A 72089-nucleotide genomic window follows, 5' to 3' on the forward strand; every position below is an offset into this window, starting at 1 on the left:
GAAAGAAGAAGTAGAGGTGAGCAGTGAGCACTGAGAATTGAGCAAAGAAGAGCGAGAAGTAAGAAATGAGCAGTGTGGGCTGAGGGGTGAGCACTGAAGACAGAGGAATGAGAGCTTTGAATGAGCAGTCAAAAGTAAGAAGTGAGAAGTGAAGAGCAAAGATTCAGAAGTAAGCAACGCGGAAGTGTAAATGAAAAATGATCAACGAGATGTGTGGAGTAGTGAGGAGTGAGAAGTGAGCAGTAAGGGGTTAGGAGGCTTGACCAGTGAAAAGTCAGAAAAAGTAAGAAAAACAGAGAAGTGGGTACTGAGATAAGAGGAATGAAAAGTCAGTACACTGAAACCTCGATTTAGGTAAGATCCATTTAGATGAAATCTATTAGGTCCCTCCATTTAGATAACGTTACCTAAATGGAATTTGATTGCGTTCAGAGCAGTTGGAGTACTCAAGATTACAGATAAAGTTGGTTTGCGGGAAAAAAGCAGAATTAAGAGTTAAGGGACGTTTACAGAGTATTTAAAGGTTAAAAGTTTAAGAGTATCCGAGAGCTCCCTGAAGTTTAGGTCATTTGATCTACAAGCGTAATCAGTGATCTATTGGAGCATTATGATTATGAATAAAATTTATTATTACACAGCCTCATGTTGCTCTGTGTTGTCAAGTGGTGAGTTCGTTGTCAGTTTGAGGATCTGTATAGGTCATCGGATCTACCAATGATTCTTTAAGTTTTCCCAAGAACTCCCTTGAGTATAGGTCATCGATTCTACGAGGGCTACTAGTTGTATCTAAGAGCATTAAGAATGAGTTTTATACTCACACATCCCCAAGCATCTATGTTTTATCAAGTGGTGGGTTCTGTGATTGTATAGCATGTATAGCAAGGTTCACACTCACACGACCTCATGTAACTATGATCTATCAAGATTTGAGTTTGAAGAATGTTTAGGGGTCTCCAAGAATTTCCTTGAGCATAAAGAATAAGGTTCATACTCACACAGCCCCAGGTATCTATGGTCTATCAAGTGCTGGGTTCTGATTGTATAGGGGTATCCGAGAAGGCACCCTAGACCTCCTGAAACGCCCTGAAACGCATTAATACGTCCTGAAACGCTTTGAAACGCCTCTAAAACCCCTTTAAAACTAGCGTTAAAGTCACCTGAGAGCCTCTGAAACCCCTAAAACCCCTGTGAAACCTCCTGAAACGCCCTGGAACGCTTTGAAACGCCTCTGAAACCCCTATGGTACCTACGATAAATCCACCTGCGAGTCTCTAAAACACCCTAAAACCCATTTGAAACCTCCTGGGACGCCCTGAAACGCATTAAAACTCCCTGAAACGCCTTGATACGTCTCTTAAACACCTATAAAATTCCCGTTAAATTCACCTAAGAGCCTCTGAAGTCCCCTAAAACCCCTGTAAAGCCTCCTGAAATACCCTGAAACGCCCTGAAATGCATTGAAACGGCTTGAAACACCTCTCAAACCCTCATTAATCCTCCGTGAAATTTACCTGCGAACCTCTTAAGACCACTCAAACTCATCGGAATCCACCTGAAATGCCCTGAAACACATTGAAACGCCTTGAAATTCTTTGAAACGCCTCTGAAACTCCCATGAAACCTCCGTGAAATTCACCTGAGAGCCTCTGAAGCCCATTAAACCCCTGTGAAACTTAATGAAACGCCTCTGAAACCCCTGTAAAACTTACGAAAAATTCACCTGCGAGCCTCTGAAGCCCCCTGAAACCCTCCTGAATCCTGCAGGGCCGCCCTGAAACGCATTAAAATTCCCTGAAAGGACTTGAAACGCTTCGAAACGCTTCTTAAATTCCTATAAAACCTCCATGAAATGTACCTGAGATGCTTTGAAGCACCCTAAGTCCCATGTGAAACCTCTTGAAAAGTATTGAAAAGCTTTGAAACGTCTCTGAAACCCCTATGAAACTTCCGTGAGATTTATCTGAGAGCCTATGAAGCTCCCTTAAGCCCTCCTTAAACCTCCTGAAACGTCCTGAAACGCAATAAAACGCCCCGAAACGTCTTCAAACGCTTTGAAAAGCCTCTAAAACCCCTATTAAACCTCCGTCAAATTCACCTGCGACCCTCTGAAGGCACCTTAAACCTCTTGAAACCTGCTGAAAGGCCATGAAACTTTCCGAAACGCATTGAAACTTCTTGAAACACTTTGGAACGCCTCTGACACCCACGAAACCTTCGTGAAACTTACCTGAGAGTTTCTAAAACCCCGCAAAACTTCTCTGAAACCTCCTGAAACGCCTTGAAACACCTCTGAAACACAAATTAAATCCATGTGAAATGCACCTGAAAGCCTCTGAAGCCCCCTAAAATACATCTGAAACCTCCTGAAACGGCTTGAATCGCCTTGGGACGCCTCTGAAACTCCCGTGAAATTCACCTAAGAGTATATGAAGCCCCTTAAATGCCCTCTGGAACCTCCTGAAACGCCCTGAAACGTCTCTGATCCCCCCTCTTAAACTCCCTTAAAATCCCTTTGCATCTGCAAGCCACTTGCTCTTTTCAATCTTCTTTGCAACCTTGAAATCTATTTAGGTAATGAACTTCATCCATTTAGGTTAAAATTCTATTTGGGCAGTCCCGACTCGTTACCTAAATGGAGGTTCGGGTGTAGTGTGAAGAAAGTGACGAGTGAGATGTGAAAACTGAGAACCGAAGCGTGAGGAATGAGCTGTGAAAATAAGGGGCTGATGAAATAAGGAGAAAGAAAATAGGAATAAGGCCGTTCTACAAATAGCAAAACGGTGAGTCGATAAGGAGAGCGTCCAATATAGTTCTGGTCCTCACAAGTTCCTACCGCATGCTTCCACGGGTCAAGCGATGACAAAGACCGCCAGCTAAGAGTTGTGTGCTTAGCTGGTAGTGCAGCCTGGGCACTGTTGTCCTTCTGACTTCAGCTAGATTGAGGAGGTACGATCCGAGTGTCTGTTCACCAAGGAGGTGCGGCTCAAACAGCGTCTGTTCTGGCATCCAGCGGCTGAGTAAGAAACGCTGCACCACGCCCAGCTAGATCCAAGGTGGTAGCCCCATCAGCGTGGTCGTCTCAGTGTTGGTTGGGACGTTAAACAGAACTGGCACGATGGCCCTCCGGCGAGACAGGAGTGTTGGCGTAGGCCCAATAAGCCACCCGTAAAAACCCCCATTGCGAATAACATAGGAGAAAATACGACTCGATACAATCGGCAAAGACCCACGCGACGAAATAAGGACTACGATTGGAAACTTGGAACATGGAATTGCAAGTCACTAGGTTTCGCAGGATGTGACAGGATAATCTACGACGAACTACATCCCCGCAACTTCGACATCGTGGCGTTGCAGGAACTTTGTTGGACTGGACAGAAAGTGTGGAAAAGCGGGCATCGAGCGGCTACCTTCTACCAAAGCTGTGGTACCACCAATGAACTGGGAACAGGATTTATAGTGTTGGGCAAGATGCGACAACGTGTGATCGGGTGGCAGCCGATCAATGCAAGGATGTGCATGTTGAGAGTTAAGGGCCGTTTCTTCAACTACAGCATCATCAACGTCCACTGCCCACACGAAGGGAGACCTGATGACGAGAAAGAAGCGTTCTACGCGCAGTTAGAGCAAACATACGATGGTTGCTCGCCGCGTGACGTGAAAATCGTTGTCGGCGACATGAACGCGCAGGTAGGAAGGGAGGAAATGTACAGACCGGTAATCGGGCGAAACAGCCTGCACGCCGTATCGAATGATAACGGCCAGCGATGCGTAAACTTTGCAGCCTCCCGTGGTATGGTAGTCCGAAGCACCTTCTTCCCCCGCAAAGATATCCACAAAGCCACCTGGAGATCACCCGACCATCAAACAGAAAATCAAATCGACCACGTTCTAATCGACGGTAAGTTCTTCTCGGATAAAATCAATGTCCGCACATACTGCAGTGTGAATATAGATTCGGATCACAACTTAGTCGCTGTATGCTTGCGCTTAAACCTTTCGTTACTTATTGCGACATTTGCACCCATTTAGACTCGGCCGAAATTCATTATCATCACAGTCGAATTTCGCACACGACTTCGCAGCGGCTGGCATACACAAGTTCGGTTGAGTTCATGACAGGGCGTCGGATGCACAACAGGTAAACAAAATAGGTTTGATTATGGAAAAATTTCGCTGAGAAATGATGATTCACTGTATTCTCAATTTATCACAGTAGTCTAAACATTAATGAGAAACCCAATATTACCACGCGTCGAAGTCGAACGCCGCGAGCGCCTGCGTAACGTAGAAGTGGCTCAAGACTACGCGCAGCAGTTATCAGTGGCCCTACCAACGGAAGAGCAGCTTGGCGCAGCTACACTTGAAGATGGCTGGAGGGACATCCGATCCGCCATAGCTAGTACCTCGGCTACAGCACTAGGCTTCGCGACTCCGAATCACAGAAACGACTGGTACGACGGCGAATGTGAACATTTGAAAAACGAGAAGAATGCAGCATGGGCGAGAATGCTGCCTGCAACACCGTACGAGAGCGAATGAGTCACGTTATAGACAGGCGCTAAACAGGTAGAACTCAGTCTTCCGGATGAAGAAGCGCCAGCAGGAAGAACAACATCGCGAAGCGATGGAAGAGCTGTACCGCGCTAAGTACACACAAAAGTTCTACGGGAAGCTGAACCGCTCGCGCAGAGGCTTCGTGCCACAAGCGGACATCTGCCGAGATAATCACAGGAATATTCTCACGAGCGAGCGTGAGGTGGCCGAGAGGTGGCAGCAGCATTATGATGAGCACCTCAATGGCGGCGTTGCAAGCACCGAAGGTGGCGTGGTAACAGATCTAGGAGTACGTGCGCAGGACGAAAGATTTCCAGCCCCTAACCTCAAGAGAATGAAGAGGAGGTTGGCCGGTTGAAAAAACAACAAAGCCGCTGGAGCAGATCAACTACCAACCGAGTTACTAAAACATGGTGGAGAAGCACTGGTGAGGGCACTACACAGGGTCATTACCAAGATTTGGGAGAAGGAAGTATTACCGGAGGAGTGGATGGAAAGTATCGTGTGTCCCATATACAAAAAGGATAACAAGTTGGATTGCGGGAACTACCGCGCGATCACACTACTGAGCGCTGCCTACAAGATACTCTCTCAAAGTTTATGCCGTCGTCTATCACCGATTGCAAGAGAGTTCGTGGGGCAATATCATGCTGGATTCATGGGTGAACGCGCTACATCGGACCAGATATCCATCCGCCAGGTGTTGCAGAAATGCCGCGAATACAACGTGTCCACACATCACTTGCTCATCGATTTCAAATCGGCGTATGATACAATCGATCGAGAACAACTATGGCAGAGTGCGGAACTGGAGACAAACAGCCACGGACCGAGTGGAATGGAGGCGGCTACTATGTACAGCAGAGGCCACCCCGGCCTGAAGCTGATCGGTAAGTAAGGTAAGTAACCAGTGAAGAGTGTTGTGCAGTAAAAAGTGGGCAGTGTCGAGTGATGAATGAGAAGATTGGATTTAGTAGTGAGCAGTGATTAATGAGAGGTGGACAGTGACTAGCGAGGAGTATAAGATGAGAAGCAGTTAGGAGTAGCGAGCAATGAGAATTCAGGAAAGAAGAAGTAGGAGTGAGCACTGAGTATTGAGCAGGGAAGAGTGAGAAGTTAGAAGTGAGCAGTGTGGGCTGTGGAGTGAACACTGAAAACAGAAGAATGAGTGTATGAAATGAGCAGTCAAAAGTAAGGAGTGAGAAGTAAAGAGCAAAGAGTCAGAAGTTAGCAGCGAGAAATGTTAAATGTCAAATGATCAACGAGAAGCGTGGAGAAGTGAGGAGTGAGAAATGAGCAGTAAGGAGTTTGGAGGCTTGACCAGTGAAAAGTCAGTAGTGTGAAGAAAGTGACGAGTAAGATGTGTGCAGTGAAAACTGAAAACCGAAGAGTAAGGAATGAGCTTTGAAAATAAGGCTATGATGTAATAAGGAGAAAGAAAATAGGAATAAGGCCGTTCTACAAATAGCATGCAACGCAAGGTATGAGGCAGGGGAGCACCAAATAAACGAAATGTTTTCTACGATGACACCGAAAAAACATGAAATACGTATGATATGTAAGTATGAACTCAGGTATCGATTTCCACAATGTACTAATATAGTCTGAGTCTCCAGTTAGCAGTGGAAAATACGTTAGGTCGCAATTCCGGTGACAGCGAGTTCGATCCCCAGTCCGATGGGGGATTTTATTTTTCGAACACCTGGACATAACTAGTATATCATTGTGCTTGCCACACAGTGTACAAATTCATGCAATGGCAGGCAAACAGGCTCCTAAAATAAACTATGGAAATGCTCAAAGAGCACGTTGAAAAGAGGCTGGTCGAGTTCTTTCGAGAACTTAGAGCCGGAAAAAACTAAGAACTGATCAGGCCAGTCCCAGGAATACCCATATTGAACATGTTTTTGTCGAAATATTATGAATTCGAAAATGCTCCGGGAATACTTAGAATCTCTGTATAAATCCTGGACATTTTCTAAGAATCCTGATAGCATCTGTGAAATTGAACATGAGTTTTTCGCGGTTTACTGTTTCAAAACATGATACAACTATGATTTGAAAAATGGGAAACGTCGGCATGTCATGAGGATGCCAATATTTTCTTCGTATAGTAAAGGTTAAAATGTAATGAAGTTCCATAAATTAGTATGATCATCTCTTTGCTCACTCGCAAAATTTGTTATTTGCACGAAAAAAAAGTAACGTTTTTATTGTAAAAACGCATATTTTTCGCAAATCACATGTGTTGGGTTTTCACCGTTGGCATTTGAATAATTATGACTGCAGTAACACAGATTAAAAAGGTAGAACCTTCCAAATGTGTATTAATTCAGCGTCAAGTATTAAACTCGGTATTAAACACATATTTCCGATTTCTGCTACGACAATGTACCTAATTTGTTTCAAAATTCATAATTTTGAAAACATTATGAGCTTTGGTGTGCCTTGTGCCTTATAGTTTAATATATGATATAGCTAAAAGCGAGCAATTCCTTTAAAGACCTATGCTGGAGCCTATGTTATTCAAAATTCCCTTTAATCGAAGAATCATATTTGCCAGTAGCCTTAGTGCTGCTTTGCTTTTTCAGATTTTCCTATAGCGGTGGCTGGCGATAGATCATTAAATATCTAGGGGGATTAGGGGCATAATGGACACCCGTGTTTTTGCCAAAACCGTTGACTTTTATGTTAAACTTTTAATGCATAAGTGAAAAGGAACAAGTCATTGTTTTTTTTTTTTCAAAAGTACCATTCATATGCCTCCAAAATAACCAAAATATCATTTAAATTGAAATATGGTTTTCATATGGTGAAATTCCTATTATTTCGAAGCAGCAGTAAATAAGGTATTGCGAGTGATTGGGTGTGTCCACCATAAAAACAAGTGGATATCTACATGTATTGTATATCCCTTTCGGACGGAGCGCAAAAAAGTGAAATTTCCATACAAATTGCTCAACTTTACCTCCCCAGAACTCTTAGATTTTCCAAAACAGCAACAATTATTTTTCCTTATTTGAAAGAACTACTCTTTATCTTTCGATTTCTAGCTTTGACTACCTAGATAAATCGGAAATGCCCACTTTCTGTTTACCTTGTTGTGGTAAATTTCACAGGCAATGTAAACAAAAGTTTGTTTACACACGAATAAGTATAAGTAATGGCTGAATTATTGAAACAGTTTACATCCCATAAATCAAACTCTAAACAGATGAAAAAATATGTGCAAAACTGTTACCGCTCAACAGCACAATTGTGCTGGTTCGTCACGAAAGGGATATGCAGATTTAGAAATGAATGAAGTATTATATTTATGATCAGAATTTACACAAACAGCCATTTTAATGTTGTCGATCCGGGGGGAAATGAACACTGGCAATTACGAATGGATGTACGCGCATTGCATACTGTTAGGCGTTTAAGAGAGCTTGGAATAAATCAATTCGTTAGTGTAATTACTTTTGATGTTATGTAAACTCGTCTAAGATGGATTATTATATATAACGAGTGGCCGCTAAATAACGGGAATGCTTTTAGCAGCTGATTAAAAACAATAGAAGCGTCCATAGAGTAAACATTTTTTAGACAAAACCATCGTCTATCTATCCACAAAGTCAGCGTATTTTTTATTTTGTGTCAACTTAGGGTCTGGGACCATTTGGGCATGAGCACCTATTTTGGGCACTTTCTGCTATAACTAAGTCAATTTGAAACCGATTAGCTTGAATTTTTCAAAATGGCTAGATACTGTGCGTATCTGATCGTGTCTCATAAATCAAGTCCATCGGTTAAAAATTGACTGAGTTATAGCAGCAAGTGCCCAAAATAGGTGCTCCTGCCCAAATGGTCCCAGACCCTATTCTGTTCTGCAGAAAACGACATTGAAACAGGAAGCACTACCAAAACGCCTTGGACGGCTCTACTGATTGCTCAAAACAACCGTAAAAAAAGTTAATAGTAAACCATTATAAAACTAGAACCCGCCCGGTTTTGAATGAATTCCACATTTCGGCATCCCAAGAAACAGATCCTGAAGGAAATAGAGGAAAACTAGCAAAACCAATAAGCATGATATCATTTCACATAATAAAATCTTCTTTTGTGACATGGGCTGGATAAATCAATAGAATGCCTTGTTAAATAACAAATATTTATATTTACACATTAAAAAATAGCACAAAAAAGTTCAACAATGAACCGCAGTGCACAAATTACATCGACACGTTTTGGTGATACAGAAAAATAACATTTTTTGGAAATTTCTATAAATGTCATTTACGGGAAAAGGCTACAACCAAAGCAAAAAAAACAAGTCAGTATCCCCATTTTTTCTTATTACTGTTTGAGTGTGTAGATGCTAAAGGTAGCTGAGAAACCATTTATTTTGACCAACGATTTCACAAATGCGTGAAAGTAAACTCTGAAAAGTCGTACAAAGCAGTTGCTCCAACATCACTGCAAAAAAATACTGTACAAATTACTAGGTTCAACTTTCTTAAATTTTATATTTTACATGGACGTACATTGTTAAACCTTTATGATAGTTAAATTCAGATTGCCATTTTTAAAGACCATATATTTTTAAGAGCACATTCAAAGCATTCCCGTTACATATTTAGTGGCCACCCGTTATGGTATTGATCCCCGTAGGCAAATTACTTAACTGTATTCAATGATAGAGCATAAAAGAGTGTCCATTATGTCCCTAATCCCCGTACCTACGCCTTGCTTACGATTACGAGACACTTTTACAGCTGTTGGAAAATTTGCGTTTTATTTACATACCTACCTAAGGGGCTGTCCATAAACTACGTAGACTCTAAAGGGGGGACGGGGGGGTCTTGCCAAAGTCTACGGTCCTTACAAATTTCTAAAATTTTGTATGGACGAAAGTCTACAACGGGGGAGGGGGGTCTGAGATTGCCAAAATTGAGTCTACGTAGTTTATGGACAGCGCATAATTGTTGCTGTAGAAAATATGTTTAAAATTTTAACACAAAGGGTGCATCCTCCCTACAAATGCCAATCAATGCCGCGTTACTCGACTCATTTTACAAGCAAACAAAGTAATTTTCCTATCGGCAGCCAGCGCCATCCAATGAACTCGCAAACGCAGTTCTGCTAAAGGCGAATAGATTAGTCGTGCCTAATTTGATCGCAGCTGACGCGAGACAATTCAATCACTCGATGCAATCACAATTCGATTACGAGTGGAGAAATGTTCAGTTTAATTTTATTGCTCCGGTTCGCATGCGTCTGTTTTGAATTTCACGCTCGTCGTCGTCTGTATAAATATTGTAAATCAACTTTGTAGCGCTCCGTCGGTGATGCGACGACGAGGCAGCATGCACCGGTGATAGTCGCACATCGTGTATCGCGCAAACGACCGCCCGACCAAGCGAACGCACACCACATCGCTAACGGTCCATGACATCCGACTGGGACATTGTTGCTCGTTCCCCGCTTGCATTCGTGCCTTAAACTAATGAGTAAGGAAAATTACGTGCCCTGTTAACGCTCGGCTCAGCTTCCTCACTGCAGTTGGTTATCCGGCTGCGTAAGCGCTAATTTTTCCTAGAGGTACAGGTCGTCCCCTCGCAGTTGCCATGCCTACTTTGCAGGGTACTCGGGTGAGATGCGATCTGCCTCTCCTGTCTTCTGAAATGTTTGAATTTACGGTCTCGTTTACGATAATTATCTTGAAAGAAATTTCTTCAAGGTTTGAACTTTTTGGCAAATTTTAGCCAATTAAACATAAAGTTTGTGTTGGAAAACAACTTTTTGAATGTTAGTTAAGAGTTTTTAATTGATTACCATGATAGTATTTTCTTCAAGGCTAGAACTTTCTGGTAAAAAAATGCGTGCATGTACACCTAGAACAAATGCTGAATGAAATATGCTTATTACAAAACACGTCACAACTGCGATTGCTTTATGGTAATCTAAAAATATGTCCCTAGATTAAGATAAAACGTGATAAGGCATAAGGATTGATCGCTGTTTTTTTTGTGAATGGACAAAAATAATAAAATATATACTTCATGTCATCTGTTTAAGGATACAACGTAGGAGGAACCGGTTTAATACGCGTCACCTGATTTAAACGTCTCACTTCAAGATCTCTCTGACAATAAAAGTTTTGCTGTAATATTTTTGCACTGATCGACAGCATTTTATATCTACTTAATCAATAAAATATGGATTTTTTCCATTTCTGTTGTAAGAAGGCGAAAAATCTTCTCGCATATTACTTGATTTAATAAACTTGATTTAATAAACTCTTTGCTCACTCGCGAAATTCATAATTAGTGCGGAAAAAGTGCCATTTGAAATGTCAAACGTGTATTTTAGGGTCAAAATTGCCAGCCCTTACTGCAGTAACACATTCAGAGCAGAAAATCGGAACCTTCCAAATGTGCATTTATTCCTACGAGCGGGAACTAATCACGTCGAATAAACAATGCCGTGATGCATGCAACGCTCAAATCCCCTAGTCTTGATGTTCGAGCGGCGCTTTTTCCCTTAGAAAAATTAGAAAAAAAACATATAAAAACCCATGGCATTGCTTTTAAGGGAGATGGGTATATAACGCGCCCCTTAATGTATGCATCACGGCATTTACTCGACGTTATTAGCTGCCACTCAAAGGAATTAATGCACATTTGAAAGGTTCTAGTTTTCGGCCAACCGTTACTGCAGTCATAATTCAAACGCCCATTGGCATTTTCCGAAGGTAGTCGATAACTCATATACTTGATACTTGATGGGCTCTAGAACTCGTAGCGGTGAGTCTACGCTCAAAGAAGCAATCGCCTGCACTGGTCTCAGTCCTGATCCATTCGCTTCCAGCCGCCTTGAACGTCCGTAAGTCCTCGTCAACTGGAAAAAGAGGAAAAGGTCGGCGTGTGCGCTGCCTACCCGAGCAGGAATGAATAACTGACCCATAACTGCAGCATACTCAAGTTAGATATTATATGTAATTGCAATCTATCTATATATCTATATCTATATCTATATATATAAAAATGAGTTTTAAGTCCCTTTGAGGCAACAAAACTCACGAACGGGTGGACCAATCAGGATGACTCTTGCATGGTTTGGTTCGTATTCATGGTGGCTGTGTTTATAAGTAGTAAAAGTTAAGAAAATCAACGAAAACAATAAGAAAATTGATAAAGTACTGATTTTCCCAGCTCGTAGGGAAGAGAATCAACCATATCGAAATGAAATCAATCTAGAGTGCGGTGCTGTTTTGCGCCCTACAGTTGTCAAACCAGCACAGCTTAGCAAGACAAAGTTTGCCGGGACAGCTAGTCTATCTATATATATAAAAATGAGTTTGAAGTCCCTTTGAGGCAACAAAACTCAAGAACGGTGGGACCGATCAGCATGACTCATGCATGGTTCGATTCGTATTCATGGCGGCTGTGTTTATATGTACAAAAAGTTACCAAAATTATCTAGAAAAGTATGAAAATAGTCAAGCTAATGTTTTTTTATGATCTGGGAAGGAATTCAACATGATCGAAATAAAAGCAATCTATAGATTCTGTGGGATACCCTATTATCCGTTGAAGTATATAATAATATATACCCCTCGGTTCGTTACCGATTGAGGTTCATCCAGCCAGTGAGTGTTCATTTCCAACACGAGCTCCACACGGAGAGACGAAACTACCCAAAAGTGAGTTCTTTCCACCCAACTTCGGGGTTGCGTGCGTCAAGCCAATTTTGAGTTGATGGAATCGATGTTTTTGTTGGGTTGTTCCCGCTTGCTTCCATGTGAAAAAAATACCTAAATTTAAGTTTTTTCCACTCAACCGAAATTATGACTAGGTTGTATTCACTCAAATTTGAGTACTGTGCTAGAAACTCAGTTTTGGCTTGACGCACGGAACTGCAAAAGTTGGGCTGTTTCTCTCTTCACTCTCTGACAACAACAGAAAGAGCGCATGAAAAGGGAGATAAAAAAGAACTCAAAATTGAGTTTAAAAGTACCTAATTTTGAGTTTTTCAGTTTCTCCGTGCACTGACGTACGCACGCAGAGTATTAACTCGGCCTCTTTCTCCTGTGGACCATCAACCCGGCAAGACGTGCACTTTTCGGCACTTTTGCTCGTACGCACTTTTTACTTACCACCATGCCTTCCGTAGATTCAGCCTCAGCCTCTACATCTACTGAGCAGCTTGAATCCGAATCAGGACGATTTTAATTCGGATTCGAACTACAAATCAAAGGTAGAGGTAGCTGCTGAGTCTGCTTTTGCTTTTGCCCGCGCACAACTGTTTGACAACGGGAGCTCGATCATTGGTGACGCCTACTATACCAGAGCCTACCTGATCAAACGAAAAACTACGCCGACAAGCATGAGCGCGCACGTGGTTCCTACTGATACATGTTTGTGTAGCTAGAAAAGACCACACTAAATGGGTGTTTTTCGTAATTACAAAAAACTTTGTATGCAACTCGTTGCAAAACTCGATTTTTTCAGCACTCGTCGTATTTATCCAACTCGGCAAGCCTCGTTGGATAAATGTACGACTCGTGCTGAAAAAATCATCATTTTGCAACTTGTTGCATAAATAACTATTGTGCATGCTGTTCGTATCGTGGCTAAGTGATTTGGTGGTTTTTATGCTATCACGGCTCGAGTTAACTTTGCAACGTTTAATTTGTGCTATCGGACTGCGACAACCGGAATTTTTTTACGGGCAGTGTGCGGCAATGTGTGCGGTTCCAGGAATGTGCCTTGATTTCAGCTTTCGTTCGTTTCGTGATGGAACGTATGATAGCTGCTTTGATGAATTGGGCCGCTGAGTAAGCTGTAAATGCTGAACACTTTCACGAAACGGGATGTTAAGTGAAGATAGTTGTATTTTAGGAACATGGCGTGAGTCGGGATGCTCGATGGAAGTTCCTTTATTCATCCCCGAGATGGGACACTCGGTGGAGTACAAATCTGCCATGGAGAGGGATTCTCTTTGGAGATTTTAGAAAGATTGTTCACGACGCGGGACGCTTGGTGAAATGTCCAGATAATAGTAACCAGTCACGAATCGGGACGTTCCGTGATGGCTGCTTCCATGAGATGGGGCGCTCGTTAAAACACAAAGGTAATAAGAAACCTAGTATGAAGCATTGCACTTACAACATGGGACGTGTTGTAGAATGTTTTTAATGAACATAGATCTGACGAGTTATAACCCTATAATGTGGGGTTTTCAGCATGCATTTTCAGCATGCTCTGTGAAGCATAGATAGTTAAGGTAGTCGGCAACAGGTACGTTCAGACGGCTAGCGACGGAAGAGTTCCGAGAATTGTCTGTTGCTTGTGAGGGTTTGCTTGGCTTTGTTAAAAACTCGCCAACTGGGTAAGGCATGTTTTGAGTGAGGACAGTTTTGATATAAGTTTCTGCGACTAGGAACGTTAAATGGAACAGAGAAATGGAGAACTGCAAGTAACCAACCAGAATGGTTTTACGTGCCCTAATCCTTGACAATGTGTATTTTTATGGACGGCCCAATTAAGTGGCCAAATTAACGTTTTAATCTCTGGAAAACGAATGTAGGTTTCGGAATTGAAGAGGAGATGGAAGAACGCCATGGCAGTGCCAAGCACTAGTGATATCTAAGCGGAAGTAATGAAGTTGTGACGTATTCATTCATAGTTCCAGTCAGGGTTGTAAATACACTATAAATTCGACGTAGTTGGCCAGTATAACAGGCGCAGTGTAAAACTGTTGCTAAGTCGCTAAATAATAAAAACAAAACACATAATTCTGTATAGAGATTAAGGGTTGAACGAGGAAGAGGATAAGCAAAAGCACGACAGAGGATGGTATTGTCTGTTTGAGGAATGTATCCGGGACCATGCAAGACTGTGTTTGTTGCAGTTCGGAAATTGCATGAGCTTCTGGAGCTTCTGTTCTGTTGGACAGAACATTCAAGAAAGAATATTGGATGAACTCGTATTCTGGCCGTACCCGTGACGGAGGGGATCCGCAGACGGTAAGGTGGGCTAATCATCATTCGTGAGAGAGTTAGTGTCAACTGGCAATGCTCTCTTGATTACAAAACTCTTTGTGTTACCGGATGGGGTGGCCCATGATTTCGCATTATGCTCTGGATCGGTCTGCTCGATGTACGATGGATGGGCATAGTTTGTTCGAGTTTGAAGAGCGCTCCCTACTCGGAGCAGTCAATACCAAGGGTTTTTGGTTTTGCATATCTTCGTCATACACGTGAGAACAATGTTAGCGCTGATGTGGTTCGATGCGCTACTAGAAGTTTGCTAGAGTGGGGTCGTTTGATTAATGGTTTGGCATTTTGGGTGATGTGATGTGGTTGCCATTTTTTCAAACTTTTCATCGTTTTCAATGATGAGTGGTCTCATTAGTAAGCGGTGTAAGATGTTAACATTGACAAGACTATATTCGCTTGATGCTTCAGCGGAAGTATTTACAATATTATTGTATTTCCATCGAGTCTTGAAGATACATGGTTGATAACAAAAACACCAGAAAACCTTAATCACAAGCAGAAGGAACCGGAAGTTGTCAATTTAGTTGCCTGGTTTTCCAAAAGGATCATTTATGCAAACATATTTTGGCACCGTTCACCTGCAGTAGTGATGAATTCACATTAAGGAATAATATTGTAGGTTAGAACATTTTACCCCATGTTGGCGTTTTGGACGATGTTCCCTTATCGTGGACGGAATATATACTGCCACTGGTTATGGTTTTGTCTCCTGATGATAAGCAATAGTTTTGGCAGAAGACGAGGATGGTTGTTAATTGAGAACAACATGCTGCCGAAGACCGCCTAACTTAAGAACCGGTATCGGGGCGAAATATATACATGTGCGTGTATTTTTCGCGTAACTCTCGCAAGCCAAAGTGATTTTGTGATGTTCGTTGATTTGAGGGTATGTTACGTGTAATTGAGTTGTAATATGGAAGACTATTGAACATACAATATATTTTGTTGATAGTCATTGACTGAAGTTGTTTTGCATTTGCGCCGATTGTTGCATTTGGTACCAACCAGGCCACTCATGTTTATCGGAAGAGACAGGTAGCATCTTATCCCACTGGATTTTATTGGCAATGATTTGTATATAGATATATAGACGCAATGCTTCAAACAGGTTACATTGAGTGCCATGGTTATAACCTTTATTCAATGCATTCTAGTTACTTTTGGCGAGTGAAGCAAAACAACTGCGTTTTTGCTTCTGCATCGTTCTTAATTAAAACGAATCAGTTGAAATTGAAAATACTGACTTTGAATATCAGTAGGTGGTTGAAGTTCAGCAGACAGCGGTCAAAAGAATTTCGAAAGCATACATTTCTGAGAATGCCGCTCGGGTTGTCAAGACGACTATCAAAACAAAAACAAATCAACGACGCTGGCGCCGCTGGGCGTCGGTGCAGACGACCGTAATTTGACAATTTTCGTCACTGGTTATAAGCAGTAGATGACCAACGGACAATCTGTGTTTACACGAGCGCACACTAGATTGCGGTAGTGAGCAAGCATCAAATAGGAGCGAAAACAATGCAAGCGACTGTCCTGATGAGATCTAACGATGGAGAGTGAGAAGAGTGAGTTTGTTTCAACATGACCTTTGTGTTGTGTTGTGGTGGGGAGGTATAACGAATAATAAGGATGAAGGTGATTGTGCGAACTCTGGGAGAGAGAATTTGAAATGTTGGAAGAAGCATAATCTTTCGATTTGTGACATGATTCATTTGTGAATTATTATTCTGAATGCTGAACGCCATCTGTGTGCCACGGAGGGTTTTTCCGGAGTTGAAAAGATATATTCATCGCAGTTGTGAAAATGAATACAATGCGTTGACATGGTCCTCGAGGATAGATGACCTTTGAAATATTTTGTAAATTTAAGTTATCAATAATGTTCGATAGGCCTTACCTAAAAAATTTACGTTTGAAGATTTGAAGATATAAAAGAGTTGAAAAAATTACATGCCTAAATAGGTAATAATTCTCATTTAAAGATTCGTAGAACTTTTATTTGTATCAAACACAATTTCATAACTAATCCACCTGCATTCCGGCAAACAATGTATCGAATTTGTAATCGGTAAAAATAGTCGAGTTATGCTGAGATATTCATTGGATTAATTGTTAAGTAGATGTATGTATGTTGTATATGTTTGGCTATTGTTGAATATTCCCATGGAGCTAAAGTTGGAATCCAATTGAGTTAACAATTACCGATTAACCAGTGGACATTACTTATATGTTCACATGTAGGTGTGGCATTTTCGAAGACTTTCTTGGAACAGTGTCTTGCTTAGTTTTTAGCAGTTCACTTTGAAAATTTAGTTTTTTGATATCTATCTATTGTTAGTCTGGTTTATTCCTTAATTTTTGAATGTAGAATGCATAAAGAGCCAGTTTGTAAAGTAGGTTCTTGTAAGCTGGCGGTGATGAAACACGGGAAATTGCTGTTTTAAGAGCGTTGCATCAGAGATTATGGCGTATTCGGTGCTCCGAGAAGTTCAGGTGTTTTGACAGATGTATTATCTATGTGGCATGTAGGTATGTAACGAGATGGATTCATGTCAATGTATACGTGCAGGTTCTTTTTTATCTCATGTGAATCTAATTCCTGAGTGGCAGCTATTTCGCTACTTCATGGGCATCTTCATTTTTTTTTAGAGAAGGAGTGGGATGTGGGATACCCTATTATCCGTTGAAGTATATAATAATATATACCCCTCGGTTCGTTACCGATTGAGGTTCATCCAGCCAGTGAGTGTTCATTTCCAACACGAGCTCCACTGACGTACGCACGCAGAGTATTAACTCGGCCTCTTTCTCCTGTGGACCATCAACCCGGCAAGACGTGCCGAGCAGCAGCGTGGAGTAAGTACCGACGCCGCCGTTGGGCAATTCTCTGTGGATGATTGTCGGATTTGCACAGATTCCTCGAGGAATTTCTAGAAGAGTTCTGAAGTAATGCATGGAGAAAACGCTGAAGGAATCCCTGAAAGAATTTCTGTAGGAATTGTTGGACAAGTCCGTTGCGAATATCCTAACTAAAGGAATGCGTGTAGGAATTCATGAAGGAATCTCCAGAAGAACTCCTGGAGAAATCTGTAGAGGTATTCCCAGAGGAATTTCTGGCATAATTTGTGGAGAAATTCCTGGGGGAATTGTTAGAGAAATCTGAAGAAAATTCTGGAAAAAATCTCCTAAAGAATTCTTAGGGAAATATCAGGAATGATTCCTGAAGAAATCGTAGATGGAGTTCTTGGAGAAGTTCTGAAGCAATCCTTAGAAGAGTTTCTGGAGAAATCTCTGTAGCAGCTCCTAAAGAAATCGCTGGAGGAATTCCTTACGCAAGTCCAGAAGAAATCCCGGAAGCAATTTCAAGAGGAATTCCTATGGAAATCCCCAAAAGTTCCTGGAGAAAGTACTGAATTAATTCCTGGAGGAGAAGCTTTAAGAATACAAAAAGGAATTCCTGGGGGAATCTTTGGAGGAATTTTTTATACAAGTTGTTCCAAAAAGACCACAGAAGAAATTCCTGAGTTAAGCTCTGGAGAATTTTTTGGGGGAACCCCTGGAGGATTTCCTGTAGGATATCCTGAAGGAAACTGCCCATGATCGCATAGTCGACGTAACCACCATTGACAATGGCAGCATTCACAAGCTAATATCTATCAATTGTGCATAATTGTGACCAGTTTTATTCAATAGAGCACAAGATCTAATCACTAGCTAGATGTCAAAGTAAAAAAAAAAACTTAAACTTTCCATTATTCATTGTCAAAATATTGAAAATGTGTTAAAAACTACAGTGGCGCTTACGTCACTTATGCGATTATGGGCAGGAAAGTCAGTAGGGATTCCCGGAGGAATCTCTAGGGAAACTTATGGAGGAATCTCTAGTAGAATTCCTAGAAGAATTTCTGAAGGAATTGCTAGAGGAATCTCTAGAGGCATTTCTTCATTCGATCATAGGATTGAGCTTCAAACTTTTTATTTACTATAACCTCACATTTTCTCAAGCGGTCCTCAAAGCACCGACGAACCGACGTACGACGTACAGCTTGAACAAATAAATAAATCTGGCGTTCGATTTGAATTGGTCGAATCTACATAGGAATCACAGCAAACTTAGGACCTATTCAAATCAAACGCCTGAAATTCAAATTTGTTGTCCCCGACGCCATGATGAAACATAAGCTTCGGCGGTGTTCAAAGGCCGCTTCTGGATTTCCCAAGCGGTCCTCAAAGCATGCTTTATATTTAGGGAGCGTCCATAAATTACGTCACGCAAAAAATGCCAATTTTCAACCCCCCCTCCCCCCTATGTCACACTTTTTGTATGAGACCTCTCAAATTTTTGTATGGGTTGTCACACTTTACTGAACCCCCCCTCCCCCCTAAAAGCGTGACGTAATTTATGGACGTTCCCTTATCTGAGCAGCCCCTCAACTCGATTTTGGTAACTTGGTAACATCATTACCGTACTTCATTAGAGTAACAACATTTCAAATTCGTCCACAACATATAACTTTGCACCACCTAGCAACTCTGATGAGATCACAGTTTCAACTCCAACCCGACTTCGGTTTCGCCTGTACTAAAGTTTGTTTGAGTTTGTTTGACGTTAGTACAGTTATAGCTGAAGAATACTAAACTCAGGTAGCTATGGTAAACTGAATATCTATATACTAGAGTCAGTCTAGTTAGAGTCTGGCGGACTGTCACTTTCGATCGGAGCCAATCGAGCATGACGTCACGGTGTAGCATTTATCGGTGAGGACACTATGACGTCATGCTCGATTGGCTCCGGTCGAAAGTGACAGTCCGCCAGACTCTAATTATAGGGACTCTACTATGGGCCTTTTCATTTGACGTCTTAAATCAGCTGATTTCTGGACGAACATTTGAAAAGGGCCTATCTGCTTTTTGTAAACAAACATATTTTTGTCTCTGTAGGGCCCATCTGCATCCACCCACGCACATCAACACCCTTAACAGATAGCTTGAAGAACACTCTTTCTGATAAGGGTGTTGACGTGCGTGGGTGGATGCAGATGGGCCCTACAGAGACAAAAACATGTTTGTTTACGCAAAGCAGATAGGCCCTTTTCAAATATTCGTCCAGATTTTTCGGGCCTTTGACAGCTCTTCTATGGAGATGACACGTTCGTGTTAGCAGCTGTTGTTCAAGCTTTGTAAACAAATGCATGCACAGATCTGCCACATGAAAAAGCCTATATACGACCTGAAAGAGGTACTAAAAAGCCCTGCATAACAGATAAAATACCTAACATAATATCTAGTGTGTATTCTGTGCATAACACTGTATGATGACATAAGGTATGGCAATTATAGACACTATAGATTCCATAGACTCGCGAAGGCGAAGACAACTGTAGCCAAACGAACTGTCAGTTCGTGTAGCCAAACGAGCATGACGTCACGATTTCAATGGCGACAATGGATTGCGTGACGTCATATTCGCTCGGTACACTCTAAATTCACGGTAAAACACACTAAAATCGTATTGCTCAACCATGTCTCCGCGAGTCTATGGAATCTATAGTGTCTATAATGGCAATACCTATATGATAATCGGCGATTTTTCCATACAAATTGTGATTTTTACATAATTGAAAAAAGGCACATAGGATTTGATGACGCATCCCAGCTTTTGGACGTTATTTCGCATAAAAGCGCGTCGTTGGGACTAAGGCGTTGGTACCCCGAACGTTATGATAATAGAGTTAATAAACTATAGAGGACGAATGTCGCTGGCGTCGCTGCCGAAACATCTCTTGCTGGCGAAGATAGGCCGGGCTATAAGTGTCAAAGCGAAAAAGTATGCAGTTTGACAGATAGATACCCGACATGTTTTCGAACGAGAACAAAGGGAACAGCAGCGACATTCGTCCTCTATAGTTTCTTAACTCTATTGTTATGATCCACCCCCTTGCCAACTCCACATTGCAATTATATATATTACTAGCTGCTGTCCCGGCAAACTTTGTCTTGCCCACTTGTGATGGTTTGACAACTGTCAGGGTCATTGCAGCACCGCCCTCTAGATTGCTTTTATTTCGATCATGTTGAATTCCTTCCCAGATCATAAAAAAACATTAGCTTGACTATTTTCATACTTTTCTAGATAATTTTGGTAACTTTTTGTACATATAAACACAGCCACCACGAATACGAATCGAACCATGCAAGAGTCATGCTGGGGCCCATATAGCCGAGGCGGTAAACGCACGGGTACTCAGCATGACCATGCTGAGGGTGACGGGTTCGATTCCCGGTCGGTCCAGGATCTTTTCGTAAAGGAAATTTCCTTGACTTCCTTGGGCATAGAATATCTTCGTGCCTGCCACACGATATATGCATGCAAAATGGTCATTGGCAGAGGAAGCTCTCAGTTAATAACTGTGGAAGTGCTCTTAGAACACTAAGCTGAGAAGCACCCGAATAAAAATTTGCATTAGCCTGACATTTAATTTTGATGTGTACATCAACATCAAGTTTTAATGTACTTCTGTTGTTGAACATTAGATTCCCGTAACGTGGGTAGATCACCTTATAATGGTGCGTTACGGCGTAAGATCTACCATAACCAATTTTGATTTCGTAATTTTCCAGCTTGATTTAAATGCAAGAAAATTATAAGATCAAAATTTGGTTTACTTTTCTGTGTATTGTTTTATTTTTGTATTTTGTTTTTTCACTACTAATATACAATTTTTCGTGTTATTTGCTTGATTTTAACTTCAACTTTAATAAAATAACGATTTGTTTCAGCGCTGTTCAGGTAAATAACGTTGGAATTGTAATGTAAGTCAATTAACATTCTATGTATCATAATCATAATATTTATTGTTTCAGGTAAAATCAGGTAATTGGTCAACTATATAATTAAATATATTTAAATTACATGATACTTGGGATATTGGGAGGGGTAGCCTAAGGAAGCTAAATGAACTGGTTTCTGGACAAATGTTCGTGGGGTGGCCAGACTTTGTCACGAGATAACAACCATCGTGTTGTCTTCCGAAGGTCTCCAGTAAATTTAGCTTACCCTGCTACAACAAACCATCAGGTAGATCATTCCCTTCCGGTATGACTCTGCAGCCATAGGTAATCCTTGCGCTGATGGTGGGTACACAATCATCATCATCATCATCACTTCTGTTGTTGAACATTAGAATACATTACGAATTAGATGTGTTTATGCAAGGTAACATAATGTATACATCAGGAAATCAAATGTTTTTTGATGTCAAGAATATTATCCAGAACATCAAAACCTGACGTTTTCAGATGTTTTTCGATGTACAAAAACGTTTTTCTGATGTATGTTGATGTAAAAAACATTAGATTCAGACGTTCCCTGATGTATATTGATGTATGAAAACGATACATTCCAACGTTTTTTCTGATGTTTTGCGATGTACAAAACGTCAAATCTAGACGTTTTTATATGTTTTTTTTACGCACAGAAACATTCGATTCGCATGTATTTCTGATGTTTTCAGATGTTTTGAATGTTTTCTGATGTTGAACGTTAGAATACATTGCGATTTAGATGTGTTTATGCAAAGTAACATAATGTATACATCAGGAAACCAATAGTTTTTTGATGTCAAGAATATTACCCAGAACATTAGAACCTAATGTTTTTAGATGTGAAAAAACATTAGATATAATTGTTTTCTGATGTATGTTGATGTATGTAAACGTTAGATTCGAATGTTATTCTAATGTTTTTCGATGTAAAAAACGTAACATTTAGTCCTCACATGTTACCTTAAATTTTAAGGTGTTGTCTTTACCGTTTGCTAAAGGGGCACATCAGGCCCAAAGAGGGTCACCATGTGGTCCGGTAACCCTCTTCAAAAATGCATATCAGAATTTTTGATATACACAATACACGAGCCGACACTTCCCTTTAGATAATAGGAGAACCAAGTTCGTTATCGATTGATATCTTCGTGGTTCAACGTTAGAATCTGATGTCACCCCGTTTATTTCGAAGTTTTTACGTACTTCAATTTACTTAAGCATGACGTTTGCATCTAATGTTTACATACATCAATATACATCAGAGAACGTTTAAGTCTTATGTTTTTGCACATTCAAAAACTTCTGTAAACATTTAAATTTAATGTTTTTGCACATCAAGAAATGTCTGAAAACATCAGGCTGTGATGTTCTGGGTATTGTTCATGACATCAAAAACATAGGATTTCCTGATGTATGCTAGCTTGCATAAACACAGTAAATCGCAATGTAATCCTGATGTAGGAGACATCAGGGAACGTCTGAAACTAATGTCCTTGATTTTAACAGAGTTAAACGTTCAACATCAGTACGACATTAGCTCATAATGCAACATTAGAATCTAACGTTTTCAGATGTATCTTGATGTTTATCATTACATCGGTTTACATTACATGACGTTACTTTTTAATGTAACATTAGAGCCTAATGTCTTTAAATGTTTCTTGATGCTTATACTTGCATCATTATACATCAGCATAACGTTATAGTTTGATGTAACATCAGAACTTAATGTTTTCGGATGTATCTTGATGCTCATGAGTACGACCTTTTACATCAGCATGACGTTGCATTTTGATGTGACATCAGATCCTAACGTTTTTTTATGTATCTTGATGCTCATATGCACATCGTTTTACATCAGTATGACATTAGATGCTAATGTAACATTAGAGTCAGATGCATTGTCATGTTTTCATATGTCAAACTGAAGTCAGAGTACATTAAAGCTACAACATAAAACGACAGAACTAAGGCCAGTAGTACACAGGGTCAAATATTTGACAAGGAAAGAACTCAAGAAACAACATCAGTTTGACACTAATGAAAATTCGATCGAGTCAAACAAGATGTTTGAGCATTGGTTTCTTTTTGGACAAATATTTGACCCTGTGTACTAGCAGCTTAAGTGTATTGATGTTGTTTGCTAATGCTTAGCTACATCTCAATTTGTATTCGGGCAGGCTTTGTCCCAGTGAGGACGTTACGTCAAGAAGAGAGAGAAGAGTCATGCTGATCGATTCCAACATTCCGATTTTGTTCTCGTGTTCAAAGTTTATTATTTTCCATTCGCGATGGAAATTTTGATGGATAGTTGTTACAAAATTAGCTAAAATAGGCTCAAAACAATGTTCATCCTTCTCCTCGCTTTCCAACGGCTTGACAGCGGCAAATGGAGATATCGTGACAACAGTTTTGATTATATCCGCAGCACCTATAACAATACTCTTCAATCAATCACACAGGTTCAACAAGGCTTGGCTCCCGATGAGAGAGCATATTGAGTCAGTCCGCGATACTCAGATAATATCTAATTTTGGTATGCTGCAGTTATGGGTCAGTTATTCATTCCTGCTCGGGTAGGCAGCGCACACGCCGACCTTTTCCTCTTTTTCCAGTTGACGAGGACTTACGGACGTTCAAGGCGGCTGGAAGCGAATGGATCAGGACTGAGACCAGTGCAGGCGATTGCTTCTTTGAGCGTAGACTCACCGCTACGAGTTCTAGCCCATCAAGTATCAAGTATTAGTTAGGATATCCGCAACGGACTTGTCCAACAATTCCTACAGAAATTCTTTCAGGGATTCCTTCAGCGTTTTCTCCATGCATTACTTCAGAACTCTTCCAGAAATTCCTCGAGGAATTGCTCCAGGGATTGTTCCAAGAATTCCACCAGGAAATACCCTTGGAATTGCTACAGGAATTTATCCAGGAATTCTTCAAGGGTTTCTTTCAAGGATTTTTTCCAGCGACTCCTACAGGAATTGCTCCAAAGATTTCTTCAGGAATTACTTCAGGGATTCCACCAGGATTTCTCCTAGACATTCTTCTAGGAATTATTCCGGGCATTCTTCCAGGGACTCCTCTTTGGATTCTTGCAAAGATTGCTCTAGGAATTCCCCAGTAGTTCTTCCAGGAGTTTCTCCTGATATTCCTCCTGGAATTCTTGCAGACATTCCTCCAGGAATTTCTCCAGGGTTCTCTCGAGGAATACTTCCAGAAATTACCCCAGGAATTTCTTCAGGAATTCCTCCAGGAATTAATCTATGAATTCCTACATAAAGTCTGTCAGCAGTTCCAGGGATTCCTCCAGAAATTCTTCAAGGGTTTTCTCTAAGAAAAAAAAAATCTGGATTTTTTTCCGGAGATGCCTCCAGTAATTTTTCCAGATTTGCCTGCAGAAATTGCTGCAGGGTTTCCTTCAGGAGTTCCACCAGGAATTCCGCTAAGAATTTCTCCAGGAACTTCTTCAAGGATTTTTCCAGGGATTACAACACGAATTTCTCCGGGAATTCCCCCAGGAATTCCTTCAGAAATTCATTTGTTGATTTCTCCAGGAATTCCACCAGAAACTCCTCCAGAAATTTCTTCACGGATTTCTTCAGAAATTCTTCCAGGTAATTCTTCAGGATTTTTGAAGGGATCCTCCAGGCATTCATCCAGGAATCCCTCCAGGGATTTCTCCACTTTTTTTTAAGGTTTCCCCCATGGTTTCCTTCAGGTATTCCTTCGAAGTGCAAATTGCTCCAGGAATTTCTCTAAGAATTCTTTCAGAAATAGAAAAATAATTGAAATGAAAATCTGCTAGAATTTCTCTAGAGGTTTCTCCGACAATGTATCCAGTAATTCTTTCAAGAATGTCTCAAGAGATTCCTCCAGGAATTCCTTGATAGATTCCGCCAGAAATTCCCACACATCCACGAATTTCTCTAGGAACTCCTCCAGGAATTAGCCCATACCTAGACATTTAGGTACTGTCATGAATAGTATTTCATGTAGGTAGATATTATATGTACACAATCGTTAGGTAGACACTACAAAAAATTCATTCTGGAGTTCCTTCAGAACTTTCAGGAAACCTTGAATCAACATTACCAGGGATGTTCCCGAGAATTTCTACAGGATTATCCGATGATTTTTTTTTTTCAATTGCTTCAAGAACATCTGGAGGAATTCCTCCAGCAAATAGTATTGGAAACACAAAAAATACAGCAGCGCAGATTTTGGTTGCGTAAAAGTCACTGTAACTTAAATATTTCAAACAAAGGGTGAAAACACTAGACTTCGCCCCCTAAAATTCATACATAAAACATGGGATTTGTATGAAGGGGCGAAGACTAGAGCAGTAGCGAAGTCTAGTGCTTTTACCCTATAAGTACTTACATACTAAAAGTTCTTTCAGATATTTCTCCAGGAAATCCTTCAGGAATTCACTCAGGGATTTATCTAGGAAATGCACCAGGATTTATGTTCGAGAGTGATTTAGTTCGTAAAGAATTATGAGGTTGTTAATAATAATAATAATAATAATAATAAAAAAGCTCTTGCAAAAGACCGTTGATTGATCGCATTGTTGTATTTTATACAAAACGTAGAAAAAATCTCGCTTTTTGTACTCAGCAATAGCGCGGTGCTGGTGAGGGTGGCCAAACGCGCGACTGGCGGAAGGTTAAGGAATGTGAATCAGCTGCTATCATTGCGCTTCCGAATAGAACATGAAGAAGAACAAAAAACTATGAGAACGCTCGTTGTTTATTTGGTATAGTCCTTGCTTATAAAACCAACTGCATGCTTATCAAAGTCCGTGCACCCTGCATCCATAAAACATTATCACCCATAACTCGTTCCTAATCCAAATTTAAAGTCCCTCTCCTTGCCACTCTAATCTGTCATCTTATAGTTAACAATCGTGTCCAGTTTGTGCAGCCCGGTGGAGAACGACTTCAACTGCACGGTCTGTGCATTCTGGATCTGCACGTCTCCGGTTTCGTTCCACTTCTCCGGCACGTCCGTATTCTTCAGCGTGTGGATCAATACATCAAAGGTGCAAATGTACTCGATGAGCGGCAGATAGCTGATCGTGGCGGCAATTTGTCTCATCACGTCCCGGATTTCCGCCTGGATCTTTTTCAGCTCCTTGGACGAGGTCGGATTGGCCGGATCGATCTTAGGCCCATCGCCCGGCTCGTTTTGCACCTTGAAATCCCAACACTCCAGCACTTCCTTGGTATGCACGTTGGTGATGACCATGGATATCTTTTCCACCTCGTTCCGTGCCAACCAATCCTGCACCTGGCAGAGGACGTTCTGCAGGAAGGCAATGATCTTTTCGTCCTTGGACATCAGGATTGTGAGACCGTACTGCTGCACGCTGGTGAACTGCTCCGGAGGGTAGATTCCCCGCTGGAACAGGATCGAGTTGATGCCGTAATCTGTTGGGGCGAATTGAGATGTTTATAATCGTGGAAGGTGGAAGAATCAGTTGGACTTACTCAGATATTCCGTTATGATGGCAGCCGATCCTTTGAGGGTGATTGCATTTTGAGTGCTGGTTGCCATTTTCAGACTACTGGTAGGAACTGTGTTACACGCAGTTAACACAAAAGAACGCAAAATCACAAAACTTCACAAATTTCCGTTGATTATTAAAAACATAAAAACAATCTCGCGACTTGTAACGATCTTTGTGTGATTTTAATTTCTGATTGAGCACTGTGGTGGGCCAGGGCGCGAGCGGGCGGCGAGCAGTGTACCGGCGCGACAACAAACTGTCAGCTGGAAGCTTTTGAGAGAAGAGAGAAATAATAAGCTTTCGCTCTCGTTTTTGTTGATTTCGCGCCGGCGGCTTAAATTAGTGCTTCGAGCCGCCAACGCCATTCTTTATTTACGCAAGAACTGCAGGCCAAACATTTCTAAAGGGCCTATCTGCAGAAGAGAGGCTCTCTTTGAGAAAGTGAACAAAGAGAGCCTCTAAAATGCAGATAGGACCTATTGAAATGTTTGGCCAGAACTGCCACACGCTGCGTTATAAAAATTGAATGTACATCGGGTTTCTTTCCACAGAATGTTAGAATTCATGCTATATATTATCATATGCAGAAAGTTTTAAAATATTTCATCGGGGAAATTTTCACCTTTTTAGCTGTTTTTCATACAAATTTGCATGAAGTTTTCATTTTCGGCCAATTTCTCTCCCATACAAAATGTATGGAAAAAATTTCACCGATAGACTATTTTGAAACCATCTGCAAATGAAAATATAGCTTGAATGCTGATGTTTGGTGGAAAGAAACCCGATGTACATTCATTCACGGAGAGACGAAACTACCCAAAAGTAAGTTCTTTCCACTCAACTTCGGGGTTGCGTGCGTCAAGCCAATTTTGAGTTGATGGAATCGATGTTTTTGTTGGGTTGTTCCCGCTTGCTTCCATGTGAAAAAAGTACCTAATTTTAAGTTTTTTTCACCCAACCGAAATTTCGACTAGGTTGTATTTACTCAAATTTGAGTACTGTGCTAGAAACTCAGTTTTGGCTTGACGCACGGAACTGCAAAAGTTGGGCTGTTTCTCTCTTCACTCTCTGACAACAATAGAAAGAGCGCATGAAAAGGGAGATGAAAAAGAACTCAAAATTGAGTTTAAAAGTACCTAATTTTGAGTTTTTCAGTTTCTCCGTGTTTGTTATTATCTGTTGGTTCAGACATAGCGTGTGCCACTTTACCGGGTGCAGCCTCCTGTCACGCGGCCATGTTTTTGAGGTCAACATCAAAATCCAGGAACAGCAATTGACTGTGACTGAATCATATCAATAACAATTCTAAATTTTATGGAAACTTTCTTCCCGTGAAGAAGACGAGCTGGTACTATTACGACTTTATTTTGAAATAAATAATTGCGAAATTAAAAAGTCATGTTTTGCCTCAACTGTTTTAAAAGGTGAAAAAAATTTCTGTTGTGAAAAATGTTTCGACGTTTTTAATTATTGCTCCTGGAATTATGTTTGTTTACAAACTTTGCACTGTCATGGGGAACCAACCGCCCGAGGCGCCGCTATTGTATTCAACGAGGCAGCTGAAAGTGGGAACCAAAGATTTTGGCTCGTTATTTTCCTGTGGGGCAGTATTGCGGAGACAGGAGGCTGGATTTAATAATTAAATTATTTTGTGTGTCCGTGAAATGTAATCCTTCACTGTACACTGATAAAATTCCAATGATTTTTATTATGTTTCTGAACACATATTTTTTTAAAAACCAACACACTTATCACACTCATATCGTTGTGGTATGATGTGTATTGTGACTGCTAATTCAAACTATGTGTGAAGACCACATGGTGGAAATTCAAATGGACTCACGCATACTTTAAATATGGTGGGTGAACTACAATGAACACCAACAATCCTTCATTAGCGCGTGAAATTGCTTTGGTTACAACAACCATTTTGTAGTTCTCGTCTCGGTTCTGATTTATTGCATCTCGAGGGCGAAAACAATTTCAAAACGAGTAATATCGTTCTTTAGACATTTTCTGGTAAGTGAAACTCTACTTTAGTGCGTGGATAACATTGTAGCCTTGATTGTAGCTAAATAAATATGTTCCTTCAAGGGTCGTAATGTGTGCCGTGCTCAACCACTGGACTGACGGTGCCGCCGTAGCTCCAGCGAGCCAGAATCCAATTTCGTTCCGGATATCTTCGTGCCCAACACTAAAAAATGCTCCAGCTGCTGCACACGGATAGTAAGGGATAGTATAACGACAGGCCAGACTCCTTGGGTACTTCTTGACTGGTTCTTCAGACGCGGACAGCTCTTAAAATTTTGATACACCGTTATGTACGAGGCAAAAACTTTCCAAGCTTCGGACATCACCCCGGAAGTTACTTCGTCAGTGATTGTGAATAATGCAGGGAATAATGCGAAGTTGTGTGCATGGCTAGATGCTTTTAGTATAATAAATGGAAATACGACATTTTTTCTTTTACTTTGAAATCAAATTTAACGAAAAATGAGCAAAAAACCTGGCAAAAAATAAACATAGCAGCATATTAAAGTCACTGTGTATTAATTGAATATATGTTCAAGCAGCTACAAAATTCATATGTTTGACTTATACATTCAATGTTTGAAAAGTTCATCCGCAAATATAAGTCTGACACATAAGCTTCATGTTCAGTATCTAATTGCAAAAATCTATATAGGCTGACACATAAGTCCAATATGGATATTTTTTGTAGTGTACTTTTGTGAAAGCTCAACCAAAAAGCCGCCGAAATTGTTTGGCGGTTTTCGTCTCTAATTTTCTGCTCAATGAACATTTGTAATGTTCCTAGATAGTGGGTCAATGGGTATGACAAAATGGTCAAAATTGGAATAGAATTTTTACGTTAAATATATTTTCTTGTTCTGTCATATGGTTCGGTTTGCAATAATCAATTTTTCATTGTAGGTACATGTTTCCAACAATGTTTACAACAGCGACAGCATTATAATAATTATAATCACATTTGAAGGATAGTGAACGACTATTGGGGTTCTTAAGGGTAATTCGACATTGATTTTTCTTAAGGGCCTAACTGACTTGATCGATTTCTCTTCGTCGACTCTCTCTTTCGCTAATAACTTGATCAAAACAAACAGAATCATTTTTTTTTTTGTTTCTAGAGCAAGATGTAGTCGCATTCTTCGCATTTCAACCACAAAAAATCTATGGGTATCAAATGGACGCACCCTAGTTTGAAGAGCCACCCTACAGAGAAAGTTGTTGTCGTCAACATTGTCATCGTTCGCGACTCGAGGAAAACACGCTGTATTCGATTCGAGAGAATAAATCAAGTTTTATAGTTATAAACGCTCGCATTCTTTACTTCTTCCGGTGTCATCCCCCACATTGGTGACCCCGACGTGATTTCCGGTTCGGTGTGCGTTCGGTTCGCGCCTGTGTCGTTGGATTTTTCGTTTTTTCTGCTGATCCTTCAACCTAACCTCATACCGACATGAATACGGGCAGCTCGAATCAACAAACAGCAAACGCTGCAAATCAACAAGGCGCAGCCGCTGCAGTTTCAATCAAGCTTCCGGAATTTTGGAAAAGTGACCCGGAAATGTGGTTTGCCCAAGCCGAGGCGCAGTTCATCCTGGGGAATATAACGAAAGACGACACCAAGTTCTACCATATCGTGGCTAAACTTGATCAATCGGTGATTTGCCATGTAGCCGATTTGGTCTCGAATCCGCCGCAGGTGGACAAGTATATGGCCATCAAGGATCGCTTGGTCTCTCGGTTTGCGCTTTCCCCCCAAACTCGCCTGGAACGTCTTCTTGGATCATCGGATCTCGGCGACATGCGTCCGACCCACCTTTCAGCAAAAATGCAAGAGCTGGCAGCCGGTCTGAATGTCAACGACGATCTCTTGAAAATGCTGTTTCTCCAACGTATGCCTCAGCATATTCGTCCAGTGCTAACGATCAGCGACGGAACATTACCCAAGCTAGCGGAGATGGCGGACAAGCTGACTGAGATCCCGCGGGTTGCCGCTGTTGCAGCGAATCCGCTAACGAATCCAGCTCCCAATACGATGTTTGATCAGATGGATAGTCTTAAAGAACAATTGGAGGTTCTCAGCACGGAAGTTCGCCGGTTGCAGCAGTTTTCCGGAAGTCGTCGTAGAGCTCGTTCAACATCTCGTTCAAGGATCCGAAACAACAGTGCAAGTGCGGAGTTTTGCTGGTACCATCGGAAGTTCGGCCAGCAGGCTGATCGCTGCAGGAAGCCGTGCCAATTTGATGAGTCAAAAAACTAGAGGAACGCTCACCTGAATCGGCGGAGGTGGGCGAGTTGTTTTCAAGCCGAAGACTCCTGCTTTATGACAGAACCAGCGGCATACGATTTCTCGTAGATACGGGATCTGACGTTTCAATCAAACCTGCGACTAGAATAGACCGTCTCAACGGCCCCATCTCGTTCCTACTGCACGCCGCTAATGGAACATCGATAAAGGCATATTCTTCCAAGTTCGTTTCGACAGATCTTGGTCTGAGGAGGAAGCTGGCGTGGAACTTTTTGGTAGCAGACGTAAGCCACGCTATAATCGGTGCTGATTTTTTAGCGCACTTCGGTCTGCTGGTGGATCTGCAAAACAAGACTCTAATCGATACCACAACGAAGCTACGATCCGTGGGCAGTGTGATGACAACTACTGTGCATAGCATAACTACCATCGAAGGGAATCATCCGTTTCACGGGCTGCTTGCTGAATACCGCCAAATCACTCTGCCAGCAACAATGCGAAACGAAGTACAACATGAGGTTTCCCACCACATCGTCACCAAAGGTCCCCCGCTGGCATGCAAGGCCCGTCGCATGCATCCGGATAAAATGAAAGCTGCCAAAGAGGAGTTCCGGTTGATGATGGAGCTGGGCATCTGCCGGCCTTCGAAAAGCAGTTGGGCAAGCCCACTTCACTGTGTCCCGAAGAAGGACGGGCAATGGAGATTTGTCGGTGACTATCGGCAACTGAATAAGGTGACCACTCCAGACCGGTATCCTGTTCCGCATGTGCACGACTTACTTCATTCACTTCAAGGTAAGACTATTTTCACCGTTATTGACCTTGAAAGAGCCTACCACCAAATACCAGTCGAAGAAGCTGACGTACCGAAATCTGCGGTAATCACACCTTTCGGTCTTTTCGAGTTTACTCGTATGCAGTTCGGTCTCTGTAATGCTAGCCAGACTTTCCAGAGATTTATGAACAAGGTATTGGGCGATTTGGACTTTGTGGTAGTGTTCATAGATGATGTTTGCATAGCATCAGCAAGCCCGCAAGAACACGAGAAACATGTAAGAATCGTTTTCGAGCGTTTGCAAAGATATGGATTGGTTATCAACGTTGCCAAAAGCCGTTTTGCCCAATCCGAAGTTGAATTTCTTGGGTACTTGGTGAACCAAGATGGCATCAGTCCACTTCCATCAAAAGTTGAAGCGGTGTCGAATTACAAACTCCCGACTACCGTGAAAGAACTACGTCGGTTTCTCGCGTTGATAAATGTATACAAGCGGTTCATACCAAAAGCAGTCGACCACCAACTGGAGCTTCGAAAAATGATTCCCGATAATAAGAAAAACGATACAAGGAAGTTACAGTGGAGTAAATCCTCTTTACTTGCTTTTGAGCGTTGTAAAGGGTCTCTGGCAGATGCAGTTTCGCTCTATTATCCGGATTCCAACAAACCGTTAGCCTTAATGATTGACGCTTCGAATTTGGCAGCTGGAGCCGTTCTACAACAATTTTCTGCAGGCTCATGGCAACCTCTGGGCTTCTATTCCGAGAAATTCTCGGAATCACAGCGGAAATATTCAACTTTTGGTCGTGAGCTAACGGCCATGAAAATGGCGGTGAAATATTTCCGTTACTTTCTGGAAGGAAGAAATTTCACTATTTTCACCGACCACAAGCCGCTCACAACTGCTATGAGCGTCAATACCAACAGTCGGTTGCCACACGAGGAAAGATATTTGCGATACATCTCCTTATTTACGACCGATATACGCCATGTGAGCGGTATGGACAACACTGTTGCTGATGCCTTATCTCGAATTGAAGCAGTCAGTTCGATCAACTTCTCATCCATTGCTGAGGACCAAGTCAACGATGAAGAATTGGAACGACTTCAACAATCTTCAACGCTCAAAATGGAACCCATCCGCATTCCAAACCTGTCCCGGTCTATATATTGTGATGTCTCGATTAAAAACAAAGTACGTCCTTTCATTCCAGCCAAACATCGCTTCGCAGTAATTCGCCAACTACACGGTATGGCGCACGTTGGAACTCGAGCAACAAGGCGGCTCGTGTCTGAACGTTTCGTTTGGCCCTCAATGAAGCGAGACATCAACCAGTTCGTCCGAGAGTGCCAGGAATGTCAACTATCAAAAGTGAATCGCCACACTGTGTCCCCATTGGGATGCTTCGACCCACCAAAGTGCAGGTTCCGCCACATTCATGTTGACCTCGTGGGGCCATTGCCACCGTCGAATGAGCATCGTTATCTTTTAACAGTTGTGGATCGGTTCACGCGGTGGCCCGAGGCCATCCCACTGCCGGATATGACAGCACCAACAGTTGCCCGAGCCTTGACACATCATTGGATCTCTCGCTTTGGAACCCCGGAAACAATCACGACGGATCAGGGTCGCCAGTTCGAATCCGATTTGTTCCGGGAGTTGAACGCTATTTTGGGAACGCATCACATCAGGACGACATCCTATCATCCACAGTCTAACGGGATGGTAGAACGGTTTCATCGGTTTCTCAAATCGGCCCTCATGTGCAAGAATGTCAATCGCTGGAGTGACGAATTACCCATGGTGCTCCTCGGTTTGAGAACTGCATTCCGAGATGACTTAAAGTGTTCTTCGGCAGATTTGCTGTACGGCCAACCTCTACGTGTTCCTGGTGAATTTTTCGATCCGCCGCCGAATTCTGTCGATCGATCAGAATTTGCAAAGACTCTGCACGATACGTTTTCTAGACTACGACATCCACCAAGCCATCATCATGCCAAGTCGACGGTTTTCGTCCATAAAGATCTGCAAAAGTGTGACCACGTGTTCGTCCGCATCGACGCAGTTAGACGTTCGCTGCAACGTCCTTACGAGGGACCCTATAAGGTCGTCGAACGGCATGAAAAATACTTCGATGTCCTCATCGCCGGGAAACAGCATAGAATTACGATTGATCGATTGAAACCAGCCTATCTATGTGAAGAAAACATTTCCAATTACCCTGCAGAATGTTACGCCATCGGGACACCGTGTTCGATTCTTGGCGTAACTGGGGGGGTTACTATGGGTATCAAATGGACGCACCCTAGTTTGAAGAGCCACCTTACAGAGAAAGTTGTTGTCGTCAACATTGTCATCGTTCGCGACTCGAGGAAAACACGCTGTATTCGATTCGAGAGAATAAATCAAGTTTTATAGTTATAAACGCTCGCATTCTTTACTTCTTCCGGTGTCATCCCCCACAAATCTTTGGAAACTTAATACACTTTCCGTAACAACACAAAGAGAAGATCGATGAAGAGAAATGGAAAATGTCAGTTAGGCCCTAATGAAGAATCAGTGTCGAATTGTAATTTATTTAAGTACGATAGCCTGCTAGTTACAAAACTTTTGCTCAGGTCAAGGAACCGGAACCGGAAATTGGAAAGCTAATTTTAGATTCATGAGAAACACATCTGTCTTATATGTTTTCTTAGAGTTGGTGGTCATCTATGACGTCAATCAGGAAAATACGAACAAAAATTCGTGGTACTCACATCAGCATCGCTTTAATTTCGTCATCGAAAGCCACATCCAAACAGGTTTCTCCCTCGTCGTCTGGCACGGTCCTATCCGCTCCGGAATCCACCAGCAACCGCACACATTGGTGATTTCCACAGCTCGATGCATAATGGAGGGCAGTTTGTCCGCCGGAATCCCGCAGATTAACATTGGCCGCAGGCACTTTGGTGATCAACTGGAGAATATCGATATTCCCTCGGTCGGCAGCCCAGTGGATCATCCCCAGGCCTTCATCGTCCAGTTCATTGATGACCGCCTCAATTTCATCACTGGTTACTGCTTTCCTCACTTCCTCCAGATTGCCTTCTTTGATAAAGTCAATTATGGTTTTCTCCCCCGCTTCGAGATCATCCTCTTCCTGGGCAAAGGTCGAAACTGATACCCACGACGTCCCTTTGGGTTTGAACCCATCGCCGTCGCCGTGCTGATTCCACTCCGGCTTCAAACTACTTAAATGCTGGATGTACCCCTGCATGGCTGCTTCTCTGGTCAAAGTTCCTAGCTCGTTCCAGGCTGACCATTTGGCCCGACCGGAAATATTGAATATCCCCGGCTTCGGCACATTACACTTTCCACTAGTCGCTTGCTTATAGAACCCGTAGAACTTCAGCAGATGCTTTTGCTCGAATTGATCATGACTCCCCTCGATAAACTTCGTCGCCCTCGTAAATTCCTCCTCCAGCAAGTCTACTTCGTCTTCCAAATCAGACATTTTCGAAACTAAACTAACTAAATAACAATCTAAGTCCCACTTCCACAATCACTCACATTCACCAAACACACCAACAGCTTCCCTCCTTATTCCGACTGTTGGTAGAAAATCGGCGACTGTTCTAGCACATGCTTCTGCTTCTTGTCCAGATTTTCGAGCGCCGTCCGCTTCTGGAACGACACGAATCCGTATCCCTTGGACACACCGGTGCGACGGTCGAAGATCACTTGAGCCCAGCTGATTTTGCCGAACTGGCCAAAATAGTTACGCAACTCCCGGTGTCCCACTGTCCAGGGCAGGTTTCCGACGAAGATTTTCAGCGAACGCGATGTGGCGGCGGCGGCAGCTCCAGAGGCCATGACCCTGACGAGAAGAGCTGAGGAAGGTCAGAGCGTTCAGAGATAAATCAGATTTAATCGTAAATAAGCTTTAATTACCTTGAGAAAGTAAAGGAAAATCTAAGAAAGCAAGCACACGCGATCACCACATTCGATTTTGTGTTCAGCTGCAGACAGGCGGCGTGTTTTTTTTTCTCTCGCGAGTTCTTTGCTTTGACGTTTTGGTGCAGCGCGACGAAAAAGAGAGAGTGAAAACTGTCAAAACGGGCCCTTCAGAATCACATCGATTTTTTAAGTTGGAGATCTTCTTTATCGATCAAACACAGTTGAAACAAAAGTAAAAATAAGCGGTAAAAATGGTTTTAACAACAGTAAGTTCTGTGTGAGAAATTCAATGTTCATTTTAAACAACCCCCCGTAACTTGACAGATGAGCTCAGTTTCGCGTACCTACTTGCAAATCGTAGATGTCGCTACTGTTCGTAAACAACGGGTCCATCCTTCACTGACGCAACCATTTTTGTCCATGCGAAAACAACTTTTTGTTTCTTGGTGAGTGGAAGCCAACAAGAGGCTAGCGTTTCGTATCAAAAGGACGTTTTCAACAGAAGCGCAAAAACTAATGTTCATTAAATTTAAATTATTTTGTTTTTTTTTTTCTTTTTGTTGTTGTAAGAAATGTAACAAAAGCACATGTTTAAACGGTCTTCCATATTAATTGGTGACTGCGCATGCTAGACCAAACCGAAGATAAACTCAAAAAAAAATCATCAGCAAATGATTTTATTTAATTTCCATTTTGGCTTGGCCACCAGATATGTAGCTGTAAAACGTTAGCATAAGTAACCTAATTGTTGGTGCTTAATAACCACACTAGAAGAAAAAAAGAGTTTCTTATTAATTTTATGAAAGCCGACTATTTTGCCTTTACTTGTTTTATAGATATAATTTTCGCTTCTGGTAAACAAATTCATCATGCCACACTTAATTTGCATTTATCTACTACAAAAAAGCGAAAACAACAAATAAACACTGATAAAATTCCAATGATTTTTATTATGTTTCTGAACACATATTTTTTAAAAACCAACACACTTATCACACTCATAGGGAACGTTCAAAAATTACGTCCAACATTTTGGGGGGAGGGGGGTCTAAGAAAGTGTGACAGTACGTGTATTAGGTATAGGAAAATAGCGTGACAGAGGGGGGAGGGGGGTCTAGAAATTCCGAAAAACGATGGACGTAATAAATTAATCTTCCCATATCGTTGTGGTATGATGTGTATTGTGACTGCTAATTCAAACTATGTGTGAAGACCACATGGTGGAAATTCAAATGGACTCACGCATACTTTAAATATGGTGGGTGAACTACAATGAACACCAACAATCCTTCATTAGCGCGTGAAATTGCTTTGGTTACAACAACCATTTTGTAGTTCTCGTCTCGGTTCTGATTTATTGCATCTCGAGGGCGAAAACAATTTCAAAACGAGTAATATCGTTCTTTAGACATTTTCTGGTAAGTGAAACTCTACTTTAGTGCGTGGATAACATTGTAGCCTTGATTGTAGCTAAATAAATATGTTCCTTCAAGGGTCGTAATGTGTGCCGTGCTCAACCACTGGACTGACGGTGCCGCCGTAGCTCCAGCGAGCCAGAATCCAATTTCGTTCCGGATATCTTCGTGCCCAACACTAAAAAATGCTCCAGCTGCTGCACACGGATAGTAAGGGATAGTATAACGACAGGCCAGACTCCTTGGGTACTTCTTGACTGGTTCTTCAGACGCGGACAGCTCTTAAAATTTTGATACACCGTTATGTACGAGGCAAAAACTTTCCAAGCTTCGGACATCACCCCGGAAGTTACTTCGTCAGTGATTGTGAATAATGCAGGGAATAATGCGAAGTTGTGTGCATGGCTAGATGCTTTTAGTATAATAAATGGAAATACGACATTTTTTCTTTTACTTTGAAATCAAATTTAACGAAAAATGGGCAAAAAACCTGGCAAAAAATAAACATAACAGCATATTAAAGTCACTGTTGTGTATTAATTGAATATATGTTCAAGCAGCTACAAAATTCATATGTTTGACTTATACATTCAATGTTTGAAAAGTTCATCCGCAAATATAAGTCTGACACATAAGCTTCATGTTCAGTATCTAATTGCAAAAATCTATATAGGCTGACACATAAGTCCAATATGGATATTTTTTGTAGTGAAGGTTTCTGTTTAATGTTTTAATATTATTTGTTCGGTTTGTTATTGACGGTTTTCGTCCTTTTCAAAAGTAGCGCTTGCCGCTTTGAATCTGACAGTACCACCCGGACCAAAATTTTTAGGTACGCTGACGTTGTTCGGCAGCTGTCAAGAAGCTCCCGGGTTGATTTTAAATGACAACAACAGTAGCAACACCGTGGCTTGGCGAAGCTGTTAATACAAAATTTTCATGCTGTTGTCAGTGGTATATATGAAACCCATCTATCAATGTAATAAAGGACACTGCATTGATTTTGTTTCGGATTTTGTTACGGATTTTGATTCGGATTTTGACGTTCACTGGCCTTTGTTGTTCACGCGATTCCCTCGGCAATTTCAATAAGAGTGAAAGGGAGGGAGAGAATTTTATGCATCAGAGGCCCACAGACAAACAGACGTAACATCTTGAACGATTTTCATGAAAATCCATCGCCCAGTTCACACTACCATCACCTGGTGGAAAAGTTGCACGAATCACTGTGTTGTGCCATATCGTCAACAGAAGGTGCTAGTGTGAAACGTCAAACGCATAGAAAAACGATGCGCGCGCCTCTGGTTGTGAAAGCTACAACTATGAAAATTTAAAATGATCGTTAAAAGCATGGTCGATGGAAATTTCGCAAGTGTTACGTCTGTTTGTCTGTGAGAGGCCTATTTACACATACCACAAGCAACGCACTGTATGGCAGCGCAGAGAGCAGCCACTATCAATTATACACTCAGCGAAAAAAACTATTCATCGAAATACCTTATGAAAATTTGCTATAATTAATTCTTATGGATGACATATTTAAGAATATGAAAATTGATCGTGCTTGCTATGACAAATTTCATAAGATAGACTTATGAAAAGAACAAAAAAATCTTAAAATTATGCAGTCTGGATTCGATCCATGAACGTCGGGATCACCGAGCCCGTGTTTTATCCACACGGCTACCGACACTTGAGAATAATATCACGTTGCTAAATATCAATAAAAGCCAAGCTGTGAGACGATTTCACGTCATAGAGTGACGTTATGAAATTCATTCGAATCATTATGAATTATTTAAAGGCCGTTTTATAAGTTTATCCTTATGGAAATCTTAAGGTTATTTGGCTGAGTGATATTCTCAATTTAGGGTATCGCGCCACTTGGGCGATGGCTTCTATATTCGTCTGTTTTTTTACTATAACTCAGTCAATTTTGAAGCAATTGACTTAAAATGTTGTACACGGGTAGATACCTTGGTAGATACTACAAAATGGTTGTTGTAACCAAAGCAATTTCACGCGCTAATGAAGAATTGTTGGTGTTCATTGTAGTTCACCCACCATATTTAAAGTATGTGTGAGTCCATTTGAATTTCCACCATGTGGTCTTCACACATAGCCCAACTAACAATCGCAAGCCGCAAACCAGCATGCATGCTGAATTGTTGCTTTATTATAGTAATGATAGCTGAACTAAAATTATGCTGTACACATTACTGTACAAATGTTTTTTCAATTGAAAAAGTAGCCAATGTTCAACCTTTCGTATCGGTATCAACAATTATAAATTTAAACACTTTTTAAGCGTTTAATAATATTTTTATTCGACTTGCAGTTATTTCTTTACAAAATAGTTTAACAAGACCTTTTTCTGCTTCTTGTCAAGTACATGCAAAAATTAGAACATGTATCTGTACAATGTGTTTTCCACAAGTCAAATAAGCGCTTTCGTTTCATCATAGGGCCCATATAGCCGAGGCGGTAAACGCACGGGTATTCAGCATGACCATGCTGAGGGTGACGGGTTCGATTCCCGGTCGGTCCAGGATCTTTTCGTAAAGGAAATTTTCTTGACTTCCTTGGGCATAGAGTATCTTTGTGCCTGCCACACGATATACACATGCAAAATGGTCATTGGCAGAGGAAGCTCTCAGTTAATAACTGTGGAAGTGCTCATAGAACACTAAGCTGAGAAGCAGGCTTTGTCCCAGTGAGGACGTTACGCCAAGAAGAGAGAGAGAGAGAGTTTCATCATACTTCGACTCAGTGTACAGGATGAAAAACACGTGTTTTTTTACTGAACAGCAGCTGAATTAACGTGTTCTTCAGTTGTTAACCATAAACAGAACATTATTCACCACTGCTGAATAGGAGTCAAAGTGTAATCATTATACAACCACGGGAAGTTTATGTTTTGATTTGAGCGCGTCAATTCATCATCTCTAGGATGGCGCAGATAGGAAGGCAAGCGGCTGGCAATCGATGGGTCTCGAGTTCGAATCTTGATTTAGGTAAATGTATTTGAAGTTATTATTTCAAAATAGTTGTTCACAGCATAAAGTGTCAATCATAAACTCTCGTAGAAATTGAAAAATTTTGCATTTTATTTTTTTTTAATCATTTTTGCAGTAGCTGAATAACAGCTTTACTATCAGTTTGTAAAATGTTTTAAACAACAAGCAGTTCAGTTGGTACACAACACTATGCTTTATTGTTTCTCCAAATTTGTGTGAACAAAACCCGAACAAAGATTGTGCCTGAAAATTATCCAAATGTTATTCAGCACCATGCTGAATTAATTCGTCGTAAAGGTGCTTGTAAAAAGAGTAATTGTTAGTTGGGAGTTTGAATTAGCAGTCACAATACACATCATACCACAACGATATGAGTGTGATAAGTGTGTTGGTTTTTAAAAAATATGTGTTCAGAAACATAATAAAAATCATTGGAATTTTATCAGTGTATACATATCTTCCAAAAATTGTGTCAATTGGTTCAAATTTGACTAAGTTATAGCGGAAAACAGACGAAAAGTGAAGCCACCGCCCAAGGGCTCAAGTGGCGCGATTCCCTACACAGAAAAAAAAACTGTTGTGTAATATTACATCTGAACTGCTGAACCCGATCAATACGTCGGTTGCATGAATATTACACAGGACGATGTACACATAAGAACAAAAGATTTTACATCAAAACGATGTAATCGTACATAGGATTCGTGATTACATTGATTATTTAGTACATCGGAATGAGTTACATCGGGAGGGTTGCATTTATTTTTTACTGTGTACTGGATGTTGATGCTAGCGAGAAATGAACATAATCTGAAAACAGTACACTGACAAAATTGCAAAGTTAAAGTTTATATAACTGAGGCTAATCACATTCATAAGATATTGAAAGTTGGTTTTATATATGTATAAATATGATCGTCATAATTCTCCTATAAGATTTCATGAGGAAACTGATAATACATAGGCTCATTACTTCATTTTCATATCAGCAAACATAAAAATATTATTGCCGTCCTATAGTTATAAAATAAAAATTATATCGTTTCACACATAATTTTTAGCTTTGGCGTCTTTGAAGCAGTATCGGATTTGCAACGGTCACTATGTTTGCTGCTGAAGAAATTCCCAGCCGTTTTCCGGGTAACTATTTAATCATAATCTTCAATTCTTTAATTAATGAATTTTGATTGATTCCAGGCATAACAGAAGGAAGAGGAGTTTCAACGTTTTTTACTCCAACCAATGATTCTTGCAGCCACCGAATAACCTGCTCCGGTCAAATACTATGAGGAAGAAGATGAACCGCTTGCTCCGAAATAGCCTTTGAAAGCTGCCATGATTGCCGTTCTTCGAGAGAATCCGACTGTCCAGTTCCAGCAACATCGCCCGGAAGGCTTCTACCAACCGTGGGAAGAGTCCGATAGAAGATGAGCAGCTTCATGTCATAGAAATTTTTACCGGATTATTGAAGGCTTGATTGAAGGTAATTTATGAATGGTGTTTCTGCTTTCCCGGAAACTATTTTTATCTTCAATTTCCAATCCCCTCGTAACGGAGCAAAAATCATGAGGATCGCGGAGCCAATGTCAATTGAGCAGGAAACGACGAAGGAAACTCGGAAAAGCAGCAGCTGGTTAACCAAGTGATCAATTCTGTTGCCGTTTATCTGCTTCTTCATAAGGTCCCGTAATTTTCCGATGTATAACATTCCGTCACCGAATTCGGCCAGCAGCTGCTTCCGAGGCACCTCTTATATGTCACCAGCAACCGGCACTTAGCCGGAAACGGCACAGTAAAAGCATGGTTATTGTTGTTATAACTTTTATATTTGTTGTTATAACTTTTATATTTCACTAAACGATAATAAATATTTTCACAAAGTTGTTTACACACTTAAAAAATAGAACCGAACTCGGTTAAAATTCAACCGAGTTTTTATCTGCTGAACGCTCGGTTTGCTGTTCGGTTCAACGTGGATCAAACGAGCATTCGGTTTTATATTGATTTGACCCTGATTGTCAAACTTAGCGATGAAGTCGGTTAAAATTTAGTACGAATAACGTGGCCAACCGAACATCGGTTGTATCAAGTTGGATGGATCTTATTGGGATCTTCTTTTCGAATTCTAGAGATGCGGAATCATAAAACAATTATTTTTGGACAAGTTCCTTGGCTTATTTCGCTTTATTAGTCACATTTTTCTGTTACATCATTTATCTTATGGCAATTGCCTTAGCAATTGCATTTTAAAACTTGTTAATACGAAGAAGATCTGCTTAGCAGTACTGGATAAAAATTCTCGCGAGGTATGAGCTGGTACATAATCTGAAAATAGTAGATAAACACATCTTATTTGGCATTTGCACCACCAGACAAACATAGTTGAAGCACTTACCAATATCTGTAATACTATTCACTTCAAATTCGTCAACACAATACAGTCCCGATTCGTTCGTTGGCGGCTCGTTAGATGGGTTGTCTCGATAGTTGAATGTTCACTGGTTGGGGCAAAACCCAACTAAAAAGCACTGTCAATGTCAAAATCGATGTCAAAAAGAGTTTGACGTCTGACCGCCGTCGCATCGCAGCTCCTATATACAGAACGTTTATGCAAGTATGTGAGTGTTTCGTGACATATTTTTCGTCACTTGCGTGTGTTTACAGCATTTTGATCAGTTGTCAGTTGCCCCAACGAACGAACACGATTCGCTAATCGGGGCGCAGTCGTGACCCAACGAGCGAATCCTCACTGTATCTTAAAAATTGGACAAAACTCGCACGAATCCATTTAATTGTAACATAATCAACATGAGCCTCTGCACGAATCTGGCCTACTGCTCACTCCCACAGAAAGTTTGAAAACAGCGCGCACAGTAAAAGTCAAGTTTGACTTTTACTGTGCGCGCTGTTTTTAGACTTTCTGTGGGAGTAAGCAGGACAGGGCAAATTCGTGCAGAGGCTCATTGAAGAAATCAAATATGGCGGCGCAAAAGTTGAGCCCGTCAGGGCGGTGAACCGAGTTTTCTCGGTATCTGCCAACCGAATCCGTATATTTCAGAAGTAAACCGACTTGCTCGGTAGATTTGACATATCAGTTTGCCAAAGACTGTCACTTCCAACGAACAGCCGGTTTTAATCGTCAAAAAGCCACAAATCAACCGAATGTCGTCAGTTTTTCTTATTCAACCGATGAAATTCGTTTAAAAATCAAACCGAGTTCGGTATTAAAAACTAAGTGTGTACTTATGTCTGCACACTTAGTTATTAATACCGAACTCGGTTCAATTTTTAAACGAATTTCATCGGTTGCACATGAAAAACCGAAAATTTCGGTTCATTTGTGATATTTTGTTGATTGAAACCGAGAGTTCGTTAGAAATGGCAGTTTTTGACAAACTGATATGTCAAAGCTACCGAACAAGTCGGTTTACTTCTGAAATATACGAATTCGGTTGGCAGATACCGAGAAAACTCAGTTCAGTGCCCTGACGAGCTCAACTTCTTCGCAGCCATATTTGTTTTCCGCCAACATTGATCAGTGGTCTTAAAAGTAAATGATTTCGGTGTTTGCGGCAATTTAGAGATATTGTGATGGTGGAGTCTAGGGTGGAGTTGAAATGAATCGTATAACAGATGCTGGCAAGTGCTTCGTATATATCCGTCCGATAGCGAACATGTCAAATAATGTGCGTTTAACTACACTGAGGATATTTTCCGTATAGTTGTTATGTGTGAAACTACATATTTTTTTGCAATTTGGAATCACCTTTAAAAAGTATGAGTGCAAACATAATTTTTATAAAATTTTACACAAATAAAAATTATGCCTAGAAGTAAATGAAATCTAAAAGGGTGTTGCATAAAAATTATGTGTGAAGTTTTTAATTTTCATGCATGGGTAGTATTTAAAAGTTATGTATAAAATCCACATTAAAATCATGATTTGAAGTATAAACACACACTTAAAAAATAGAACCGAACTCGGTTAAAATTCAACCGAGTTTTTATCTGCTGAACGCTCGGTTTGCTGTTCGGTTCAACGTGGATCAAACGAGCATTCGGTTTTATATTGATTTGACCCTGATTGTCAAACTTAGCGATGAAGTCGGTTAAAATTTAGTACGAATAACGTGGCCAACCGAACATCGGTTGTATCAAGTTGGATGGATCTTATTGGGATCTTCTTTTCGAATTCTAGAGATGCGGAATCATAAAACAATTATTTTTGGACAAGTTCCTTGGCTTATTTCGCTTTATTAGTCACATTTTTCTGTTACATCATTTATCTTATGGCAATTGCCTTAGCAATTGCATTTTAAAACTTGTTAATACGAAGAAGATCTGCTTAGCAGTACTGGATAAAAATTCTCGCGAGGTATGAGCTGGTACATAATCTGAAAATAGTAGATAAACACATCTTATTTGGCATTTGCACCACCAGACAAACATAGTTGAAGCACTTACCAATATCTGTAATACTATTCACTTCAAATTCGTCAACACAATACAGTCCCGATTCGTTCGTTGGCGGCTCGTTAGATGGGTTGTCTCGATAGTTGAATGTTCACTGGTTGGGGCAAAACCCAACTAAAAAGCACTGTCAATGTCAAAATCGATGTCAAAAAGAGTTTGACGTCTGACCGCCGTCGCATCGCAGCTCCTATATACAGAACGTTTATGCAAGTATGTGAGTGTTTCGTGACATATTTTTCGTCACTTGCGTGTGTTTACAGCATTTTGATCAGTTGTCAGTTGCCCCAACGAACGAACACGATTCGCTAATCGGGGCGCAGTCGTGACCCAACGAGCGAATCCTCACTGTATCTTAAAAATTGGACAAAACTCGCACGAATCCATTTAATTGTAACATAATCAACATGAGCCTCTGCACGAATCTGGCCTACTGCTCACTCCCACAGAAAGTTTGAAAACAGCGCGCACAGTAAAAGTCAAGTTTGACTTTTACTGTGCGCGCTGTTTTTAGACTTTCTGTGGGAGTAAGCAGGACAGGGCAAATTCGTGCAGAGGCTCATTGAAGAAATCAAATATGGCGGCGCAAAAGTTGAGCCCGTCAGGGCGGTGAACCGAGTTTTCTCGGTATCTGCCAACCGAATCCGTATATTTCAGAAGTAAACCGACTTGCTCGGTAGATTTGACATATCAGTTTGCCAAAGACTGTCACTTCCAACGAACAGCCGGTTTTAATCGTCAAAAAGCCACAAATCAACCGAATGTCGTCAGTTTTTCTTATTCAACCGATGAAATTCGTTTAAAAATCAAACCGAGTTCGGTATTAAAAACTAAGTGTGATAATACAGTCCGGATTCGCTGGTTGGGTCACGACTGCGCCCCGATTAGCGAATTGTGTTCGTTCATTGGGGCTACTGACAACTGATCAAAATGCTCTAGACACACGCAAGTGACGAAAAATACGTCACGGAACACTCACATACTTGCGCAAACGTTCTGTATACAGGAGCTGCACACTAAGATCAGCTCGGTATTTTTTCCATCTTTTTACCGAGTTCTCAACAGCAGATTTAACTCGGTACCCTCGGTTGTTTATTTTGCGGATATTCTGTAAATGTGTTACCGAGCTCAGCTAAGAAACTGTCAAAAGTTACTGAAACACGGTAAATATCGTTACTGGTGAACGGCAAATACGATTACCGAGTGTACCGAAATAAATCTGCTGTTGAAAACTCAGTAAAAAGATGGAAAAATTACTGAATTCAGTGAAAAAATTACTGAGCTGGAACATCTGAATCTTAGTGTGTGTGATGCGACGGCGGTCAGACGTCAAACTCGTTTTGACGTCTATTTTGACATTGACAGTGCTTTTTAGTTCGGTTTTGCCAGTGAACATTCAACCATCGAGACAGCCCATCTAACGAGCTCTCAACGAACGAATCGTCACTGTAAATGGACAGCCCCTAATAAGTATTTAATTATGCCTTGATTTTGTTTTATTATAGAACTCATTGGGGTTACATAATGTTCATAATACAGCTCAAATGAGTTGCACAATAAACATTATGCAACTATTTTTCATCATGCAACTCATTTCAGTTGCTTAATGAACCAGTTCGGAAGAATTGAGCCCATACTTTTGGCAAGCAATGTAATGACCACCATCTCTTGCATTTTCTTCTTTATCCAACGTACACGCGTAGCAAGCTGCGCAAAGTGCTTTGTTCGGCTTTCACGTCCTCTCAGTCATGCGTTCCTAGCTGTCGTGAGTCAAAAAATCGATTGGTGCCGTCTTGCGCAACAACGACTGCGCAGCACGCTAAAAAAAACTCTGGCTTGATTTTTATTTAAACCGCGCGAGTATTGAAAATGCCCTGGGGGCATCACTCCCCGTTATCGCAGTTGACTCATTTTCACTTGACTCACTCGATTGTGGGAGAGCCGCGTGCGCGGTTTGGCCTAACAATGACTTATTTCCACCCGCCTCGTGGCCTGAACTCCTGGCTATTTTAAAACATATTACTTAATTTCTAGAGCGGATTACAACCGCTAATTTGTTCTGGTAGGTCATGTAAGCGCAACGGAATCGACGATCGCTCACTTGATCGTACACCATCCCGTAATCATGCACCTACCGATCCATGTTCGCTTGGTAGTTGCGGAACCAAAGTTTAGTGGCCTGTTGGCGGCGCAATCGTCGAGCGCCGATGCCGCAGGGAAGCGCGCAACAGACAATGCTCCCATGCATGACGCCACCAGTGCTCCGAGAAACTGACTGATCGACTGAACACTGAACGCGATCGCCGCACTGCCGCAGGGGTGGGTCACCGACGAACGACATATCCGCGCGACCTGCGCGGCCGTAGACATCCGAAAATATTTTCGCTCCCACTACGGGGGAACTTCGGTCGAATCAATATTCCAACCCCGAACAGTAACGGGGTCGCATGAGCCGACCGAGGTCGCACTTCTGGTGCGGCGGGCATTCCTTCGGGTCCGAGAACAAGAACGAAACGACGACGCGACGGAAGACGTCGGCGACGGACGACGGACGACGCGCAACATCAATCCGCTCAGCTCAACAGAAGCGACAGAAGCGAGATGCGGATCGGGATGATGCCGATTGCCGGCGGCGCCGCGCGTTCTCGATGTGCTCGGAATACGATGATGTGTTATGGTGCGAGTGCTGTGCTTTGAATCGAAGGGAGATAGGAAAAGGTTGTGTTTTGTATGAAATTTATAATTATAAAAGTAGTGGGCAACGCTAGGAACGTAAGCATTTGGTATTATATGAATTCAGTAACAAATTTTGAAAACGACGTATAATCAATGCTACACCATTGATTATACGTCGTTTTCAAAATTTGTTACTGAATTTAAACTGAAGCAGTTTCGCTGCGAAAGGCCGACACTGCTGTCGGTTCGATTTATCTCATATCGTGGTATCGACTGCGGCTTGAACGTAGCGTGGCTTTAGCTTAATGCATATTGCATAGTTCATACACGGAGAAAAAGAGGTGGGAGCCTAGGATTCTTTCCTAAGCGAACCATATCCACACATCAGTGGGGACTTACCACCTTTGGCACCGGGAGGTGACCGAGCATCGGCACATACGAACTGCTCAACCGGAGTAAGCCTAGGCGTGCTGGTCCTGCTGGTCCTCTTCAGAAATTCCACACATCCGGAAGCAACTCTGTTCAAGCGATATGGCACCACTTCCAAAGTGTCACAGCCCAGCTAGGAGTGCCTCGGGCACATCAGGAACGATGCCAGTAAGTTCCTGATTATGATATACTGGTCATGCTTAGTAATTGTTTGTTTGTTTGTTTGTTTATTTCCAGTAGCGTAAAGGAGTACCTTTTTTTCTTGCTACCTGCGGTTTTGCCGAGTCTTTTACAATATACATAATCTTATCCATTAAACATAAAAAAAACAGTACTGATTTAGTCTAAAACATAATTTCTTAATTTCTTAAAACTAACTGCGGTTCCAATGCTCTAGACAGCCCCTCCTAAAAACTGCTTCTGATGTCGAGCGTTTAACTGTTGGAGGTAGTGAGTTGTAGTTTACCACACCTCGAACGAATAATGAACTGGAGTAGCTAGTCGAGTTATTAGGAGGAATTATCAAGTTCTGCAGGCGACGTCCTTGGAACGGCAACAACTTTTGAAAGAGTGCTGGCGGGGAGTGCGTTTTTATCAGTTTGCGCAGAAACATGCACGAGCGGTACGCATAAAAGCTTTCCAATGGGCATCCTAATAGATTTTTCTGGAGGTGACTGACATGGTCGTAGCGATTCAACCCATACACAAACCGTACACAGCAATTCAGCGCGACTCGTATCCTATCCATAGCGCTGGCGCTTGGTCTAACGTGGAACAGTTCGCCAAAAACAAAATGAGGAAGGATCAAAGCCTTAAATAGTTTCAGACGAGTAGCTACCGGAGCAGCTGAAGCAGAGGAGTAAAGCGATCGAAGGCTTGCGTAGACTTTTCCACATTGTTGATTTACAAGGCCATCCCATTGGAGGTCTGCTTGGAACATGAACCCGAGGTTCATCGCCTTGTCTGTCCACTCTATGGTCTGACCATCCAAAGTGATAGGAGGAAGAATATTCGATTGAACAAGACTTCGACGACGACCCTGCACAAGCATTGCCTTGCTCTTCAATTGGTTGACGAATAATTGGTTTTGTTGAGTCCACTGCAAAATTCTCTTGAGGTCTTCATTTACCATCCATACAAGTTCACGGGAGCAGGGACCAAGGCGACGAATATACAGCTGAACGTCATCTGCATACAGTTGTATAGAGCAGTATCTAAGGACACTCGGTAAGTCATTGACGTGACAGCAGAAAAGCAAGGGTCCTAGTACCGATCCTTGAGGGACACCGGAAGTGGAAAAGCCCATTTCTGATTTTTGGTCTCCACAAAACACAGTTTGAGTCCGATCCATCAAGTAAGACTCTATAAGGTTTACGGCAGAGCCAGCGAAGTTGAACTGCGTTTCTAATTTAGAGCAAAGTTTACGGTGTGGAATAGTGTCAAAAGCTTTTGAAAAGTCGAGCAGGAGCAATATGGCAGACCCTTTCTTATCAATCGTGCTTGCTAGATCGTCGTAAACACGGACTGCTGCAGTTTGAATGCTTTGCCCTTTCCGAAAACCTGCTTGACATTCCGTCAACAGATTGTTCTCCGCGATGAAGGATGACATTTGCTGTTCCAGGAGTTTCTCGAAAGCCTTGGACAATGCACAAATGATACTAATCGGCCTGAGGTTAGACAATGTGTTCAGGTGCGGTTTCTTCCGTAGTGGCAAAATCTTGGCATGCTTCCAGCTTGTAGGGTAAGAGGATGTTTCGATGATACAGTTGAACATATGGGTAATTTGCTGCACGACCAACGGTAGGATTATTTTGATAAATTTGATCGGTAACCCATCCAAACCAGTTGCATTAGATTTTATGCTACATACAACATTTACAACTTCCCAGCATTGTACTGGTCGGAAACGGAAACTGTGAGGTGAGTCAGGAGTCAATGACCTTCGCGGCCTGTTGTGGTTACTTGGGATGTAGCTCGATAAAAATGTGCGATTAACATCGTCGGGATGAAAGTTGCATGCGGTGGACGATTTATCCTTGCCCACTCCGATACCTTTGAGACGCTTCCAGAGAACACTAGGCGGTGTTCTGCTATCCAAGAAACGATTTAAGTAGCTTGTTTTTGCATTCGCAACCATCGTATTCGTTCTGTTTCTTAGGACGTTATAACGACGTCGCGCTTGATCCTTTGACGCTCTTGGTGCCCTAATCCAATCTTGGTGGGCTAAATCGCGTTCCAACATTAACTTCCGGATTTCACTAGTGAACCACAAGTTTGATGATTTTTGGTTCTTGCTCGTACGTATTGGGATACATTCATCGTGGATCTGCTTTACGTGGGTGTTGAAAAAGCTGACCAGCTCATTTGGATCACGAGTTGCATAAAATGCACTCCAAGGGACGGAAAGAATGGCGTCCCGCAGCACTCGCGAGTTGAAGTTGATGTAATCACGATACGTGTCTACTCTTGAAGTGAGGCTAGCGTCAAAGTCCAGAGATCCAAAGATAAGGTCATGTTGCGATAGTCCTGGGAATCCCACTTGGTTGAAACGTAACACTTTATCGCGACAACTTGTAGGGTAACGGTTGAATTTTGGACCCCTAGAGGACATTGGTTTGAATTTAATTCAAAATCAAATACATTCAGAGGGTATTTACACATAATGATGATGTTAGTATGTTCGTAAAAGCCTCCACTGTCCGTTAAAAATGCCCACAAGATCATTTCTGGCTGAAAATTTGATAAAAATAACTGATTTTTGAAGCATCAGTTTTCACTGTTTTGGACACCCCAATATATTTTGGACCCTCTTCAGTATATATTTTGGACACCCGGTGTTTAAACTCCTTTGAAACTGTTTTGGAAGAATTTGCCGCTTGAATATGCTGAATCACATCCTAATCACTTGATTGACAAAGACTGATTAGACGAACTTTGCAAATTTAATGCGCTAAAATGATAAACGTTTTTGTTTACATCTGCAAGTTTCCTCAGCACCGCAATCTCTTTTTGTAAACATGATGCGACACTCGCACGGATGACGAGATTGGCAAAAAATAATTTCAAGGCAAATAAGGATATTTCCAGTGAGGATATGATTGCTGCCCGTGCAGAGCGATCTTATTTAGTGAATGATTCTAAAAATTTCCGTCATCTCATCGTTAAACCTGTGTAAGTTGTGATAATAGGACACAGGGGGTCCAAAATATATGGGGGTCCAAATTATATTGGTTACCCTAATCAACAGATCCAGTTGTGAACAGCCGTCTCTGTGGAAAAATGTTGGTTCTTCACCAACCGAGGACATACCGAAACTCTCCAGCATAGATTCAAACTGCACACGTTTTCTACTTGGCTTGGATAGATCGGTGTTGAAATCACCAATAAGCAGAACGTTGTTGTAGCGTGTAGCAAAATCGGTCATTTTGTCGGCAAGAAAACGAGAACAATCATTCTCCGGAGGGTTATAGACTGTCATAATCAGAATTTTACCGCCACCTAACCGAAGCTCCAGTGCAAGGCACTCAGTTTTGTCCTCTGAATCGGATGACAGTTGTGTGCTAAAGATCGTAGTGCAGGACAGGTGTTCCCTGTAGTAGACCACAATGCCACCTCCACGACGATAAGTTCTATCGTTACGAACAACGCAAAAACCTGGGATGGCGACACTACGATTACTGTTTTTCGTTGAAAACCAAGATTCAGTAAAGCAAGTTACCGAAACCTTGGAGTTGTGTAGGAGATCCTTCACTTCGTCTAACTTGGTCGACTTTCGTGCGCATAAACTCTGGGCATTTGCGTGGCATATGTTCAGCTTACCAAAAGGTAGGACGGCATTCATCACCGCGCCAGGAATATTCGTTGAGGTGTGGCTTTGTAACGGAGGCATCACGTGAAAAAGGGGAAGCAGTTTTTAGGGGGCTGTAAATAAACTACGGTAATTGGCATATTTGGTTTTATCACATTAAACAATCTTCGTACATTCACAAATATTACAAAAACAGTATTAAAACATTTCAACAAAAAGCGACAAGTGGACGATGACAATAGTACTTAACTAACTAAACTGAGCAAGAAGTTCCTCTGAGTGTATCGGTACAGGCTGTTGATCGGCGGAGCGCCTCACAAAGACGGTCCCTAGCTTCGTGAACACCGATGACAATTTTCCAGCCTTCTTCAGTCGCAGAGCCGCAGCTTTAATTGCACGTGCTGAGATGGACAGGTTTTCGTTCACGTAGATTCGGCGAGAAGAGTCGATGCCAAGGTGAGATAGTTTCAGGTCCCGTTTCTGGAGGTATTTGCTGTAGAAATCGTCTCGGTTGTTCCTCAGCGCAAACTGCAACACAATTAAACCATCTCCCTTTCGTTCAGAACTGCCGCTCGGTTTTAGCCGACGTAGATCGACTGATGGAATGGGATCCTCCGGCAAACCGACATGTTTCCACATAGCCCTGAAATACGTCACCAGGTTTTCGTCCTTCAGGTACGGAAAGCCACTCACGATCAGCTCGTTCCTGTTCTCGAGACTACAAACTTCCTGCGAGATTTTAGCCACTCTTCCGTCCAGAGCACACAGCGCATTTTCGTTGCATATGAGCCTCTCAGTGCAGTCCGCCTTGAAGGTGCTTATATCATGCAACACTGATTCCAGTTTAGCATCTAACTCCGCTTTCACCGTGTCAATTTTTCCGCTGATATTTGCATTTATCTCCTCGATACGCGAAATAGTTTTTGACACATTCCAGCGTAACGGGACACCGCGAGGAACTAACTTTCGTGAACAAATGACGTATGCAATCGAATAAAATGTTCATGACCTTATGGTTTAATAGGTTTTATAACAAGCTTATTAGATGTACTTGCTGATGCAATACTTGTTTTAAGAAGTTTTGGTTCAAATTTACTTTATACAACGTGTTACATTTCGTAACGGGACACCATCGCAGAAATCTTCTTTTTAAAATTTTCAAACTAAAATGCGTATATCAGCTCTGTTATGATGTTTTGAATAATAGAGTCTTCTAGACATTTCTTCTTTGGATTGATGTGAACAAGATTGCCGAAGTGAGTTTTACTGAGGAATGTATAGTTTTGGAAATATTCTTGATTTAGTTTTATGAGCGCAGCGTTACGCTCGCGTGAAAACAGTGTTTTGCAAATGGTGTCCCGTTACGGCTAAAGACATCTAGTTGTAGATCAAATGCTTTGCTAGATAGAATGTTGGTGTCTTCGGCAATGTTTTTCAGACAGATGGTAGCTGTCCAGCAGGACACAAATAGGCCTTCAAAATGCTCTGGCCCTAAGGTGATCATCGGAATGGGCCCTGGGAAACCTGTTTGAAGGTTTATCAAACCTTCACACACCCGACCTCCGACAACTCATTTTCGAAATGCTGGCATTTCGTCAATTTTCATCCGATTTTTTTTAAGTCGCCCTCAATTGATCATAAGTTGGTGCTGGTTTATTATACTCAGGTGTCCATGCAGTATCCGGAACCGTTCCGACGATATTCCGGATTGTGCTGGGGTCAGGGGTTGTCAAACTGGCTAAAAGTGATTATTTCGTGTGCTGTTGTGTTTGAACCATCGATTTTCAGCGAAATTTTTGTTGCGAACAGTGAAACGCAATTTCTATAACCAGATTTGAATAAGTTGGCCCATCCGGATGCACGTGACAGGTTCCGTGGGGCCTCATTGGGGACACTTCTGGTTTTCAACCTAAACATGCCGTGCGACATATCAATCTTCATGATTTCGAATGACTTATTCAGAAACGATAGACTGAAGTATGTATCAACTAATATTGCCACCCCGGATCATATAGCACAGGTTCCACGGGGGTGTCATTGAAGACATTTCTGGTTTGCAACTAAAACATGCCGAGCGACGTATCAAACTTCATGATTTCGAAATAATGGGATCGAAAAATATGACTTAAGTAGGGTATTGTACCATTTGGGCAGGTGTACCTATTTTGGGCACTTGCCGCTATTATTAAGTCAATTTCAAACCGATTGATGTCAATTTTTGTATAGAGTTAGTATCGTGCAGTATCTAACACTAAACAAAAATTCAAATCAATCGGTTTGAAATTGACTTAGTTACACCGGCAAGTGCCCAAAATAAGTACACCTGCCTAAATGGTACAAGACCCTATATATCAACTGATATGGCCGCTCCGTAACACCTGGAGCAGGTTCCGCGGGGCCTCTCAAACACAATAACACACACGAAATAATCACTTTCAGCCATTTGGCAAAACAGACCCCTTCCCCACCCCCTGACCCCAGTACAATCCGGAATATCGTCGGAGTGGTTCCGGATACTGCATGGCCACTTGAGTGTAATAAATAAGCACCAATTTATGATCCACCGAGGGCGACTTCAAAATAAAATCGGATGAAAATTGACGAAATGCCAGCATTTTGAAAATGAGTTGTCGGAGGTCGGATACGTGAAGTTTAATTGTATCTTCAAAACTATGGTTGTGCGACGTATCTATCTTCGCGGTTTGTCCATATTCTACGTTATAATGATCCGAAGAAGATTCAATGATATCTATAGTACACTCTTTCAACACAGTCTTTTCAAGCATATGTTGCATGTTGCTTTAATCCTTCATTTGAAGGCTCATGCGCCTTGGGAATAAAGGAGCCAATTTCATTTGAAATAAATTTTACATTTTTAAGGTGATTTTTCTTTTAAACTATGTTAGTTTTGGGGAACCGTTAAATTCGACGATTGGTTGAAATTAGATATTACTATGTTGTTTTTTTAATAAATGGGATTATTGGGGCTTTCCGTTGATATTTAGCTAACGACAACCAGTAACGATACAAACAAACGGATTTCGAGAAGAAAATCCGTTTGACAATCAAAACGACAAGAGGGAGGTCACTAGACTTCGTGATGCATTTTGCATTTTTTTTATTTTCAATAAGCACATAAGCTTCAAAACATGTTTGTCGTCATGTAAGTAAATTATACGGTGATTAATGGGGTAAACAAGGAATGCCAAACATCACTTCGGAATCTTCAAGTTTTGAACGTTGTGTGATTCTAAAACCCTTTTAATACATCATGGTGGTAATTCAAAGGACATGTTAAAAAGGCCATAGTATCTAAAGAGTATGCTGTCACCATAAAACTCAATAAAATATCACTTGTTATACTGATCCACCAGAATACCTGCCCTTTGTTTACGTAGTTTTCGTAGAGCTGAGAAGCGGGTTTTGTTCTAGTAGGGGCGTTACACCAAGAAGGATAATGAAAATATATACACCCTATAATATCATTTCATCATGGGTACAGATTTTTGGTTCAATACTTGATCAAACCAAACTTCTTTATTCACTTATGAATGTCTTTAAAATTTCCGTAACGGGACACCATGTCTACGTACCCATTGTAACGCCTAAGATAACGCGTTGATCAAGGCAACCCATGTGTTGGAAGAAAGGTCTCCACGAGTACTAAGAGAATCCTGAAAATTATTTTTCTCAAGTTCGTAATAAATTCGTTATTACAACAAATGTGCTATTTTCGTAACGGGACACCATTAAATTGCGGGTATTGCAAAAAGTGCTTAAAACATATCAAAACTCATTTTTATGAAAAAATTCCTTAGGGTGTATAAAATATACATTATTATACTACATTGACAAAAAATAGGTGTAATGTTTTCGAACTTTGACATGCAAGCAGGCATACTTGAAAATAATCCATGAAAAATTTCATTTTTATTACAAAAATTGCTATTACTTCACCGAGCTATTTAAATACGTTACCAGTCAAATTTTAAGTAAAACAAATGGTTTTCCTAAGATTGAATCTACCCTTTTTCATATGCTGGGAAGCTTGGGGCAAAACAATCACTTTGAAATTTTACACCCTTGGCGTAGAAGTGCGTGGAATGTGTCTTTGCGAATTGGTCATTCATCGCCTGCATAACGGCCTCCAACGTCGGGGTCTGGGAGACTGTGGCAGCATCATCATCCGATCGTACGCGCTTGGAGGAATTAGACGATTTGCCACTACTAGGAGGAGTGAGACGGAGCGACATTTTGTTCTCGAGTTGTTTTCGACGGACAGAGCAACCACGTAAGGGAGAAAAAGATAGCTCACTTATCGTTTCACGACGATCTTATCGCTGCACCTTGCGCCGCACAAAACAATGTCTGCTTTGGAGGTAAGCAAAACCAAACTTCTCAACCGGAGTTTTGGTCCAGATAAGCCACGGCGGAACTGGATAACACGTACACGATCGCGGAAAATACTCGGGATTCTACGGAGATAGTACCGACGGATAGAGAAAACGGATCTATTCCACTATCGACAATTTGTTTACGGGCGATTACTCACAACACATTGCAGTAGCAGTGTTGCTAGAACTCATTAATTGGTAGAGGAGTAAGGTCGTGTGACACTGACTCGAAACGGCGGATAGGCTAATGTCGACGCTGTCTTCCGCCCCATTAAACTGTGGCATGGCCTTAAAGTACGTTCCTGATCTGTGCCCAGCTTGGATAACTAACTGGGTGGAAGTAGGTTCAGATGAACACTCCTGGTTAGCGCTGGTCCGGCTCTGAGCTCAGTCCCCATAAGGGTCTGTGCCAACCCTCGGGTGGCCTCCCTGCTTGCATAGATAACCACCAGGATCCTTGGCGACTACTTCATTTGCAGTGAGGGATAGTGGCTCTAAGGGGGGGGGGGGGTCCAACAGACATGACTTCGAAACTCAACAACTGTAACAACGTGGTCGAGTGTGGAGTAATTGAGGGAGCGGCGTTTAACTCGTTCGCGCGTGGAGGCTTGGCTAGATCGCCACTCCGAGGGGCTGGTGGACCCACCAGCGAGCCAGCGGCAGGAATTTCAAGTTCAATAAGTGGAGCAAGTGGTACAGCGTCAACGCCACAGATGACCGGTGTGGACCTCACGCGGGCGCTGAACCGCAACAGGAGCGGACTACCAAAGATGTTGGTAGTTGTCGAACAGCTGGACGAGCTGATCGGCTACACGAGCGGACGGACTATCATCAGCAAGGTCCTGAAACAGGGCCTGTTGAAGCTCCGCAAACCGCTGGCTCTGGCCAAGAAGGAGTACGACCTCCTGGTGGAAGAGCGGAGAGCTGCTGATGCGAGCAGGGAAGAGCGGTCCACCCAAATGGACAGCTCCCTCTTTGCTGAGCCTGCTGAGGAGACGCGGCCCAAGAAGCGTCCGGCAGAGTCGGGTGCAAAACCGAAGAGAAAGAAGTGAAGGCCAGCGTAGGTAACGAGGCTGCCAAGTCGGATGTGAAGCGCGCAAGGGGCAGGGAAAGCAAGCCCCAGCAAGTCAACCCTAGGAAGAATGGAGGCCAACCTGACCAAGGGAAGGAGAACCCTTGGATTACGTTAGGAGAAAAGGAGAAGATGAGAACTCCCAAGTAACAATTATACTTTTGTGGCAATCCTGAAGTAATTTCTAAGATTGAATAATAAAACTTAGCTAAAAAGCTCTTTGTTCTGCAAATTCGAGATAAAATAGGTATAAACTATCCATAAGACTAATCTGGCCCACTCTTCAGGAGATCTTCAAGACTGGTTTTGAAGACTGCTTTGAAACTAGTTGTATTTATGTACTAACACTGATGATTGGTTATAAGAACTTCATAAAACTTTAACAAGAATAGCTTGAAGCATGTTGATCTTTTAGCTGTCTTTCTCAAAAATGCTAATAGTGCATGATAAATGAAATCTTTTACCTCAGCATTATGCAGATGTGAACTAGTTTTGTTTCATGGATGAAATGTTAATTGAACTGTGAATTAATTTTCATCAAATTGAAATGGCTAATGCATCAAAATTGCCTGACAGATCATTGAAGGCAGGGAATCAAAATTTTCCGTGCCATACCCACTTTGTCGTTGATATGCCACCCAAAACATACGAAACTAACAAAGCGCCTCAAAAATAATATCATTCATCAATATACGAACACGAAGACATAAATTTCTTGTAAAAACAAAAGGCTACGCCACTTTTTCAATTCTTTCTAAACATGTTTATTTGTGGACGCAGTAGCGCCCGTGGCAAGTGTTTTTTTTTTTCAATACAATAGGGTAATCATTCCCTTCGTTGTGGTAGTACATACCTAATGTTGCGGTAATGATGATTAAAATGTTACCAAAAGGTATTTTTAATAGATATATTATGGTTAAATTATGAGATTGCACCATTTGTGTGCTTAAGATTTGTCCAAAAACCTATTTTAGAAAATATTTTCCTCAATACGGTTGACTGAAGATCAATTCCGACATGATCAAATGTCTGTCCTTGCGACCTTGCGATTTATTGATCGTAATAGCATATGCTGGTATAATTGGAAATTGCCGTCGACGTAGAATAAACGGCAATGTGAAGTCACTTGGAGCCAAATCTATTCTTGGGATCATCACAACGTCTCCGTGATTACACTCCGAGATAATTCTCGCAGTAATTGGACTTCTATCGAGCTGCTCAATAACCATTCTTGTTCCATTGCAAAGCCCTTTTTGCGGATTCAAGTTTCGTAACAGCATGACGATCACTCCCTTCTTCAGTACCAGGGTATGCGGAGGCATTCCGGATGGCTTTTGTTCATGAAGGAGTTCAGGAGGATACCTTGTGGTATCGCTTAGGCCCTCCGTAACAGCAGAATCTGCACTATAATAAACCGTTGGTTCTCCACTCATCATGTCAATGATTTTCCGGTTCATCGCCAGCGTATGCGCAATTGTCAAAATTGTCAAAAGCCACGATGATGCGTTTTGACAAATCTTGAACCGACATTGCTTGAAAATCAGATCCAAACACACATTTTATTAAATCCTCAGTCGCTACCATGTGTTGAGGTATCTCGAGCACATTCTCATCATTCAAACTTGGCACTTGAGGAGTATTTCCAGATCCAATCTGAAGGGGCCATTCATTGTGAGCATCCAGCCCCTTACATCGCGTGTTGGTTATCAATTTCAACTGTAGGAAGTGTTTCATACTTTGACAACATCGTGATATCATCGATTGTGATGAGTGATGCTGCGCCAATAGCAACTGCTTCGAGAGCATCCATTTAGTACGTCACGCCAAAATTGGAAATTTTCGACCCCCCTCCCCCCTTCGTAATGGTTTTTCCTATACTTATTGGTACTTTATGGATGACCCGGGGGATGTTAATCTCATCGAGGAAACGGATGTGTCCAAAATTAGAACTGGGAGCTTGAAACCACTATGAACCGTTCTACCACCTGCCAAAAGTGTTGCTGCAATTCCAGTTGTTGCAAATGGCAAAACAACTTTTCCAGCACCTGTAAGCATAAACAATTACAGTTATATTCCCACTCTACTGGTTTCGGGAAAAACTAATAATTTCTTTATTCATCTTTCTGGCGCTACATCCTCGCTGAGACAGGGCCTGCTCAACAGTCATCATGCTCATGAGTATACATAGTAGAGCAAGCATGATGAGATTTAATACCCAGGGAAGTGAAGAAACTTTCCAACCTGAAAAGTTCCTGCACCAACCGGGAATCGAACCCAGGCACTTACAGCGTGGTATTGCTTAATAGCACGTCCACCAACTACACACTAACAATACACTAAGGAAGATATCAATAATTGCTTAAATCTCCATACAATGCCATTCATGTTGTATAGAGAAATGTTTTCCCAGATCCGCCTGGGCCATCAACGTAGAAGCATTGCTGTTGAATGTGCTCGTCTTCTACCGCAGTTATGATTTTGTTGAACGCTTCCGACTGATTATCGATGAGCATGGATATTAGGTCTGATCCCCTACGTGCCTCTGTTGCAACATCATACTGCTGTGGTATAGCTGGTGAGGTTCCAGTTTGTATTGGCAGACCAAGTTCTAGACACGATGATCCATGCTGCTTCAGAAGTGCATCGATGTTATGAAGTGCTTACTTGATGGCACAATCGTTGGAATCAGTCCTCATGTAATCTAAAGCCATGTCGTTGACGTATTTATTCCACAAATCAATGGCACTGGATGGTTGGGAGCACTATGTCACTCAATAAAAACTAAACAAAAATTTTTAACATCTGAGTAACGCGTTTTTTGCGAGCGGTAATGACCACCAAAAGTACTAACTTGAGGACTGCTTGTTTTTATTGACGTTTCTTGGAGATCACCAGTAAACTTCGCCCCGATAATTTTTCCCGCGTGCTGCGACTGGTTCGCTAGGCACCGGACAGACAAACAGGGCTATTATATATATGATGATTATATATATATATATGATGAAGATGATACGCACGAGAAGAGTCACAGTAAGTACCCATTTTAGTTTCGATTCAAGCTGCTGTGGCCTGTGTGAGTAACTGGCTGAAGGTTGGACGACCTCAGCAAGCTACTCGCATTTTTGATTGGTTATAAAATGAATATTTCATCGATATGATTACTTTTGAGCACCAAAACGGCAAAATTAACAGTGAGCAAAAATGTTTGAGTGTTTATATTTGGATAAAAAAGCCAAAATTAGAACTGGGAGCTTGAAACCACTATGAACCGTTCTACCACCTGCCAAAAGTGTTGCTGCAATTCCAGTTGTTGCAAATGGCAAAACAACTTTTCCAGCACCTGTAAGCATAAACAATTACAGTTATATTCCCACTCTACTGGTTTCGGGAAAAACTAATAATTTCTTTATTCATCTTTCTGGCGCTACATCCTCGCTGAGACAGGGCCTGCTCAACAGTCATCATGCTCATGAGTATACATAGTAGAGCAAGCATGATGAGATTTAATACCCAGGGAAGTGAAGAAACTTTCCAACCTGAAAAGTTCCTGCACCAACCGGGAATCGAACCCAGGCACTTACAGCGTGGTATTGCTTAATAGCACGTCCACCAACTACACACTAACAATACACTAAGGAAGATATCAATAATTGCTTAAATCTCCATACAATGCCATTCATGTTGTATAGAGAAATGTTTTCCCAGATCCGCCTGGGCCATCAACGTAGAAGCATTGCTGTTGAATGTGCTCGTCTTCTACCGCAGTTATGATTTTGTTGAACGCTTCCGACTGATTATCGATGAGCATGGATATTAGGTCTGATCCCCTACGTGCCTCTGTTGCAACATCATACTGCTGTGGTATAGCTGGTGAGGTTCCAGTTTGTATTGGCAGACCAAGTTCTAGACACGATGATCCATGCTGCTTCAGAAGTGCATCGATGTTATGAAGTGCTTACTTGATGGCACAATCGTTGGAATCAGTCCTCATGTAATCTAAAGCCATGTCGTTGACGTATTTATTCCACAAATCAATGGCACTGGATGGTTGGGAGCACTATGTCACTCAATAAAAACTAAACAAAAATTTTTAACATCTGAGTAACGCGTTTTTTGCGAGCGGTAATGACCACCAAAAGTACTAACTTGAGGACTGCTTGTTTTTATTGACGTTTCTTGGAGATCACCAGTAAACTTCGCCCCGATAATTTTTCCCGCGTGCTGCGACTGGTTCGCTAGGCACCGGACAGACAAACAGGGCTATTATATATATGATGATTATATATATATATATGATGAAGATGATACGCACGAGAAGAGTCACAGTAAGTACCCATTTTAGTTTCGATTCAAGCTGCTGTGGCCTGTGTGAGTAACTGGCTGAAGGTTGGACGACCTCAGCAAGCTACTCGCATTTTTGATTGGTTATAAAATGAATATTTCATCGATATGATTACTTTTGAGCACCAAAACGGCAAAATTAACAGTGAGCAAAAATGTTTGAGTGTTTATATTTGGATAAAAAAGCCAATTTATTGCATAATTTATTATTTGAATTAATAAAGAGTGTGCGGTAGTTCGGCAGCAGCAAAGTTTCGCGCGCTCGCTTTGCTAGATTTTTGCGATTTTTTTTTCCTCCTCCCTCTGCGGGGCTCCGACGACGGGACGCCAAGCAGTCAGTAGTGTGCGGTAGTTCGGCAGCAGCAAAGTTTCGCGCGCTCGCTTTGCTAGATTTTTGCGATTTTTTTTCCTCTTCCCTCTGCGGGGCTCCGACGACGGGACGCCAAGCAGTCAGTAGTGTGCGGTAGTTCGGCAGCAGCAAAGTTTCGCGCGCTCGCTTTGCTAGATTTTTGCGATTTTTTTTCCTCTTCCCTCTGCGGGGCTCCGACGACGGGACGCCAAGCAGTCAGTAGTGTGCGGTAGTTCGGCAGCAGCAAAGTTTTGCGCGCTCGCTTTGCTAGATTTTTGCGATTTTTTTTCCTCCTCCCTCTGCGGGGCTCCGACGACGGGACGCCAAGCAGTCAGTAGTGTGCGGTAGTTCGGCAGCAGCAAAGTTTCGCGCGCTCGCTTTGCTAGATTTTTGCGATTTTTTTTTTCTCTGCGGGGCTCCGACGACGGGACGCCAAGCAGTCAGTAGTGTGCGGTAGTTCGGCAGCAGCAAAGTTTCGCGCGCTCGCTTTGCTAGATTTTTGCGATTTTTTTTTTCCTCTTCCCTCTGCGGGGCTCCGACGACGGGACGCCAAGCAGTCAGTAGTGTGCGGTAGTTCGGCAGCAGCAAAGTTTCGCGCGCTCGCTTTGCTAGATTTTTGCGATTTTTTTTTCCTCCTCCCTCTGCGGGGCTCCGACGACGGGACGCCAAGCAGTCAGTAGTGTGCGGTAGTTCGGCAGCAGCAAAGTTTCGCGCGCTCGCTTTGCTAGATTTTTGCGATTTTCTTTCCCCTTCTCTCTGCGGGGCTCCGACGACGGGACGCCAAGCAGTCAGTAGTGTGCGGTAGTTCGGCAGCAGCAAAGTTTCGCGCGCTCGCTTTGCTAGATTTTTGCGATTTTTTTTCCTCTTCCCTCTGCGGGGCTCCGACGACGGGACGCCAAGCAGTCAGTAGTGTGCGGTAGTTCGGCAGCAGCAAAGTTTCGCGCGCTCGCTTTGCTAGATTTTTGCGATTTTCTTTCCCCTTCTCTCTGCGGAGCTCCGACGACGGGACGCCAAGCAGTCAGTAGTGTGCGGTAGTTCGGCAGCAGCAAAGTTTCGCGCGCTGCGCTCGCTTTGCTAGATTTTTGCGATTTTCTTTCCCCTTCTCTCTGCGGGGCTCCGACGACCGGACGCCAAGCAGTCAGTAGTGTGCGGTAGTTCGGCAGCAGCAAAGTTTCGCGCGCTCGCTTTGCTAGATTTTTGCGATTTTTTTTTCCTCTTCCCTCTGCGGGGCTCCGACGACGGGACGCCAAGCAGTCAGTAGTGTGCGGTAGTTCGGCAGCAGCAAAGTTTCGCGCGCTCGCTTTGCTAGATTTTTGCGATTTTTTTTTTCCTCTTCTCTGCGGGGCTCCGACGACGGGACGAGTGTGCGCGCGCCGTTGTTCGAGTCGGTTCCGAATTTTTCGCTTCCCTTCGGCGCTAGTTTCCAATACACTTTTAGTTGATAATTAATATTTTCTTTCATTTTTTGCATTTACACAAAAGAGTGAAAAATGTTACTTCGGGTTCGTCGGTCGAGAAAAAATCCGGGCGCCGACAAGTGAGTCGCGTTCAGTGTATTTCTGTGTGGAATAGACTAAAGGTTTCTGCTCCCTAGTGGAGTGGAGACGCGCGATAGAATTTTCTTTTTGGCTAGTTCTTGCGTCGAAAAGTGGTCGGTTGTTAACGGCGGTTTGTGTATATTGATCCATTGTCAAATCATATCACCAACCATAGGTGACTCCCGGACTGACAATGTACCTTACCCTACTAACAAAAAATTCCTTCCTGAGACAAACGTAGAGATGCAGCGATTCGCGGTCTTTATAACAACGTTTGTCTTACTAACATTCCCTTCCATCCTCGATGACCGCAAGGACGTGGCCGGCGCCGTTATTGACCCTATTAAAGTTGAGAGCTCTCTGTTAGAATATTTGGGCCAGCCTAATATATGTTGTGCGATGTTTATCATCATTGCCCTGCGCCGACCCTGCTAAATGTATGTATGTTGATTGTTATTGTTTGTACATATATTGTTGTAAAATAAACCGACCGCCGCGACGTGCACACGCATCTTTGTGTTGCTCCGTGTTCTCCGCCGTACGCGATCCGAAACTTCCCCGGTAGTTGTCGGTTCCCCTGGGTAGTGGTCCCCCGTGGACAGTGTTGGCCTCAGTTATATAATCCAACAGGTAATGGGCCCAGTGTGGTGAAGAACCGGAATAGCGTTTGAACAGTCGCGAAGTGCAAAATCATCCCGCGGATGATTGCTTCTGTGTGGTGCCGGTCGGTGGGAGAAAATTAATTAAACGTTCGTTCGGCGAGTGCAGCTGCTGTGTGGAAGAACAGCTGTGACTGGGACAGACTGTGTGGTAAAAGTGGTCGGCGGAATAATTGCCCGTTTTGCTGGAACGGCGCCCAGAACGAGTTGCAAGGTGCCGGATAGACTCTGTGGTGCACCATTTTATGTCCCGCAGCCGAGAAGAAAGAAGATTGTGCCATTTTGACCCGCGAAAAGTGACTGTAGCCGTGGTGGTGTTCGATCGAAATCGAACCGAAGAAACTCTGCCAGTGTACCGCCTTCGTGTGTGTAGGTACGGCGGGTACGTTCGAGTGTTGTTGGTTGTAGCTTCGTAAGTACAGTGTGCGCCAACGGAAAAACAAACTTTCGTAGAAATGGCAGAGAAAGTGTTAATTGCGCGTTTGAACAATAAAAACTTTCAAACGTGGAAGATCAAAATAGAAATGTTATTGATCAGCTACGATTTGTGGCATACGGTTTCAGAAGCGAAACCGGTGCCGGTGACTGCGGCGTGGTCTAAAGAAGATCAAAAGGCAAGAGCCTTGATAGTGTTAAACGTCGAAGATAGTCAGTTGCCGCTAGTTAAAGACGGGAAATCAGCGATCGATGTGTGGGAAAAGTTAAAGAAGTACCACGAAAAAGCCACGGTTACGTCGCGAGTGTCACTTCTGAAGAAGCTTTGTAGTTTCAACTACGAAGAAGGTGCGAATATGGAAGAGCACCTGTTCGCGATCGAAGAACTTTTTGATCGGTTATCGTGTGCGGGGCAGAAGATCGAAGATTCGCTACAAGTGGCGATGGTGTACCGGAGTCTGCCGGAATCGTACAACGGACTGGTGACGGCCTTGGAGAGCCGTCCGGACGCCGATCAGTCGTTGGAGTTCGTCAAGCAGCGGCTGATGGACGAGTACCACCGACGGGTGGAGAAGCGAGGAGAAGCGTCCGAGGAGCGCCACGACCGGGCGCTGAATGTGCGAAGCAGACGAAACGGACGAGTGAGACAACGAGTCTGCTACAATTGCCGGAAACCGGGCCACTTCCGGAGAGAGTGCCCAATGCTTCGTGAAGAAGAAAGAAGAGATCCGGAAGTGAAGAAGACGGTGGCGAAGAAAAACCCGGGAATTTGTTTCGGCGTGGGAGGTCAGCGGAAACGGAACAGCTGGTACGTGGATAGTGGCTGCTCGAGCCACATGACCAGTGACCGAAAGTTTTTCAAGCAAATCGACAACAGCGTGAAACAGGAAGTGAAGTTGGCGGACGGCTCCGTGATCAGGTCCGCCGGTGTCGGGGAAGGATTCCTGAAGTGCGTCGATGAAGAAGGAAGAACAAACCAAGTCGCAGTGAAAGGCGTGCTGTACATCCCGGAGCTGGACTGCGGACTGCTGTCGGTCCGGAAGCTGGCACGGGAAGGACTAAAAGTGGACTTTGTGAAATCTAGGTGCCAGATTGTCAGTCGCTGCGGAAGAGTGGAAGCCGTCGCGGAGCTTCGTGGTGAGCTGTATGCCCTGAAGATAGCTGGAGGAGCGGAGATCGGCAACCGCCGGAGAAATGCAGCTGGGCATCCCGTTGAAGAGGAGTTCGACCAAGAAGATTTTTATGACTGTTATGACGAGGAACTCCGATGCTAAGTGTTAAGAAATTTGTGTAACTTTGTGATTCCTTTGTGTTAAACTTGACGAAGCAGAAGTGTTCGGTGCAGGAGGAGGAACTTTGTGTAGGCTGTGTTGTCCAATGTGAACTTTGAAGACTTTGTGAAATAGTAACCTCTGTGAACGGACTTTGTGATTGTGATGACCAACATCGAGGAGGAGTGTTAGAATATTTGGGCCAGCCTAATATATGTTGTGCGATGTTTATCATCATTGCCCTGCGCCGACCCTGCTAAATGTATGTATGTTGATTGTTATTGTTTGTACATATATTGTTGTAAAATAAACCGACCGCCGCGACGTGCACACGCATCTTTGTGTTGCTCCGTGTTCTCCGCCGTACGCGATCCGAAACTTCCCCGGTAGTTGTCGGTTCCCCTGGGTAGTGGTCCCCCGTGGACAGTGTTGGCCTCAGTTATATAATCCAACACTCTCGACCTGTGTACATTGAGAATAGTAAGCTAGTCCCAAGTCCTATTCATTGGTTCCTTGTGCAATTTCGATTGCTCTGGTCAATCACGGAGTAGCAACTACGAATTGTGCGGTCATCTATGCTCATGCTCATGCTCATGCTCATGCTGCAATTTATTATTTGAATTAATAAAATTTTATTACTCCGCTTAGTTCTTGTTCCAGACTAGTGGCTCTAGCTCAAGAATTGAAAGCTTTAAGAAGTTTTTAAAGGAGAATAACTTAGATGAATTGTACTTGAATAAACGAAGCATAAACTTTTAATAAAGTTTGTTGATGTTATGTGTTGAAAATAACTTCAAATACGTCTTAAAACTCATAATAAGATCAAATGCCTTAGGGAATCAAGTTGTTTTATGCGGAGTTTTCAGAATTAACTTGAAGAAAACTTAAAAACCGCATACGAACGGAGATTATTTTCTCTTGATAAAAACAACTATAAAAGTTACATGAATTCTTCATGCTATGATAAAGCTTCCATAAAAATAAACAAATCTAAAAGGAATTTAAATTGTTACTTGGGCTACGAAACCAGCCCGCAAACGAACGCGCTGGTCTTCAAAACCGAGGCGGACACATACGTCGAGGTGCTGAAGGCCATGCGAGGCGAGAATCGTCTCTCACCGTTGGGCGCGGATGTAAAAAGCATCCGGCGCATCAGGACGGGAGAGATGATGCTAGTGCTGAAGAAGGATGCGGCCAAGAAAGGTGCATCCTACGAGGCACTAGCCCAAGAAGAACTTGGAGAAAAAGTGCAGGTAAGAGCTCTAACAGCGGAGGCAACTCTCCAGTGTAAAAACCTGGACGAAATCGCCGACGCAAAGGAGCTCGCAGCCGTACTTAAACAGCAGTGCGAGATAGATGTACCAAGTGCATCGATCCAGCTGCGAAAGGGCCCGGCTGGTACGCAGATTGCCACGATCAAGCTCCCCGTAGGGTAGGCGAACACGGCGATAGCAGTCGGCAAGGTCAAGGTAGCTTGGTCAGTGTGCCCGCTCAGCAGCATACACGAGCCACCGCTGCTGGCGTGCTTCAAGTGCTTTGAGCAAGGGCATAAGTCCTGGGCATGCAAAGGCCCAGACCGGAGTAAGCTCTGCAGGAAGTGCGGAGCAGAAGGACATATTGCCCGGGAGTGCAACTCGGCACTATAAAACCTGATTTGCACGGCAACCAAGGGCCACACGACGGGCGGGCCTAAATGTCTAGGCACGCGAGGAGGTCGGAGTTCCAAACGATAATGAAGGTAACACAACTAAACCTGAAACACTGTGAAGCCGCACAACAGTTGCTGTGGCAGTCAGTCTCGGAGTCAAGTACAGACATCGCTTTGCTAGCTGACCCCTACCGCATCCCACCCGATAACGGAAATTGGGCAGCGGATAAGGCTAAGCTAGCGGCGATCTGTACAATCGGTCGTTTTCCGGTCCAGGAAATAGTTTCCACGTCGCACGAGGGCTTCGCAATAGCGAAGATCAACGGGGTGTACTACTGCAGTTGTTATGCCCTCCCAGGTAGACGATAGACCAGTTCTCGGCTATGCTGGAATCGTTAGCAAGCGCAATAGTGGGATTGAGTCCCGTGGTCATCGGTGGAGACTTCAACACCTGGGCGATTGATTAGGTTAGCTGCTTGACTAACGCGAGAGGCTGGGCCTTACTCGAAGCTATGGCTAGACTGAACGTGGATGTCGCGAACGTAGGCGACAAAAAAACCTACAGTAGGAATGGTGCAGAGTCCATCATTGATGTGACCTTCTGGAGCCCGGGTTTAAGCCCTAGCTCGGACTGGAGGGTCGACGATGGATACACGCATAGTGACCATCTGGCGATTCGATACAGAGTGGAACACGGAGGAAGACGGCCACAGCCGAAAGTCATCGACCGTCATCGTGGATGGCTGACCTTGCGATTCGACAAGCCGGCATTTGTGAAGCGATTGCTTATGGAGGCCGACGATCTATCCAGCGATGATCTAGTCGGAACCCTAAGCCGTGCATGTGACGCCGCTATGCCAAGGCGATCCCTACCCAGAAATGGACGCAAACCGGTGTACTGGTGGTGTCCAGAAATCGCAGAGCTCCGCGCATCCTGTTTAAGAGCTAGAATGAGGATGCAAAGGCTCGTACCTATGAGGATAGAATTGAACGAAGTGAGGCCTACAGGGCGGCTAATCTGGCACTGAATAAAGAGATTAAGGCACGTAAGCGGGCGTGCTTCGAAAAATCTCTGCCAGGCAGCCAACACGACCCCATGGGGTGATGCCTACAGAGTAGTCATGGCCAAAACGAAGGGCGCATCAGCAACGGGAAACGTTGTTCCCGCGCCACGATACAAGACCATGGGCCTCGTCCCGTATGGCCAAACCGGCCAAAGCGAGGTTGCCCCGGTAACGAACAACGAGCTCATCGCAATAGCTGAAGTTGAACAAGGTTCCGCGTCTGGACAGTATCGCGACATTAGCCATCAAGACGGTCATCGAGGCTGACATGTTCAGAATAGCTATGTAGATGTGCCTAGACAGAGAATTTCCAGAGAGGTGAAAAAGACAAAGATTGGTTCTACTGCTCAAACCCGGGAAGCCACCTGGCGACCCGTCGGCATACAGACCTATCTGCCTACTGGAAATATACTTCCAGAATAGGGTTCTAATCTATAACACCGAGGAAGGCGAGGACCTACAAGATCACTGCAAGGATACCTCAGGGGTCCATCCTTGGCCCGGAACTATGTAACGCGGCGTATGATGACGTATTGCGGCTCAAACTTCCACCAGGTGTAAAGCTGGTCGGCTTTGCTGATGACAATATCCTTGTGGTATACGGCGAGTCGATAGAAGAAGTGGAACTGACAGCATCGCAATTGGCATAGTGGAGGACTGGATGTTCTCAAGGCAGTTGGCACTCTTGCACCACAAAACGGAGGTGGCGGTGGTGAACAACCGCTATTCTGAACAGCAGGGAACCTGTGGTACACCACAGGCGGATGCACGTTCAATTCCATGCGCTCACTGAAGCAACTGGGGATCATGATCGACGATAAGCTGAAATTTGGAAGCTTGGTGGAATATGCCTGTAAAAGGACAAGCATGGCGATAATGGCATTGTCAAAGAATGTCAAATAGCTCGACAATAGTCTCGAGTAAGCGTAAGCTACTCGCGACAGTAGCGTTCTCCATACTACGGTATGGCGCTGCTTCATGGTCGAAGAGCTGGTGGTGAACCGAATCGTGAAGCGATTCGAGAGTACCGACAGGCAGAAGACTTAGTTGACTCAGAAAGCTTAGAAAAATCAGAAGACACTAATACTCTGAAAACCCATAAGACTAAGACGCCGAAGACTAAAAAGGCTCAGTAGTCTCAAAAGATTTAGGAGACGCAAAAAGAAAAGAATACTTAGAAGACTCAGATGGCTCAGTAGACTAAGAAGGCTCAGTAGACTCAGAACACTTGGAAGACTTAGAAGAATCAAAGGACTTAGAAGACTCAGGAGCCCCAGAAGGCTCCAAATTTTGGTAAATTTGCGTGCTTCTTATTTTTGTATTTTTCTATTTCTAGAGAAGACAAATAAAGACAATCAGATGACACAAATACCGGGAAGACCCATAAGATTTAGACTCAGAATACTTAGAAGTCTTAGAACACACAGAAGATTAAGAAAACTCAGAAAACTCAAAAGACAGAAGATTTGGAAGACTCAGAAGGCTCAGAAAGATTAGAACACTTAGAAGACTCAGAAGGCTTGGAAGACTCCGAAAAATCAAAGGACTCAGAAGACTCAGAAGCCTCAATGGGTTTAGATTACTCAAACAACTCGAAGGACTCAGAAGCCTTGACAGAAGACTCAGAATACTCAAAAGACTAAGAAGGCTCAGAAGACTCACAAGACTTAAAAAACTCAGAAGACTAAGAGGACTCAGAAAACTCAAAAGATATAGAAGATTCAGAAGACTCAGAAGCCTTTGAAGCGTTAGAATACTCAAACAACTCAGAAGACCCAGAAGATTCAGGAGACTCAGAAACATTAGAACACTCAGACGGCTCAGTAGACTCAGAAGACTTGGAAGACTCAGAAGAATCAAAAGAATCAGAAAACTCAAAAGACGGAGAAGAGACTCAAAAAATAGAACACTTACAATACTCAGATGACTTGGAAGAATCAGAAAAAATCATAGGACTCAGAAGACTCAGAATTCTCTGAGGGCTCAGAAGCCTCAGAAGGATTAGAATAGTCAAACAACTCAGAGGACTTAGAAGCCTCAAAAAAATAAGAAGACTCAGATGACTCACAGAACTTAGAAAACGCAGAAGACTAAGAGGACTCAGAAAACTCAAAAGACACAGAAGATTCAGATGACTCAGAAGTCTCAGAAGGCTTAAAGCAGTCAAACCACTTAGAAGACCCAGAAGATTCAGGAAACTCAGAAAGATTAGAACACCTAGAAGAATCAAACGGCTCAGTAGACTCAGAAGACTTGGAAGACTCAGAAGAATCAAAAAGTTTAGAACACTTAGAAGACTCAGAAGGATTAGAAGACTAGAAGGATCAGAAGATTCAGAACACTTGGAGGACTCAGAAGAATCAAAAGACACAGAAAACTCAGAAGATTCAAAATGTTTAGAATACTTAGAAGACTCAGAAAAATCAAAGGGCTCAGAAGACTCAGAATTTTCAGAGGACTCAGAGCCTCAGAAGGCTTAGAATACTCAAACAACTTAGAGGACTCAGAAGCCTCAACAGAAGACTCAGAATACTCAAAAGACTAAGAAGACTCAGATGACCTTTAAGTCTTGTGGGTCATCTGAGTCTTCTTAGTCTTTTGAGTATTCTGAGTCTTCTGTTGAGAAAACTAAAAGGACTAAACTAAAAGGACTCAGAAAACTCAAAAATCACATAATATTCAGCAGACTCAGAAGTCTCAGAAGGCTTAAAGTATTCGATCAACTCAGAAGACTCAGAAGATTCAGGAGACTCAGAAAGATTAGATCACTTGGAAGAATCAAACGGCTCAGTAGACTCAGAAGACTTGAAAGACTCAGAAGAATCAAAAGACACAGAAAACTCAGAAGATTCAAAATGTATAGAACACTTAGAAGACTCAGAAGGCTTGGAAGACTCAGAAAGTTACTCAGAAGACTTGAAAGACTCAGAAGAATCAAAAGACTCAAAAAACTCAGAAGGCGCAGAAGAGACTCAAAAAGAAAAGAACGCTTGGAATACTCAGAAGGCTCAGAAGACTTAGAAGACTTAGAAGACTGAAAAATCATAGGACTCAAAAGACTCAGAATTCTCAGAGGACTCAGAAGCCTCAGAAGGCATTGAATAGTCAAACAACTAGGAAGACTCAGAAGCCTCAACAGAAGACTCAGAATAAGCAAAAGCCTAAGAAGACTCAGAAGACTCAGAAGGCTTAACCTTTTGGAGCCGATTTTCTTCGCTGCTGTCGACGCAACCTCGCTGGTGTCGAACACGTTTGTTATGCTCGGTTTCATCGTCGGGGTCATATATGACCCCTCCGGCTCCAAAGGGTTAAAGTACTCAAACAACTCAGAAGACACAGAAGATTCAGGAGACTCAGAAATATTAGAACACTTAGAAGAATCAAATGGCTCAGTAGACTCAGAAGACTTGGAAGACACGAAATAAACTGAAAACTCTGTCTACTACAGAATACAGGAAACAGACAGAAGACAGAAGACATAAGACAGAAGACAGAAGACAGAAGACAGAAGACAGAAGACAGAAGACAGAAGACTGAAGACAGAAGACAGAAGACAGAAGACAGAAGACAGAAGACAGAAGA

At 42.4% G+C, this 72089-nt stretch overlaps 2 protein-coding genes, 1 long non-coding RNA gene and 1 other non-coding gene across 7 annotated transcripts; 2 read left to right on the plus strand and 2 right to left on the minus strand.

Moving 5' to 3' along the window:
• The first annotated feature begins 10032 nt into the window (after positions 1–10032).
• On the plus strand, positions 10033–10209 carry LOC115269585 (U12 minor spliceosomal RNA). Its single transcript, XR_003898816.2, has one exon. It is a non-coding gene; the product is annotated as a U12 minor spliceosomal RNA (small nuclear RNA).
• A 15946-nt stretch (positions 10210–26155) lies between these two features.
• On the minus strand, positions 26156–27174 carry LOC109433013 (mitotic spindle assembly checkpoint protein MAD2A). Its single transcript, XM_019709398.3, has 2 exons — positions 26914–27174; positions 26156–26853 (listed from the first exon to the last, which is right to left on the minus strand). Exons 1-2 carry the CDS (start codon positions 26978–26980, stop codon positions 26303–26305), a joined length of 618 nt encoding a protein of 205 aa, XP_019564943.2. The 5' UTR covers positions 26981–27174; the 3' UTR covers positions 26156–26302.
• Positions 27175–34727: 7553 nt separating this feature from the next.
• LOC115269546 (acyl-CoA-binding domain-containing protein 6) lies at positions 34728–36077 on the minus strand. 4 transcript variants are annotated; one of them, XM_029878330.2, is made up of 2 exons: positions 35916–36055; positions 34728–35841 (listed from the first exon to the last, which is right to left on the minus strand). In XM_029878330.2, exon 2 carries the CDS (start codon positions 35835–35837, stop codon positions 35565–35567), a length of 273 nt encoding a protein of 90 aa, XP_029734190.2. In that variant the 5' UTR covers positions 35838–35841; positions 35916–36055; the 3' UTR covers positions 34728–35564. The 4 variants fall into 4 exon arrangements, with proteins under 4 accessions (XP_029734190.2, XP_029734189.2, XP_062701151.1 ...); XM_029878329.2 differs by having other exon boundaries at positions 34728–35854; positions 35916–36039; XM_062845167.1 differs by having other exon boundaries at positions 35916–35975.
• Positions 36078–41381: 5304 nt separating this feature from the next.
• Positions 41382–41719, plus strand: LOC134285484 (uncharacterized). Its single transcript, XR_009996412.1, has 2 exons — positions 41382–41493; positions 41551–41719. It is a non-coding gene; the product is annotated as an uncharacterized LOC134285484 (long non-coding RNA).
• The last annotated feature ends 30370 nt before the right edge of the window (positions 41720–72089 follow it).

This window comes from Aedes albopictus, chromosome 1 (assembly GCF_035046485.1).
Source record: "Aedes albopictus strain Foshan chromosome 1, AalbF5, whole genome shotgun sequence".
Classification (NCBI taxonomy): Eukaryota; Metazoa; Arthropoda; class Insecta; order Diptera; family Culicidae; genus Aedes; species Aedes albopictus.

Excerpts from the sequence above, each read along its gene's own strand:
- LOC109433013 (XM_019709398.3), bottom strand. The coding sequence starts at position 26,980 with ATGGCAACCAGCACTCAAAATGCAATCACCCTCAAAGGATCGGCTGCC. Across the intron at positions 26,854-26,913 it reads CATCATAACGGAATATCTGA|ATTACGGCATCAACTCGATC; the intron begins GTAAGTCCAACT and ends TCGCCCCAACAG.
- LOC115269546 (XM_029878329.2), bottom strand. The coding sequence starts at position 35,478 with ATGTCTGATTTGGAAGACGAAGTAGACTTGCTGGAGGAGGAATTTACG.